Source organism: Aulonocara sp. 'chitande type north' Nkhata Bay, linkage group LG16 (assembly GCF_057382095.1).
Source record: "Aulonocara sp. 'chitande type north' Nkhata Bay isolate Kocher_YH1m ecotype deep benthic linkage group LG16, A_spYH_male_GT1.1, whole genome shotgun sequence".
Taxonomy (NCBI): Eukaryota; Metazoa; Chordata; class Actinopteri; order Cichliformes; family Cichlidae; genus Aulonocara; species Aulonocara sp. 'chitande type north' Nkhata Bay.
The window spans coordinates 618,108-690,196 of record NC_141359.1 but is presented as its reverse complement, the minus strand read 5'-3'; the positions used below and the strand labels follow the sequence as shown (position 1 = coordinate 690,196).

At 38.6% G+C, this 72,089-nt stretch overlaps 2 protein-coding genes and 2 long non-coding RNA genes across 5 annotated transcripts; 3 read left to right on the top strand and 1 right to left on the bottom strand.

Moving 5' to 3' along the window:
- Positions 1–25,511: 25,511 nt before the first annotated feature.
- Positions 25,512–26,842, top strand: LOC147310728 (uncharacterized). Its single transcript, XR_015125482.1, has 2 exons — positions 25,512–26,033; positions 26,349–26,842. It is a non-coding gene; the product is annotated as an uncharacterized LOC147310728 (long non-coding RNA).
- A 22,339-nt stretch (positions 26,843–49,181) lies between these two features.
- LOC147310727 (uncharacterized) lies at positions 49,182–54,748 on the top strand. The gene is made up of 4 exons (XR_015125342.1): positions 49,182–49,330; positions 51,321–51,352; positions 52,510–52,536; positions 53,782–54,748. It is a non-coding gene; the product is annotated as an uncharacterized LOC147310727 (long non-coding RNA).
- A 5,902-nt stretch (positions 54,749–60,650) lies between these two features.
- Positions 60,651–67,026, top strand: LOC147310726 (ATP-dependent DNA helicase PIF1-like). Of its 2 annotated transcripts, XM_086266275.1 has the most exons (6): positions 60,651–63,609; positions 63,794–63,930; positions 64,020–64,242; positions 64,361–64,439; positions 64,526–64,662; positions 64,749–67,026. In XM_086266275.1, the coding sequence occupies exon 1, from the start codon at positions 60,701–60,703 to the stop codon at positions 62,363–62,365; it is 1,665 nt and encodes a 554-aa protein (XP_086122401.1). In that variant the 5' UTR covers positions 60,651–60,700; the 3' UTR covers positions 62,366–63,609; positions 63,794–63,930; positions 64,020–64,242; positions 64,361–64,439; positions 64,526–64,662; positions 64,749–67,026. The 2 variants fall into 2 exon arrangements, with proteins under 2 accessions (XP_086122401.1, XP_086122399.1); XM_086266273.1 differs by having other exon boundaries at positions 64,361–64,662.
- Positions 67,027–68,262: 1,236 nt separating this feature from the next.
- On the bottom strand, positions 68,263–70,252 carry LOC147310725 (uncharacterized). The gene is made up of 5 exons (XM_086267416.1): positions 70,133–70,252; positions 69,577–69,936; positions 69,221–69,289; positions 68,966–69,112; positions 68,263–68,490 (listed from the first exon to the last, which is right to left on the bottom strand). The coding sequence occupies exons 1-5, from the start codon at positions 70,229–70,231 to the stop codon at positions 68,263–68,265; spliced, it is 903 nt and encodes a 300-aa protein (XP_086123542.1). The 5' UTR covers positions 70,232–70,252.
- Between the last annotated feature and the right edge of the window lie 1,837 nt (positions 70,253–72,089).

Below are 72,089 nucleotides of genomic sequence, written 5' to 3'. Positions count from 1 at the left end.
ATTGGTTTGAGGTCTGTTGTTCACTTTTATACACACATAGGCATAGCATAGGATTGGAATAAACAAAGTCAACAACATTAGGTTAGGAGAGCCAGCGAGGGAGATGGGTTGGCTTTCTGTCTCTTGCAGAGAGAGGAACAGACACCAGACGAGGTCACAGATAGGCGAGGATCATTTGCAGCAGAGATAGACACAGTGACGGCCGAGACACCAACTGGGTCCAAGGGTCATGGCGTTTGGGCTCCGGGTAGTCACCTCAAAAGGATGGATCCCATAAACACAGCAATAACCATGAAGGGGTGGCGGAAATCCAGGAACACCAGACCAACGAGGTTCGAGAGGCTCTGGGGCAAAAGGGGGACACGTTCCGGTTTCTTTTTCTGGAGGATACATAGGACCTGAGGATACACAGATCGTTGTTCGAAATCGGGGCAGAATAATCCCCTGATCTGTGCCACGACTGAAGGGTTGTCTAACCCCTGAGGTTGAAGAATGAAGAGGAGCGTCGCGCCAAGCAGCAATTAATTCATTCATTCCAGGCTCCTAATAGGCTAGGGCTCTAGTCTGAAGTAATTGATAGTTTAAAGGAATCGTAATAGTTTTGTATGTTAATTGCATATTTTATACTCATAACTTGATACTCTTATCGCGAAGTTTAAAGTAAAAGAGCCTGGGAACAGGGATCATGAAACTGTGGGGAAAATTAGAAACTAATGAGGATGTTGGGGTTGATAAGTGCTGTAACGTGTTGGTTGAAGTTGTGCTGGCTAAGCCAGCACAAAAGGGGGAGTTATCGAGGAAAACATCTTATTTTACTGTCACTATATATCATTCATAAAGCACTGTTATTATTTCATTATTACTTCATTAGTCTGCATCAGCTTATCATCAATATTATCATGTATCACTTATCATTTAGTAAATCTGCTACAATAGAATTCTAGATACAATACTCTATCAGTTAGTAAAGCACCAGTTTAGCTGGGGGTCCAGTCAGGCCGCAGTAAAGTCATATGAGGACACTCAACTTTGGTTGGCCTGAACTCACAATATCACAAAACTGCACACTTAGATACACACTTGGTTATGTTCCCAGAATACAGAGGAGTAGAAACATCTGGAACATGTTGTTGTTCTTAGCCATAGAAGGACATAGAAGGGAGAACTGACTGATACTTATCATGTGACTTGACGTCATCATTGCAATAAAAACCTTGTGAAGAGACTGTTCTGGGGGAGATCGGCTCGTAAAGGCTTGTGACGCTCATCTTCCCCATATGTACATATGTATAATAAAATCACTATTTTGACATCTACTGAGAGACCATGCAGTCGTTTGTCTCTTCCTCAAATTCGAACCTTGACAGGCCCACTTGGGTTTTTCACATTAAACCCATATGGGCAATCCCAAGTGGGCACCTTTAGTAGGTCTTCACTTGGTCCGAAATGGGAAACACATGTAGGACCTACTTGGGTTTTCGACCTGGATAGACATGGGCAAACACAGTCATTTAAGGATAGGCTGTTGTTGTGTGCCCCAGGTGGGGCAAAGTGAGGTAATCAATATATTTTTTTAGCACTGATTACACAGGTGGGGCCCACCTGGTAAAACTATATGTGTCACACATGGGCAAATGCAAGTCAGACCCTGAAAACATGTCTATGTGGGCCCCATATGGGTTATGTTAAGTTAATATGGGCATATCTTTTATGTGGGCTCAAGATTGTTTAGTATATTTGGGACCCACTTGGGTTTCTCACATTAAAGCCATATGGGTGGGCATCCAATGTAGGTCCTAGTTTGGTCAGTGATGGTAAATGTGTACATTGGTTCAAAATGTTAGCACATGCTTATGTGAGGATTCTTCTTCTGTGAAGAGCCAGAGAAAGTGTTATTTGAATAAAGGAGGATTTATTCCAAACAAGCCCATCACAGATTGCACACAACCCAGGGAGTTCTGAAAGTCAAATTGTAAAAAAATCTCAAGAAAAAGTATGAAATAACTCTATTTTATAACCTGCAGACAGCACCCATGGGGTACCATTCTCTAACAAATTACCCTAACTTTAACATATTTGGCACAACCTCAGTCTATCACTTTTGCTATCCTTACGTACAGTCAGATGTTCTTTACCCTTCATTTCTGACCCTCTCAGTATTTAGCCTTGGCTAGCGAATGTACTCAAAGTCCACGTTGAGACCTCAAGATGATATGTGTTTTCAGACACTACAACCTAGCTGTCAAGTGAGACTATAGGAACTTTGGTGTTTTTGAACATTCAATGTTACTCAAAAAAAACCTAAGATAAAAGTGAATTACACAGACAAAATCCAAATTTGGCATTTGCAAATTAAGGATTACTGGTTGTTCAAACAATTAAGACTATTTACTTGAGCAAACATACAGTTGAGGATTTAGCTACATGGAAGATGGAAGTTTTGGTTAATCAGATCCAGTAAAGCTCCTGAAGTATACTACTGTTAAAATGTTACTCTTCAAACTTGTGCCCTCAAATTACATAACCAGAAATAATTTATATTATCTTTTGAACTAGTGGAAAGGAGAGGGAATGGGGTCTTTCAAGCAGTCACACTTCAACTGTGAATCTCCCTTGTCCTTATGGTGTATTGACCCTATTGAAACTTTTCAAAAGCAGTCTAATGTTAGAAGAGCTTTTAGGTAAAATGTTTCTGTTGTTATGATTCTCCTTATTATTATTATTTTATTAATTATATTTTTAGTATGATGTTGATTTGGGTGACAATTACTTGACAAATATTATGTGTTAATTTTCTAAACATATTAACCATCCCTATGCTTAAAAAACTCTTAAAAATGAAATTGTTCTTTTAAACTTGTGCATTGTTTGACTTTTAAAATGTTTGTATCAGGTGTAAAATGACTTTTTAAATAAAGTTGTTTTTAATGTGAGCAGCTCCTATTGCCTCGTTTAAAAAGAGGGAGGAGCAGATTGCGCTGCCTAGCATCCAGTCTTCACGGTCTTTCGTCAGTTGCGGTCTTTTCTCTCCCTGGTGTTTGAGAATGTGGAGGACAAAAGGATACCACAGAATCAAAAACTATGACAAAGGTAAATACTGAAAGTTTGATAAGTTTTCATCAATGGTTATTTTAGTAACTTTCTATAGTTGTCCTAAACGGTATAAGGGGGGGAAGCATAACATCTTTAGCTAGCAGGTAGAACTGGGTTAATTTACAGTCATTGTCTTTGGCAAACATAATTAAAAATTAATTACAAAACTCTTACTGCCTATATATACTCCACACTGGTGAAAAATGAAAAAAGAGAGTATAGGAAAGCTGAGCGCAGATGGAGAAAAACAAACCTACAGGTTCACTATGACATCTATAAAGAGAAACTTCACAATTATAATTTACAACTGAGGAGTGCAAGAAGGTCCTACTTCTCTGACATCATCACTAAAAACAGTCATAATGATCGGGTCTTATTTTCTACAGTTGACAGGCTAACAAACCCTCCTGTGTCAGTGGCAGCTGAACTTCATTCAACCAAGGCCTGCAATGACTTTGCCAAATTCTTCACAGAAAAAATCCAAAAAATTAGACAAGCATTTGGTACATCAACAGCAGATCCAGGATATGTACTGTGTCCACCGAAAAACTGTTTAAACACCATGAAACAGTTTCACCCGATTAACAGCAAAGACCTGGAGGACATCTTAGGTCAGCTGAACTCCTCTTGCTGTTTAGATGTCCTGCCAACAAGTTTTTTCAAAAAGGTCTCAAAGACTTTAGAGTCAGATCTGTTACAGATCGTCAACTTTTCTTTATTATCAGGTGTGTTTCCAGAATCACTAAAAACTGCTGTAATAAAACCTATACTGAAAAAGGACAATCTTGACAAGACACAAATGAACAACTACAGGCCGATCTCAAATCTCCCATTTTTAAGTAAGATCATTGAAAAAGCAGTTTCTCAAAAGCTCAGTTACTTCTTAAAACAGAATAACTGCTACGATGCCTTCCAGTCAGGTTTTAGACAGAACCAAAGCACTGAAACCGCTCTGACCAAAGTGTTTAATGACATATGTCTGAACACAGACAGTGGAACAATGTCAGTCTTAGTTTTACTGGATCTCAGTGCAGCATTTGATACAGTTGACCACAACATATTACTCAAACGACTGGAGAACTGGGCAGGTCTTTCAGGAACTGTACTAAACTGGTGCAAAACATACTTAGAAAACAGGAAATACTTTGTATCAATAGGTAACTTCACATCAGAGTAGACAAGTATCACATGTGGAGTTCCCCAAGGTTCCATCTTGGGACCCCTTCTGTTTAACATTTACATGCTCCCACTGGCACAGATTATAAAGAACAACAAAATAAACTACCACAGCTATGCAGATGACACACAAATATATATCACAATGTCACCAGGAGACTGAGGCCCTGTACAGGCTCTTGGTAAATGCATTGAGGAAATTAATGACTGGTTGTGCCACAATTTTCTCCAGCTAAACAAAACTGAGGTAATAGTCTTTGGCGCCAAAGAAAAATGATTACAGGTCACCAGAGAACTTCAATCTATACACCTAAAAACCACAAACCAGGCGAGAAATTTGGGTGTAGTGATGGATGCAGACCTAAACTTGGAAAAACACATTAAGACAATAACAAAGTCAGCTTACTATCACCTCAAGAATATTTCAAGGATCAAAGATCTGATGTCTCAACAGGACCTGGAAAAACTAGTGCATGCATTCATCTTTAGTAGGCTTGATTACTGGAACAGCATCTTTACAGGTCTACCTAAAAAAATCAGTCAGACAACTACAGCTCATTCAGAACTCTGCTGCTTGAGTCCTCACTAAGACCAAAAAAAGTGGACCACATCAGTCCAGCTCTGAGGTCTTTACACTGGCTGCCTGTCCGTCAGAGGATAGACTTTAAAGTTCTGATGCTGGTCTATAAAGCTCTGAATGGTTTAGGACCAAAATACATCAGTGACCTCCTGACCCAGTATGAACCTTCCAGATCCCTCAGGTCATCTGGATCCGGTCTTTCATCAGTTCCCAGAGACAGAACCAGACACGGAGAAGCTGCATTCAGCTTTTATGCTCCTTATATCTGGAACAAACTCCCAGAAAGCCTCAGATCAGCTGAAACACTCAGTTTATTTACATCCAGGTTGAAGACTCACCTATTCTCAGCTGCATTTGAATAAAGCACCAAATCCACACTTTTAAGCTTAAATTTCAAAACTTACATTAACTACTGATATGTCGTTCGGACTGGAGAAGTGTAGTCGAATGGTAACAAAGAGAGGGAAGGTAGTCAGAACTGAGGGGATTGAACTACCAGAAGGCAACATTGCAGACATAGAGGACTGTTACAAGTACCTGGGGATCCCGCAGGCGAATGGGAACCATGAAGAGGTGGCTAGAAAAGCTGCAACCACCAAGTACCTGCAGAGGGTCAGGCAAGTCCTGAGGAGTCAGCTGAATGGTAAGAACAAGATCCGGGCCATCAACACCTACGCCCTGCCCGTGATCAGGTACCCTGCTGGGGTAATAGGCTGGCCAAAGGAGGAGATAGAAGCCACTGACATAAAGACAAGAAAGCTCCTTACCATGCATGGAGGGTTTCACCCCAAGTCCAGCACCCTGAGGCTGTACGCTAAGCGGAAGGAAGGGGGCCGGGGACTGGTGAGTGTCAGCACCACAGTCCAGGATCAGACAACGAACATCCAAGAATGCATTGGGAAGATGGCCCCAACTGACCGAGTGCTCAGTGAATACCTCAGGCAGCAGAAACCGAAGAAAGAGAAGGAAGGCGAGGAACCATCATGGAAGGACAGGCTCCTGCACGGTATGTACCACAGGCAGATAGCGGAGGTGGCTGATACCCAGAAATCCTACCAATGGCTGGACAAAGCTGCACTGAAAGACAGCACAGAGGCACTAATCATGGCAGCACAAGAACAAGCTCTGAGCACAAGATCCATAGAGGCTGGGGTCTATCACACCAGGCAAGACCCCAGGTGCAGGCTGTGTAAAGATGCCCCAGAGACAATCCAGCACATAACAGCAGGGTGCAAGATGCTAGCAGGCAAGGCATACATGGAACGCCATAACCAAGTGGCCGGCATAGTGTACAGGAACATCTGTGCCGAGTATAACCTGGAAGTCCCGAGGTCAAAATGGGAGATGCCCCCAAGGGTGGTGAAGAATGACCAAGCTAAGATCCTGTGGGACTTCCAGATAGAGATGGACAACATGGTGGTGGCTAACCAACCGGACATAGTGGTGGTAGACAAACAGAAGAAGACGGCCGTAGTGATCGATGTAGCGGTTCCGAATGACAGCAACATCAGGAAGAAGGAACACGAGAAGCTGGAGAAATACCAAGAGCTCAGAGAAAAGCTCGAGAAGATGTGGAGGGTGAAGGTGACGGTGGTCCCAGTGGTAATCGGAGCACTAGGTGCAGTGACTCCCAAGCTAAGCGGGTGGCTCCAGCAGATGCCGGGAACAACATCGGAGATCTCTGTCCAGAAGAGCGCAGTCCTGGGAACAGCTAAGATACTGCGCAGGACCCTCAAGCTCATTTAGTGAGGAGAGAGAATCATGTACAGACTGGTTCAAACAGGAACATAACTGCATAACAGTGATAAGAAGATGTTAGTCATTTTTGATGCCTACATTAAATATCACATCAAGGCCACACTGACACATGCTTTCCAGCCCGGAAACTGGTGTTTGGATATTTTAACAATATCAGCTTACTTTGAATGTACATGCCTCTGGATTGTAGATGTCCCATCATCATTCTGCAGTTGGCATTTGGGTGATGACGCTGAATGTCCAGCACTTTTGAATCCAAATCCACATCTCCAATAGAAGAATTCCTATCAGATTTTCTGCACATAAAACATTTTTTCATATAACAGCAAATCTCAACAAAGTTTCCCAATTAATACTGAAAGAACCAAGGATGTAAATGTATTCTTGTTTTAGCTTTACCGAAGACACCAGAGAAAGTACGATATCTATAGTCAAAGGAGCTTGCAATGATATCTATAATGCTGCTGAAATAGACAAAACCATTTCAATAAACTCGCTATTTAACATCAACCTTGTTATGCATTATCAGAGAACAATCAACTGCAAACAGCAATGAAACATTCAACTATGTACTATTTAAAGCACTAATGACCCTGTTGTCTAACAAGATGTGATAAGTAAGGAGACTGTGGAAAGCTGGTGGGTCTACTCTCTGTGTAAAAGGTTCCTACAGGCTCCACTGCCCCCAGTCTTCGAGTAGACACACTAACAGCTAACACTGCAAAACGTGTCTCAACGCCGAGATGGCGCCGATAGCTTTAGCCGTAGCTGCCCCATTTAGTTTAGACAGTAACAAAAAAAAGTAAGCGATAATAATTCATTGTCAAACGTCATAATTAAGGTCAACATCTAAACAATGCTGTGTACAGACTCACACAGGTGTTAAATTACAGCATAAACTTACCTTAGACCTTCCTCCGTCATTTTCCTCCTAATTGTGCTCGGAGACACAGAAAACGTATCGGCAATTACCCCGATGGTTATCCCGGACAGCACTAAAGTCCTGAGTGCTGCACTGGGATTTCTAGACGTGGACGGCCAACATTTGAAGACTGTTCTTCCTCTGCGTATTCCAAACGAACACGGTGCTGAATTGATCTTAAACTTTCGACAATGTTGTCATCGATGCTAACATCTTGAAGAGCAATTATCATCCAGGCATTTCAGTACATCATCTAAACGACTCAAAACAGTATCTACAGGTAAATGATCCCTCTCTATCTGATTTGCTTAAATGAGCAGAACTGGCTGAAGTTCACACCAGTCCGCCATCATCCGTGACTTTTGACCTAGCACGCTGTTGCTAGCTGTATTAGCCGTCCGCGGAGCAGATTTCCAGGAAAACTAGTCGATGGTAAACGATAAGCCAATAGGTGCAAAGGTCCAGCCCACTTACATTCATTGACAGACAAAGTCATTCTGTTGAAAAGTCGCATTATGAAATAAATAGGCCATCGGGAAAAACGGGATTTTGAAATAAAGACTGACTTTGAAAAAAGGTCATTTTGGAATAAAAACGGCTGGAAATAAATAAAATGCCTCAGGAATAATCTCTGTTATTGTGAAAAATAATGACCATGAAATAATATTTCACAATAATAAGTAAATTTATATAGCAGAATGCAATATATTTCACAATAATGAGCATTTTTTTCAAAATGTGTTCCATGATTTCACAATATCATTCTCGCATTACATATGTGTCTTATTTATTCACACAGTTATTTATTTCATCTTGACCTATTTATTTATTTATTTTTGAACACTTTGGAGTTCCATAGTTGACTGCAGCAGCTCAATGTTAATCAGCTGATGGTGATGGAAGCAAATGAGCGTTTTTCATCATGGTTGTAGTGATGTGTCGGAACGAAACAGCTCTTAGAGCCGACTCTTTGAAGTGAACGACGCAAGCTGGCTCCTTATTGGGAACCGTGTTTTTTTTTTTTTCTTTCTCTCACCCTCTCTCTCGCACTTTTTTTCCGCTTCACTCCTCAGCCGATCCTTGTGCTTTGCGCTGGGAAGAGGGGGAAGTATGGCGGTATTTTTGTGCCACTATTTTGAGTGCACGTAAAAAAAGTTTGAGTGCACGTAAAAAAAGTTTGCAGGTGCAAGTGTTGCATTTTGGGGAGAAATTTATTTTGAGTGAAGAAAAGCTGAATTTGAGTGAACAAAATTCATTGCTGCGTGCAAAACATGTATTTCAGTGTTTGCTATTATCCATACGCATACCCAATAGCAGCCCCTGTTGCTCAGTTTTTGCATTTGCGCTCGCTCGCAATGTGTTGCTCGTGCTCTCAACATTTCTGCTCAACTCTTTGTGTACACTGTTATATTTGTGCCACAAAACTAGCCAATCACAGACTTGGATGCAAAAATATCTGATTAGCTGTTCTGGTCTCCAATCAGCTCGAAATGACGAAATGCAATATCCCAGAATCCATTTCGTACAAAACTCAAACGAGGCAGTGGCGGAGGGACACAGAAAATTTATTCATGCAGTCACATATGACAGAGAATGTGCATCTTCTTTTTTATTTTATTTTTTATATTTTATTCCATGTATACTTTGATTGCCTTTTTCAGTAAAAACGGCAAAATTTCAATTTCTTTTTTTTTTTCTGTTATTAATCCTTGATTACACTCATATAGTATACAGTAGAGGAAAAAACCTACGAGATGTGTAAAGTAGTAGTAATACTGAAAAAAGGGACAAAAGCACACACACTCACAGCTGATTTTATGAGAAGTTTATAGCTAAAACAATATATAATTCTGGTTATCCTGCGTAACATTATTGGGGATAAAGGGTTAAGGAACGGCGATTAATTTTTTTAGTTTAGCTTGTGTTTCCTACCATATTTTTTTTATCACCACACAGTAAACATTAAGTAACATGTAAAGTGTCCATTTATCCTGTTAGATTTTGTATTGTTGATTGTCATTTATGCTTAGAAATATCTACTTATATATGCTTAGAGTTTTGTAATTAGTTGTAGATTGGTAGAGGTTTTGATCCTTGATAGTCTGCAAACTTTGTGTGTATTAGAGAGCACTCTGGGAGCACGAGAGAACTCGTACCTTGTCTTGTTGTTTTATGGTAGGATTAAGGTAGCTACGTCTGTTCTAGTCTAAGTGCTTTTGTTTATAAATGAACTGTAGGACTTCCTCACCGTGTTATCTAGGGTGAACCATTTAGGGTGAGGGGGTGACTACCCTCTTCCTGACCAAGGATGTTTGCTTGTGTGCTTTTATGTTATATGACCCTTTGATCAGCAACACACACACACACACACACACAAATACATGTTTTTCCAGTCACGTGGAGACTTCCATCTAGGAGGTTACGCGTGGTGACAAAACATTTCTAAACGTAATAGAGGTATTATTAAGGCATAATTTGAACTCTTAATAAAAAAGCGAAGATTTTAAACAGAAAAAACGATCTTATATGACAAAGCGGTATGGAGAAGAAAAACAATTTCAGCAACAACACAAGGACAATATGAGAGAATGAATGAGAGTAAAATATTGGAACAGTTTTTCTTTCACACAGATGCACATATTGATAACACATATTGTGTGGCTCCTGCAGAAAGAAACAATCCTGTTAGCTTCTTCAGAACTCCTCATTTGGAAGCCATGGCATTTCCTGTGCAGTTTCCTACTGGTCAGAATACACTGGATGAAAAGAGACGTCTCAAGCTCACACCGAGTGCTTACTTCAAGTGAAGGCTTTTCAACATTGATGCAAGATTTGCTAAAGATACAAATTACCTGTTTTTCTCAGTTTGTCACTGAAATACATTTGGCTAATTCCATCATGACAATACAGCTAAGGAAACGTAAAAGTATGACCAAAGATGGACGCAAAATCACATCATGAATGTTACAAAGTAAGACAGAAGTAGAGAAGCTGGTAAGAAATAAAGATGCAATCAGATTTATGCAGCCACTCAGATGAACTCCAGCTTACTGGCAGAAAACTACCAAAGATCTATTCAGTATGCTTGGTCAAATAGGAACACCTCAGTTCTTTGTCACTTTCTCTACTGCTGAGATGAGATGGCCTGAAGTGATTCAAGCAATAAAGAGACAGCGAGGTGAAGAGGTTGATTTTGAAGCCCTGGACTGGTCAGAAAAGTGTGAAATTCTAAGATCAAATCCAGTTACCACCATGCAAATGTTTGATAAGCGTGTTGAGGCTTTGTTCAGAGATTTGCTTTTTTCTCCTGCACAGCCCCTTGGTGAGATCATTGATTACTTTTACAGAGTTGAGTTCCAGCACAGAGGTAGTCCGCATATACACATGTTGCTGTGGATTCAAGAAAAGGTAGAAGTAGATGTGGATGATGACCAAACTGTCTGTGACTTTGTGGACAGATACATCTCAGCTCAACTCCCTGATCCAGAAAAACAACCTGAACTGCACAAAAAAGTCACTGAACTACAAAAGCACAGCAAAAACCACACAAAGACATGCTTTAAGAGTGTGAACTCTGGTTGTAGATTTGGGTTTCCCAAACCACCAGCCACAAGAACAATGATTGTGAGACAGGATGAGGATTCAGACACTGAAGCTGCAAAGGCCAAACTCAGACCTTTGTTGAACCTGCTGAAGGAACCTGAAGCTGCTTCCCTCATCATAGAGCAGATTCTGTCACGATGCAACTTGACAATGAATGAGTATGAACAATGCCTCCAAGACATAAACAAGAAAATGGCGCTGATTCTGAAACGTGACCCAAATGAGTGTTGGATCAACAATTACAACCCAGACCTGCTTGAAGCCTGGAACTCTAATATAGATGTCTCAATCATTTTGAATGCCTATTCATGTATAGAATACCTCTGTAAATATATAACGAAGAAAGAATCTGGCCTCTCTGAATACCTGAAGACAGTTATTGATAACTCTGGAAACAACATGGTCAATGAATGTGATGAAATGAGAGCTGTGATGCAGGCTTACTCAAAAAAGAGAGAGATCAGCGCACAGGAGTGTGTGACTCGAGTCTGTGGCCTAAAAATGAAAAAATATTCCCGCAGTGTTGTATTTGTACCAACAGATGATAACCCAGTAAAAATGAGTCGCCCCATGAGCTTCCTGGAAAGCACAACACATGACAGTTGTAATATTTGGATGACAAGTTTGAGTGATAAATACAAATGCAGACCTGAGACCCCAGAATATGAGGAAATGTCGCTGGCTGATTTTGCTGCCCTGTGCCGGTTGGTGAGTGGTCCAAATGAAGGAAAAGATGTGCTTCCTCTTCTAAACCAGCTTGGATTTGTACAAAGGCGAAAGAATGATAAACCAGCTATAATCACGTATTACCACTGTTCACAGGAAAAAGATCTTGAGCAATATTATGGTCGACTGTTGAGACTTTACCTTCCACACAGATCAGAGCAGGAACTGAAACCACAATGTTTCCAAACCTATCAGTCCTTCTACAACTCAGGTTTTGTGCGACTTCCATGTTCAGACCACAGTGAGTCTGTGAAACGGATTGTGAAAAGAAATAAAGACAAGTATGAGAAGAACTCTGAGAATATTGAGAGTGCACTGGAAGAGTTTGAACAAAATAGGGATGTTGTGATCGATGAATGGTGTAATCTGGCTCCTGAATCTGAAGTTGTGAGGCTGCAATGTGATGAGAATCTTCCTGAGAGACATTCTGATGATGAGAACGAACAGGAGAATGTCCCCGACTACAGTCGTCAGTCTGATGCTGTAACAGAGATCAGAACCATCAGAGAACAACCTGCAGTCGATCCAGCCGTGGTACGTGTAATGTATCAGAATCTGAACCAGAAGCAGGCCTGCGTGTTCTATGCTATAAGAGACTGGTGTATTCAGCGAGTTTGTGGTTTGAACCCAGATCCATTTTTCTTCTATATCAACGGTGGTGCAGGAACTGGAAAGTCACATCTGATTAAGTGTATTGACTCTGAAGCATCAAAGATCATGAGCAGACTGCCTGCTAATGCAGAAGAAGCTGACATATCAAATCCAACTGTTTTACTGACTTCATTTACCGGGACAGCAGCTTTTTCGATCAATGGCTCTACATTCCATTCTCTACTGAAACTACCCAGGAGTCTGAAACCACCCATTCAAGGACTTGGTAACCAACTGGATGAAGTCAGATCTGAGCTGATGAATGCAGAAATTATTGTTATTGATGAGATTTCAATGGTTTCAAAACCCATTTTTGCTAATGTGGATGCAAGACTGAAACAAATCAAAGGCACTCAGAGACCTTTTGGTGGAATGTCAGTTTTAGCTGTTGGAGATTTTTACCAGCTGCCACCAGTGCGACAGTCTAAACCTCTCTGCATTTACGATCCAGAACAGATTGACCTATGGCAGGAACATTTTCAGATGATCACTCTAACCGAGATCATGTGTCAGAAAGATGATGTGGCCTTTGCAGAGATGCTGAACAGGATTAGAGTCAAAGAAAAGACAGATGAGCTTTCTCAGTGCGACAGAGATTTGTTGTCACAGGCTGTGACTGCACCAGAAGAATGTCCAACTGAGGTCTTACACATTTATGACACCAACAAGAATGTGGAATCCTATAACACAGATACCCTGAAGAAGCTTCATTCAAACATCATATTCATCACTGCAGACGATTTCCAGAAGGATAAACGTACAGGCAGAATGGCACGAAGAGACAAACCATTTACAGGTGGGCGAAATGATTTACCCGACACCCTGAACGTCGCTGAAGGAGCTCGAGTCATGCTGACCAGAAACTTGGACACACTAAACGGTTTAGTCAACGGTGCTTTTGGTATACTGGTAAAGGTGGTGAGATCTGAAAATGATGGACACATAATTAAACTGGGGCTCAGAATGGACAACCGGCAGCCTATGAGACACAACCGCAGTTATAATGCTGCATCTGATGATCTGGTTTACATTGAGAGAGCAGAGGAGAGTCTGAAGTTTAAAGGAGTGGTACGCAGACAGTTTCCTGTAAAGCTAGCATTTGCCTGCACAATTCACAAAGCTCAGGGTCTTACAACACAGACAGCTGTAGTTTCAATGAAGAACATTTTTGAACCAGGTATGGCTTATGTTGCTCTCAGCAGGGTGAAGTCTCTTAGTGGACTCTATTTGCAGAACTTGGATGAGAAAAAGATTTACGCCAATCCTGAGGTAACTGCAGCGCTCCAAACCATGAGACAAGCCAGCGTTGAGGAAATTATGCCTCTTCTTCAGGTCAGAGAAACAGCCAGCAGACTTGAAACTCTTACAGTGATTGAGAAGACCACTGAATCATCGCTGGATTTCTGTAATGAGAGGCAAATTTCTGCTTATTCCGGCTATGACTTTTGCTATTTTTTGCTATTATACTTTTTTAAAATATTAAGCTTTTTTCCTTTAATTTGTCGCATTGAAATGAATGGGAAACTTCCAAAATTCAGCTAAATTTTGCTTGTCTTTGAAACTTAACTACTTCCTCATACTTTCACCTAGAAAAACCATTCAAAATTTAAAATGTTCACAAATTATTGGGCTATTCATGTATTTTCCAGCTTTTTCAAATCTTTTACCATTTTACTTTTATGCTTCTTAAATTTTTGAGTTGTACAATTGTGATTTTTCACAAAATACATGCGTTGCTATGGTTGCTATGCAATTATCTCAGAGTGGACAGTGAAACTGTGTGAATTTTCTCTTCATGTCCAAACAGCTTCTTGCTACTCACTCAATTTTCACTCAACTTCCACAAATTATACATCAAAACGTAGGTATTTTTGCTGGCTTTAAGACAGTGTTACTATAATTATTGTGAGAGTTACGGTTTTTTCACAATTTGCCTCGAAGTGACACAAGGTCTAAAAACTCCCCATTCAAAGTCTATGGGGAGGTTGTGAAACTCAGAGCTGAAATACTGAAACTGAAGGCATTTTCAAATCGTCATATCTCCTTAACGAAGCAAAGTTAAGACATGAGGCTTGTCCCCGTATATCTTCAGACACCCCTGACGCTCACAATTCAAGAATTATTTTCTCACCTATTACCGTTCTGAGATGAGTTAGACTTGTTTGATGGGTGGAAATCTGTCCTCCTCTCATTTTACAAACTCCGGAAATGAAGCCGTTTCTTCTCTCGTCATATCTCCGCAACGGAGATACAAAGAGCTATGTAAATCGCAGTCAAAGTACACCAAAGTCCGCTGATTCACCCAGTGCAAGAATTATGCTTCTATCCCACCTAATTTTTGAGTTACACGACGTTTTGTAACTCCAAAAAACGGCGTTTTTCGCCTCTCACCGCGATCAAATTCTCACTGCTCATCAACTTTTTTTTCAGACGCCCACACCCTTTTCCAGGTGGCGTGATTGGTAATGAAACGGCTCTTCAGACCAAAGTTCGTGGGTTCAATCCCACCTTGTTCAACACTTTTTTTTTCACTACAAATTTATACACTATCACAGACCTGTAATTTATATTGATAATTTATTACAATTCTGCAAAGTTTTATGATTTTAGCAGCTTTTCTAATATGGACCTCAGATTCTTGTTAACAGTCTATGGCAGAAATACATACAAGTACACAGCCTGATGAAGCAGACAGAAGCAGTACCTCTGATTGGTTCAGCATTTTCACCTCTTATCAGCACAAATCTCAGCCTCTTCTGCTGTTTTCATTAGAATTTTAAGCTTTTCCACCTTTTTTCAGTTACGTGAGAACCAGTTTGGCTCAATGAGTAGCTGAAAAATATCAGCCTCTTCTGCTGTTTTAGCAGGATTTCAGAGTTCAGCTTTTTCACTTGTTTTAAGCACAAATTTCAGTTTCTTTACCTCATTTCACAACAAAGTTCTTCCTCTTCACCTCTTTTCTGCTAATTTGAGCTTCTGCTCCACAGTGCACATTTTCCCTCTCATCATATCTTTGCTTGTGACCAGAACTCATTTGGCTCAGAGGGTAGGGCAGCTGCCGTGAGACCCGGTGGCAGAGGTTCGAATCCTACCTGTGACAGTTGCTACACATGTTCCCTGCTTGCATGCGCTCTGCTTTCTTGACACTCTCCAGTGTGTCATTACACGTACAGCCATCTTCAGCAAGCACTTCTTCTTCTACACCTCTTTTCAGCTCATCTTTTTGCTTCTTTGCCTCTTTTCAGCAGAAATTCTTCTGATTCACCTCTTTTCTCCCAAATGTTTAGCCTTTTCACCTCTTATCAGCACAATTCTCAGCCTCTTCTGCTCATTTCAGCACAATTGTCAGTCTCTCCACCTCTTCTTTGTGAGAAAGAGCTTGGTGCAGTGACATGAGAACCTTCCTTGAGTACCAGAAGGGCCAGGTTCAAATCCTGCTCACGGCAGCATTTTTTGGGGGGTTTTTTTTTTCAACTTTTTCAGCTTTTTTCAGCAGATATCTTCAGCCCTTAAGGCATCCACACAGCATTTTCGCAGGAAATGCAAATTTTTCTAGTTGTGTGGATGCTTAAGCATCCACACTATTGAGTTCCTGTTTCTCTTTATTCTTTATTCCACTATTTTATTCTAGTTGCTTCCGTACACTTTTTGGCGCTTAACTACTCCCACAGTTTTTGTGCTATTTGCACCGTTCAAATCTTAAAAAATCCTGCTCTTTCTGCTAATGCGTGCTATGAGTTTTGGTGCTCATAACTTCTATACTTTTTGAGATATTGAATTTTTTTTGCAATATTTTTTGCCCATTTCTGCCATATTATCAGTGGCCTCACTGATTTTCCTTGCCAGGTTGACCTGTGTTTTAGCTCAGTGAGATAAGCATCCGTTCTCAGACTGGGAGGCCCGGGTTCAAATTCCGCTTATGGCAACATTTCTTTCAGTCAACAGTTAAACTTTTTTAACTCTTTTCAACACAATTTTATGCTTTTTAACCCCTTTTCAGCACATTTTTCAGTTTTTTCACCACTTTTCAGCACAAATACCAGCTTTTTCAGCTGTTTTCAGCAAAAACATCTTTTCAGCAGGATTCTGCTCATTCAACTCTTTTTAGCAATAATTCTGCTGATTAAACTCTTTTCAGCAGAAATTCTGCTGATTAAACTCTTTTCAGCAGAAATTTTGCTCATTCAACTCTTTTCAGCAGAATTCTGCTCATTCAACTCTTTTCAGCAGAATTCTGCTCATTCAACTCTTTTCAGCAAAATTTTCAGTTTTTTCTGCTGTTTTCAGAAAAAAACATTTTTCAGCAAAATTCTGCTGATTGAACTCTTTTCAGAAGACATTTTGGTGATTGAACTCTTTTCAGCAAAATATTCAGAGTTTTCACCTCTTTTCTGCCCAAATTCTGCTTATTCACCTCTTCTGAAACATTTTCAGCCTTTCCACCTCTTATCAACACAATTCTAAGCCTCTTCTGCTCATTTCAGCACAATTGTCAGTCTCTCCACCTCTTCTTTGTGAGATTTTCTGTGGCGCAGTGAGATGACAACCTCCCTTGAGTACCAGAAGGGCCAGGTTCGAATCCCGCTCAGGGCAATATTTTTTCAACTTTTTCAGCTTTTTTCAGCAGACATCCTCAGCGTAAAGGCATCCACACAGCATTTTCGCAGGAAATGCAAATTTTTCTAGTTCTAGTTGCCACTTTTTTCACGTTATTTGGTACTTAACTAGTCCCACAATTTTCAGCCGATTTTCACCGTTCAAATTTTAAACTATTCTGCTATTTCTGCTAATGTGTGCTATGACTTTTGCTATTTTTTGCTTTTATACTTTTTAAAATATTCCACTTTTTTCCTTTAATTTGTCCCATTGAAATGAATGGGAAACTTCCAAAATTCTGCTAAATTTTGCTTGTTTTTGAAACTTAACTACTTCCTCATACTTTCACCTAGAACAACCATTTAAACTTTAAAATGTTCACAAATTATTGGGCTATTCATGTCTGATTCAGCTTTTTCAAATCTTTTACCGTTTTACTTTTATGCCTCTTAAAGTTTTGAGTTTCAATTTTTAGATTTTTCACAAAATACATGCGTTGTTATGGTTGCTATGCTCTTGGCTTCCAGTGTGACACTGAAGCTTTTGCAGTCTTCTCTTCATGTCCGAACAACTGTTTGCTACTTGCTCAATTTTCACTCAACTTCCACAAATTATACATCAAAATGTAGGTATTTTTGCTGGCTTTCAGAAAATGTCACTATCATTGTTGTGGGATTTATAGAATTTTGGCAAATCTCCTCAGACCAACACAATGTCAGAAAACTCTCCATATAAAGTGAATGGAGTGCTTGTTCAAAATCATCGCTGGATTTCTGTAATGAGAGGCATATTCGAATCGCCATATCTCCTTAACGAAGCGACTTTAAGACATGAGGCTTGTCCCGGTATATCTTCAGACACTCCTGACGCTCACAATTCAAGAATTTCTTTCTCACCTATTACCATTTGGCCATAAATTACGTTTGTTTGAGGGTAGGAAATTTGTCCCTCGCTCAGATTTCTTCAGCTTTCAAACTCTGGAAATGAACCACTTTTTTCTCTCGTCATAACTTTTTGTTGGATTTCCACAGAGACCTGAAAATTTCCATGACTGTTCACCAAAGCCTGCTGTCTCTTACGGTGAAAGAATGATATCGATACTCCAAATAGATTTAGAGTTACAGAGCGTTGTTTGAGGGCAAGTCAAGGCAGTTTTTGCTTCGCTCTACTCAGTTATGGTGCATTAGAAGTCAAATATCTTTAATAATTCATATTTTAATGATAAATTGTCAACACTGGAAGATTCCCCCATCTCTTCTGAACAAAACGGTGTAAGAATGACCGTTCTAGCCCCTATGGTTAGGAAATAATAGTCATTTGTTTGAGGGCAGTCCTTACTATGAGAAATAGACTGCACAAATCCTATGTCTCTGTGTGTGCTGCAGGCACCAGTTTTGGCGGGAAAAAGTACACAGCCTCTCTGATTGGTGGATTCAAACTCAGCAGCTCCCAGGCTGAACTAGAAACTTGCTTCTCTCTCCCTGTGTGTGTGTGTGTGTGTGTGTCTGTGTTTGTTTTTCGTTTTAGGAGGACAATTTTCAAGACAAATCAAAGAGCTATGAGGACCCTCTGTTACATGAGGACATTTTGCTGTCCTCATAAAATTGACCTTTTAAAATGGTTTCTGGGCATGTTTTAATACCCAAAAAGTGTTTTTCTCAAAAGTCTTTGTAAACCAAAAACTTGACATATGTTGTATATTTGTGTGTCCGCCACTGCCCCCTGTCGGTTCGAGTTGTCCCTGCATGCCGCACACACAAGCGCGGGAAATTATACACGAGCGCGGGACATTATACACATGGCGCGAAATTGGAAGCTGCGCATGCGCATTTTAACATTACCCATTTAGACCATTGATATTTACATCAATGATTTAGACCGACTGATTGGGCGCTTCTTATTCATCCATCAATTTTGGCAGAGTTTTGACACGCTTTGGAGAAAAGGTAAGACGGTAATTATAAAACTTTTAAAAGACGGACGTTCTGACAGACACAGTGCTTCAGAGTAGGCACAGCCGTGGTGAGGCAGCAGGTGAGGGAACGACGAGGTACGGTGGAAAGCATACGGCGGAGAGCGCACCGCGGGGACCGGACCACGACGAGCGGAGAGCGCACCGCGGGGACCGGACCACGACGAGCGGACGGCGGAGAGCACACCGCGGGGACCGGACCACGACGAGGTGAGGACGGCAGAGCGGGCCGGAGCACGCGGAACGGTTCACGGAGGTCACAGCAACACGCGGGGCGGGGATTCCCGGACTGTCCCAAGCACCGGGATGGGTTTTTTTTTTTTACCCTGGCCTAATCTCATCACTTGTTTCAAGGTAAGAAATTACACAAGTGTGTGATGTTTCACTGAGTTTGAAAGAAGGCCTTTTTCACTACAAGATCACTACACTTGTTTAATGTAAAATGGCTGCTACTACTACAACTACTATAAGTACTACTTCTGTAACTAGTAACTACTACCTATTGTACTAATGGTAGGAGTAGTTGTAGTAGATGCAGTTGTACTAGCAGTAGTACTCACACCTGTCTTTTTTGTGGTAGTTGGAGCTGTTTTCCTCCTGTTCTGAGATGATTATTTAAGATATTAAAAGATGATCTTTGCCCAAATACCAAGGAAACATTGGAAGGCAAATACAAATAAACTTTTTTAGATTCATGAAATTTAATTGAGACAGTATTGATGTCACTCTGCACACGTTTATAAAATATTGTAAAAAAACAAACAAAAAACATTATTTTTGTTTTGCTCTCTTATAGTTGTGTTGATGAAGCACGTTATTCCTGAGAGATCTAAAGCTTAGTTTGACAGACAGGTTTAGGCTAAGTCAGAGTTAGGCTTTAGTTAAATTAGGACATTTAAGTATCTTTAATAACTGCAAGTGCATGCTTTCTGTTAAAACAACTCAGACATCAGCCTTGTCTGTTATGTTAATGTAATGAAAGCATAGAACTCAATTGAAACAGTTTCAGTATCCATGCTATTAGTGAAATAAGAAAAATTGGGTAGAGCATGTCAGATACTTGACTTAATCAACACAGGTGGAACACAGTCAAGTTAATCTGCACAAATACAGCCTTGCCCCCATCCATTTAACTTTTAATCAGAATCCCTCCAGTACTCATCAAACTAAAATAACCTTAAACTAATAGTACACTAACATGGGGGGGGGGGGGGGGGTGCTTCTCATTCAGGCTTTACTAATGCCCTTGTAAGCATAAAGGCTTGAAGTTTTGATGTTGTTTACAGTTTTATCTTATTTCCTTAGCAAATCATGTCATGGAGAACTACTCCCCTTCAGGATGCCATTAATCACATCCTTGCAAGAAGAGACAAGAATTCAATGTTAGAAATCAAATTTATTAATTCAGTTAAAGATGAGTGACTTTGACACACTGCAGGCTAGACTGAGGGGTTACGCATCACCAGTGGTGACCTGTACAAACATCAATATAAATTAAAATTAAAGGTATTTTAATAATTTAGTTATTAGCGAGCCTGGCTATTTATGTTTTCTGCACTTTGACATGTTTTCTTTATTATATATGTAGAATTGAAAAAAGCACAACATTGCATACTTCTTATTTACAGATATACATATTTAATGAATTGATTATTTGCAGTGCTGCCACACCTGTGTCTCTAATATGGTTGTTTCTTCAGGTCGTGGCATCTTCACTTTAGCCAATTTCAAACAAGGAGACTTTGTGGTCGAGTATAGAGGGGAGCTTATTGATGCAACTGAAGCTGAACACAGACGTAACCTGTACCCCAGCGCATGTTCAGGCTTCATGTTTGAATTCATATGGAAGCAGAAGACATTGTGGTAAATTCAAAATGACTGAATGTTTACATTTCTATTGCAAGGTCAGGATTTCTGAAGCAAACATCTCATATTGCTCTTTAACGAGTCCTTACCTCTAGTACCCGGCCCCGTCAGTCCCCAGAATCTATAGAAGGGGGAGTGACGGACTCGTGGAATAGCGGGATCTCATTCTTACTAAGGCTCCGTCATTTCCCGGTGACCCTGTGGTCCCCGGGAACTCTCGGTACTGGGGACTGACGGGACTCCCGCATATGCTGAGGGCCCGTTAGTCCCCGTATTAAGCCTGTGTGTGCCTTCTCTAATACACACTCACGGGCGTAATGTACGGGGTTAGAGGGGTAATAATATAAGCCTACATTTTACAGCTAAGACAGTGTTCTCACGCTGCTGTGAAGATTTAAAATATAATATAGAGATAGAGAAAATAATAAGAGAAAATTCAAATGGCCAGGGCTGAATGAGCGCCCCTGTGTCTGTGCGCATTTGGCACATGTGGACACGGAGACCCGTGCACTGTTCTACTGTGTCCAAAACTACTGTATAATATGTACAATGCCAAAATAGTACATGTCAAGTGTTCTGCCTGTGAGGTAGGTAGATGGATGGCTTGATGGATAGGTGAAAAACCTTTCAAAACAAAGAACATTTCATTAATCATTCAGATAAATTAAATGCATTATACAGAAGACAAATGAAATAACAAAAATATACACTTCAGTAAAGCCACTTTTGTCTAAACTATCATTTATCCTAGTTTTAGTTTTACATTCATTAGTTTTTGAATCAGAGGTGAGTAATTTCAAACAACGAAGATGAAATAAACTGTGGTCTACCTTGCATTTTTTACACTTTCTGTAACAATTACATTTTTAAAGTATACATTTTAGAGTTTACAAATATTTTAATAAAGACTTTAACCAAAGATTTTCTTTTACAAAGAATTATTTTCCTTAAATTAAACCAAACATATTTACACTAGTTTTAAGATTTAACCAAGGATTTGGGGTAATTACTTTTAGTATTAATTAACATAAATGTGTGGGAAACACTATCTACATAAACAATCTATTCAAACTTAAACATTTATTTTAATATCAATATAATTTTTTAAACTTAAATGCAGTAACTATTTCCCAAAGCATAAATACATTTCCACAATTGAGCTTCCATATTTCCCAAACATATAAGCAGCAAATATGAGTCCGAGCTTACCGATAGCCCGTCTAACTCAAAGTCTTCCTCACAGTGGAAAGTGGATTGTGCTTGGTTTGCTGTCCTCTCAGTATGTCGCACTCGGGTCAAATGACTGCTGCATGCATTTTAAGGTCTACTAGGCACGCCCGCCCTTGATTGCTCTAATTCAACTCACCTGGCAGAGCAGTGCACACCAGGCTGCGCTTAGCTGTAGATTGCACAAGGTCTAATCAGTGGCCACGCGCAAGCAGCAGCACAGAGCAGGTAGTGGGCAAGAGGAGGAAGAGAAGAGAAGAGTAACAGCCACACCTACTAGGTCAGCGCAACAGTACAACAAAACCACGTTTAAGCTCTAAGCACAAGTAGAAGCGCAAACACTTATCTCAGTCAGAAAGCAATGCGTCCTTGACTGATGGACCCTCTTTAACTTATCAACTATGCATTTAACAACTAAACTTGTATTGGATGTTGTGTTTGTGTTGGTGCTTAAAAATTATAGTATAGTTCATAGGCATGTCACTATAAATGTTTGTTTAATGTATGTTTCCAAATTTGCAGTATTGATGGAGCACTTGAAGATGGGTCATTTGGGCGACTAGTAAACGATGAACACAGGACACCAAATTGCAGAATGAAGTTGATTGAAGCAGAAGGGAAGCCACATCTCTGCCTATTTGCACTGAAGGAAATTGCGGCAGGAAGTGAAATTACTTATGACTATGGTGGGAAAGAATGGCCCTGGCGGAAAAAGGTGGGTCATTTAAAAAAATTTTTCCCCCTATGAATTGTTGTTTAAAACATACATATCTAGATGTCACAATTAGGGCTGCAACTAACGATTATTTCAATAATCGATTAGTTGTCGATTAATCGATTAGTTGTTTCAGCCCTAGTCACAATATTTAAATGTCCTCTTGGTGGTATTCAATCTGGTTTAACTAAATCTTGAATTTGTATGACTTTCCCAAGTGATGATTGCAAGCTTATCTGTTTTGTGTCCCCTCCACAAGTGTGTTTTACTGAGTGGCCACACACTGGAGGTGAAACAGTGAAAGCATCAGTTTGAGCTCAGATGTCATTATGAGGCTGATGGACAGTGTCCTTGAAAACCTTGGGTTTTTCTGTGTCAGGCATATACATGCACCTTTTACTCACAGTCACTTTAGCTTCTTAGTATTGTCTTACTTTGGCTTCACTTAACTAGGTAAGGGTTAATCACTCTGTTTCCTTGCAGTTAGGGTGAGAGTTAGAACTGTATTTAACTGAAGGTGAAACAGAAAATGCTTAACTATGTGTGTGTGTCTGACACAGACAAACTCAAGGTATGTGAGAACACTGTCCTGACATCTGAGCTCAAACTGAGTCTTTCACTGTTTCATCTCCAGTGTTTGGCATACTCAGAAAAACACATGGGTTGAGGGGACACTGGTTAGAAAAGACCACTCGTAGTGGATTAAATACATTTCCACTGTAGCTGCCAGATGTTTGCAATATTTGTTCTATTTGTCATACCCAGCTAAAGATCGCAAGCATCCCTTCTGGTTGTTATTGCAGTTCTGTTTGTACTTTGCTGTGTAGTTAATACCATTTACAGTGAGGAAAGTAAGTATTTGCTATTTTGCAAGTTCTCCCACTTAGAAATCATGGAGGGATCTGAAATTTTCAGCGTTGGTACATGTCCACTGTGAGAGACAGAATCTAAAAGAAAATTCCGGAAATGATAATGTATGATTTTATTAAAATATTTTTGTATATTACTGCTTAAAATAAGTATTTGAACACTTGCTTATCATGCAGATTTCTGACCCTCAAATACCTGTTATTCTGCTTTTAAACAGTCCAACTACACTCTGCTCATGATTCTAATTTAGCAGCACCTGTTTGATGCCGTTAGCTTTTATAAAGACACATGTGCACTCCACAATCTGTCAAAAGTGTTGCAGCAACATGAGTAAAACCAAAGAGCTTTCCAACGACACAAGAGACAAAACTTTAGACCTTCACAAAGCTGGAAAGGGCTCCAGAGCCACTGCCAAGCAGCTCGGTGCGCGACAGTGCGCGTGCACGCATGTGCGTGTGCGCGATGGAGCGCGTGCAGGTGACTGTGCGTACCCTCTGCAAGACTCCTGCAGGCGCCCCTGAATGGAAGAGGCTAATGTCTTCCTCGGACTGGAGCCCTACGTAAGATCTCAGCTCGTGGGGTGTCAGTGATGCTAAGAAAGGTGAAGAATCAGCCCAGAACTACACGGGACGAGCTGGTCAATGACCTGAAGAGAGCTGGGACCACCGTTGGCAAGGCTACTATCAGTAATACACTGAGACGTCATGGTTTAAAATCATTCATCACACTGAAGGTTCCCCTTCTTAAGCCAACCCATGTCCAGGCCCGTCTGAAGTTTGCCAGGGACCATCTGGATGATCCAGAGTCATGGGAGAAAGTCCTGTGGTCAGATGAGACCAAAATAAAACTTTTTGGTCTAAACTCCATTGTTGGGGTTTGGAGGAAGAAGAAGGATGAGTCTCATCCCAATAATACCATCCTACAGTGAAGCATGAGGGTGGAAACATCATGCTCTGGGCTGTTTTTCTGCACAGGGGACAGGACGACTGCACTGTATTAAGGAGAAGATAAACGGGGACATGGATTGTGAGATTTTGGGCCAAAACGTCCTTCCCTCAGTCAGAGCATTGAAGATGGGTTCTGGCTGGGTCTTTCAACAAGACAAAGACCTGAAGCACTCAGCCAGGAAAACCAAAGAGTGGCTCCGTAAGAGGCATTTCAAGGTTCTGGAGTGGCCTCACTAGTCTCCAGACCTCAGTCCAATAGAAAATCTGTGGATGGAGTTAAAAGTCTGTGTTGGCCCAAAACATGACAGATCTACAGAAGATCTGTGTGGAGGAGTGGGTCAAAAGACCTTCTGCAATGTGTGCAAAACTGGTGAAGAACTACAGGAACTGTTTGGCCGATGCAATTGTTAACAAAGGCAATATTAATATAGTTTGACTCAAGTGTTCAAATACTTATTTTACAAAGAAATATACAAAAAACTTGTTATAAAATCATACATTGTGATTGCCGGAATTTTCTTTTAGATTCTGTCTCTCACAGTGGACATGTACCTATGATGAAAATTTCAGAGCCCTCCATGATTTCTAAGTGTGAGAACTCGCTATATATATATATATATATATATATATATAATATTACTTCTGATTTGCCTCACTTCTCCGAGACTGCAGCTCAAGGTACATTTTCAATGCTGGTCTCAAAGTTTGCCCAACATATCTTATGTAATGAGCTGGGATCTGTGAGTTAGTCTTGTTCAGAGACAAATCCAGTGAAATATGCAGTAACGTATTTTAACAGCGCACATCACGTATGATAACGATGCTCTCTTGTTTCATTAATGCCACTTGCATCTCTGTTTTTCATTGCATTAAAAATGAAATCAGACTTTACTATTAACACTACTATGCTGATTACGATAACCTGGGATTGTGTATAGAACAATATTACTAACCATCAGTACATTTTTACATGGTCGATTGTTAGTTGTTCCATTCCTAATTGTGACACTAATGCTTTATGACTAGTATTTTGATGCTTCATCAGTTTTGGCCAAGCAAGATTTGGCCTGTGCAAAATCTACATCATTTCCCAGTAAACTTATTACCCAAGGTATTGTTGACTTCATCCAGTTCAGCAGCATTGCCATGTGTATAGTTAGTATAATAGAACTGGCTGTCATTGTCCCCTCTGTGCTCATGGTGTTTGATTGGTAGGCAGAAAGCCTCTTTAAGCCCATACATTTATACTGTGCAATATTTTTTAGATGACCAGGGGAATGATGCCTGTGTGACTTCTGGTTCACCTCCTGTCCCTGACTCAGTTACTAAAGGTATGATATAAATCAGATGCCATGTCCATCACTAGGCACTATGTGCAGTTAACACCAACATCATGTGGTTAGACATTATATAACATATAAAGAAGCTGAATGTATTTTGTGTTTACCAAGCAGTGTGATGAACTATCATGTTAATGAAAACAATCAAACTTTAAATTTTATCAGGTCTACAGTCTATTTATTATCACACACAATTTGTTTAGACAAGTACCAGCTTGTTTTCACAGTTTTGAACACCATCTCTACCTACAAGTGCATCTCACATGATCTTTTTAAACTTCAAATTTGTTTTGTTTTATTGAACAGGTTTACGTGTTTCATCAAGGCGGTGTGTGAAGAGACCATGGTCTGAGGAGGAGATAGGAGCGGTGATGAAACATATGAAGCCTTTTATTGAAAACGGTATCACTGTCACCAACCAGCAGTGTCTGAAGTGCAAAGAAAAGGAACAACCTATCTTGGAGACGAGATCTATTCAAAACATTTGAGATTTTGTGCGCAACAGAGGACTGGCCTTTAAAAAAAAAAAAAAATAAATGTTAAACACTAAATGCACTTTTTGACAGTCTGAGCCTTTACCTTTCTGGGCCTGATTTCAAGGTTAGTGTTCTCCATTCAAAAAGTATGTAGTTGACTTCACTGTGCTCACAGGCAGTGTTTTGTTTTGATGTGTGGTTAGCCTGAGTCTTTTAATGCCAGGATTCACTTTTATTTTCCTTCAATAATTGTTACAATGCTGTCCTTTTAAGGAATTGATTATTGAGTTGGTTATATTAAATATAGTTCAGTAATTCAACAAATGTGTTGTGTGTTGATATAAGTCTTATGTATAAGTCATGGTGTCAGCCCGACTCACCCCTGGTGTGCAAAGGTGCTGTTTTATTGGTCAGCCACTCAGTGCCAGTTTCTTCAGGACAATGAAAAACTCTATAATACATAGTTTGTTCTAGTTGATGCAAGCACTGTTGTGTTATGCTTCTAGTTGTTTTAATGACACTTTGACCACCTGTTAGTAGATCACAACAGATATGATCTGTGGTGTTTTATGTAAGCTTCTATGTCAGATTGTAATGCTCATCAGAGAAAACCAAAATATAGTCTTTTTATTATTTTTTAATTTATTCATCCATCCATCCATCTTCAACTGCTTATCCGAGGCCGGGTCGCAGGGGCAGCAGCCTAAGCAAATTTATTCAATTTTACTATAATGATGTATCAGTCACAGTCTTATAATACACCTTCTTTTCTAAGAAGGTTATACTTAGTGCATGTGTGAGTATATGTACAGTGAACTGGCTTTACACACCATGTGTCCTTTTAAACCAGATTTAATCAGTGTGTGTGTGTACAGTAGACTGGCTTTACACACCATGTGTCCTTTTAAACCAGATTTAATCAGTGTGTGTGTGTACAGTAGACTGGCTTTACACACCATGTGTACCTTCAGAACAGACTATACTTTGTGTATATGTATGATGACATCACTGACCTTGTACACCAGACTGTCCTTATAGACCGAGCTACAGAAAAGTCTCTACAAACCACCAGAATGTCTGAAAAAATAGCCTTTTTTATATCTCAGTCGAGCAAAGAAAATGTTTAAATTTTAAGTTGTGTATAGGTTTGCTGATTTTTTTCATGATTTTTGATATGCATATTGTAGCTCTAGCACCTCTGGAACCCGGTGTCCCCATAGCCCTATGTCCAGTCTGATTTGCCAAAAATTTCAGAAATTGTCCCTCTAACCCAAGAAACGGGTATGTGTGTGTGTGTGTGTGTGTGTGTGAGACAGAGAGAGAGAGAGAGAGAGAGTGAGAGAGAGAGAAAGCCTTTTAATGGGATGATCTCATTATAAGATTCAAATTCAATATATTTAGACTGGTTGACTGAATTGGATCTTGTGTGTGTGTGTCTCTCTGTGCATGTGTGTTTCCTTATGTGTACATATTTGTGATTGTGTGGCTGTTATATATTTTTTTGCTGATTTTTTTTTTTCATTTAACAAGTATATTTGAGGGACCCTCAGCATGTTCAGCATTTTTTCAGCTGTCCATTTTGCTTTTCCAATTTTTCTGTTTAACTTATTACTATTGTGCTAAGTCATACTATTTCTGCTTTTTATAGGATTTGTGCTTAATATAGTATTTCTGCTTTTTATAGGATTTGTGCTTAATATAGTATTTCTGCTTTTTATAGGATTTGTGCTTAATATAGTATTTCTGCTAAATGTAGTATTTATGCTTAATCATACTATTTCTATATATTTCTGCCAGGCAGCCAATCCTCTGTGCGGACTCAGACACATATCACATATCAGGGCCTGCACGGCTTCCCAGTCAGCCAATCATATCTGAGGTCTTCCGTTTCCTCTCTCGTCATATCTCAGTGACGGTTGTACAAAGAGCAATGAAAATCGCAGTCAAAGTACACCAAAGTCCACTGATTCAGCCAGTAGAAGAATTATGCTTCTAGTCCACCTAGTGTTTGAGTTACACAACGTTTTGTAACTGCAAAAAATGGGGTTTTCCGCCTCTCACCGCGATCTAATTCTGACTCCTCATCACCCTGTTTTTCAAAGTGGCTCCTCTCTTTCCAAGTGGCGCAGTTGGTAATGACACGGGTCTGCAAACCAAAGGTCGTGGGTTCGATTCCACCTTGGTCAACATGTTTTTTTTCCCTACAAATTAATACACTGTCACAGACCAGTAATTCATATTCATCATTTATACTATAATTCTGCCAAATTATAATATTTGTGCTAAAACATAGTCTTAATTTAAAATTACAATATTCATAGTTCATCACAGTGTCTCTGGTAAATCACAATATTTCTGCTCTGTTGTATTATTTTTCTAAATCATAGTGTTTCTGTAATGTTTAAGTATTTTTGGCGAAATATATTCTTTCTGTTATCTTATACTATTTCTCCTAAATTCTTGTATTTTTGAGAAGTTATCATGTTTCTGGTAAGTTACAATATTTCTGCTAAGTTCTGCTATTGTATTTCTGCCAAGTATTATGTTTCCTCTAAGATATTGCAGTTCTGCGAAGTTATTACATTTTAGCAAAGTTCCTTTGCTTCTGCAAAGTTTTTACAATTTCTGCAACTTTTCAGCTTTTTCAGCTACTTTTTGCATACAGCTTCAGCTTTAAGCATCCACACTGCATTTTCGCAGGAAATGCAAATTTTTCTAGTTGTGTGGATGCTTTAAGCATCCACACTATTGAGTTCCTGTTTCTCTTTATTCTTTATTATTCCGGGTGTTTCCGTACACTTTTCGCCGTGGATCTACTTCCACAATTTTTGTGCTATTTTCACCGTTCAAACTCTAAACTGTTCTGCTCTTTCTGCTAATGCCGGTTATGACTTTTGGTGTTTCTTACTATTATACTTTTTAAAATATTACACTTTTTTCCTTTAATTTGTCCCATTGAAATGAATGGGAAACTTCCACAATTCTGCTAAAACTTTCTTGTCTTTGAAACTTAACTACTTCCTCATACTTTCACCTAGAAACTCCATTCAAACTTTAAAATGTTCTCAAATGATTTGGCTATTGCTGTATGATTCAGCTTTTTCAGATCTTCTACCGTTTTAATCCTATCCCTCTTTGAGTTTTCAGTTGCAAAATTGTGATTTTTCAGAAAATACATGCGTTGCTATGGTTGCTATGCAATTAACTCAGAGGGGACAGTTAAACTGTTTGAATTTTCTCTTCATGTCCAAACAACTTCTTGCTACTCGCTCAATTTCCACTCAAGCCCCACAAATTATACATCAAAACGTAGGTATTTTTGCTGGCTTTCAGAAAATGTCACTATCATTGTTGTGGGACTCATAGATATTTTGCAAATCTCCTCAGAGTAACACAAAGTCAGCAAACTCTCCATATAAACTCAATGGAGAGTTTGTTCAAAATCACCGCTGGATTTCTCTAATGAGAGGCATTTTCAAATTGTCATATCTCCTTAACGAAGCGAAGTTAAGACATGAGGCTTGTCCCCATATATGTTCAGACACTCCTGACGCTCACAATTCAAGAATTTCTTTCTCACCTATTACCGTTCTGAAATGAGTTGGACTTGTTTGAGGGTAGGAAATTTGTCCCTCGCTCAGATTTCATCAGATTTCAATCTCTGGAAATGAACCACTTTTTTCTCTCGTCATATCTTTTTGATGGATTTCCACAGAGCCCTGAAAATTTCCATGACTGTTCACCAAAGCCTGCTGTTTCTTACGATGAAAGAATGATTTTGATGCTCCATATAGATTTAGAGTTACCAAAGGTTTTTTGAGCGCAAGTCAATGCAGTTTTTGCTTCGCCTCTACTCAGTTACAGTGTATTACAAGTCATATATCTTTAATAATTTATGTTTTATCTCTGAATTATGAAGACCTGAAGATTCCCCCATCTCTTCTGAACAAAACGATGTCTGAATGACCGTTCTAGCCTCTACGGTTAGGAAATTATGGCCATTTGTTCGAGGGGAATCCTGAATGTCAGAAATACACTGAAGAAAACTCACACCTCTCTCTGTGTCTGTGTGTGTAAGGGCTGACTACAGCAGGTGCAGCTAATTTAACTGACCTACATATACCAAGCCCAGACTCTCAACAGCTCCTGTTCCCTTTACTGTCAGTGTATGTGTGTCTGTGTATCAATATTTCTCCTATGTTTAGGTATTACTCCTCAATCATAGTATTTCTGCTAAAGCAAAGTACTTCTACTACATCTTAGTACTTCTGCCAATTCATAGTATTTTTGCAAAATCATGGTATTTGTGCAAAATCATGGTTTTGGGGCCAAATATTTCTGTTATTTTATAATATATGTGCCAAATCATAGTATTTATCCCAAATTATAGTATTTATGCCAAATTACAGTATTTCTGCTAAAACGCAGAAATAGTACCTTTTAGCAGGAATTTCTACCAAAAGATAGTACTTCTGCTAAATCAGAGTATTTCTGCTAAACCAGAGTATTCCTGCCAAATCATAGTATTTGTACTGAAACATGGTACTTCTGCCCAATCATAGTATTTGTACTAAATCATAGTACTTGTGCCAAATCATAGTATTTATACCCAATCATAGTATTTCTGCTAAATCATAGCATTTGTGCCAAATCATGGTATTTGTGCAAAAACATAGTATGTCTGCAAAACCATAGTATATCTCTTATGTTATAGTATTACTACTAAGGCATAGTATTTCTGCCAAATCATAGTATGTGTGCTAAATCGCAGTATTTGTGGTAAAACATAGTATTTCTGCCATATTGTGGTATTTGTGCAAGAACATTGAACTGTTATGTTATAGTATTACTACTAAGTCATAGTATTTCTGCCAAATCATAGTATTTGTGCCAAAGCATCGTATTTGTATGGAGTCATAGTATTTCTTCTAAATCATAGTATTTCAATCAAATCTCAGTAGTTGTTGTTAAAACGCAGTATTATTGCCAAATCATAGTATTTGTACCCAATCATAGTATTTCTGCTAAATCATAGCATTTGTGCCAAATCATGGTATTTGTGCAAAAACATAGTATGTCTGCAAAACCATAGTATATCTCTTATGTTATAGTATTACTACTAAGGCATAGTATTTCTGCCAAATCATAGTATTTGTACTAAATCATAGTACTTGTGCCAAATCATAGTATTTGTTGAACATCATAGTATTGGAACCAAAACATAGTATTTGTCCCAAAGCATCGTATTTGTATTGAGTAATAGTATTTCTTCTAAATCATAGTATTTCAATCAAATCTCAGTAGTTGTGTTAAAATGCAGTATTATTGCCAAATCATAGTATTTGTACCCAATTATAGTATTTTTGCCAAATCGTGGTATTTGTGCCCAATTAATAATTCTGTTATGTTATAGTATTACTACTAAGTCGTAGAATATCTGTTATGTTATAGTGTATCTGCGGAATATAGTATGTATGCCAAATCGTAGTATTTACACCAAATCACAGTATTTTTGCTAAAACATATTGTGGTATTTGTGCAAGAACATTGAACTGTTATGTTATAGTATTACTACTAAGTCATAGTATTTCTGCGTTGTTATAGTATTTGTGCTAAAACGTAGTATCTCTGCCAAGTCATAGAATTAATGCAATTTCATAGTTTTTTTTTAGGAAATCTGTTATGTTATAGTATTACTACTCAGTCATAGTATTTCTGCCAAATCATAGTATTTGTGTGAATTTGTATACTGTAATATCACTGTATTATGTAGTGGCTAAGTAGGGGCTGTTTACTAAGTGCATCAGTGTAAATAGGTCATCTCTTGTGTTGGAGTGCCCTCTTGTGGCGCCTTTTGGGTAGTGCCTTAGTAAACGGGAACCCTGTAAAAAGTGGCATCAGACTGATTTGTAGTGGAGGAATTTGTTACCAGTTTTCTTAATCTTTAATCTGTATGCATGTTGTAATGCATACCCTGTTCTTAATCATAGAAACCACACCATATCACCTCTCCACATCCTCCTACTGTATGCCATACCTCCCTGTACCATCCATCTGACCGCAATAAACTCCACCTGTGGTAATCTAATCCCTGGATGTCAGCCTCTCCTTCTGACCGAGGATAGTTATAGTATTTGAGCCAAATCATAGTATTTGTGCTAAAACATAGTATTTCTTCCAAATCATAGTATTTGTGCCAAAGTATAGTATTTCTTCCAAATCATAGTATAACTGCACAATAAAGGTTCTTGAGCCACATCAGTGTTTGTGCCAAATCTTAGTATTTCTTCTAAATCCTAGTAATTCTGCTCAATGATAGAATTTCTGCTATGCTTTAGTACTTTTTTCCTAGATTGTAGTACTTCTGCTAAGTCAAAGTATTTCATGTAAATCATAGTATTTCTACCAAGTCCCAATGTTTCTGCTAAATCATAAATAATGTTTTAGTACAAATTGTATGATTTGGTGGAACTTTCTGTGTTCCAGCACAAATGCTATGATTTGGCAGGAAAAAAATATTATTTAGTATAAATACTAAGTTTTAGTAGAAATACTATGTTTAAACTTTAAAAAATTCTGCTATTTCTGCTGATGTGTGTTATGACTTTTGACCATTGAAATGAATGGAACACATTATCAATGTGGTCACTGATTTTGCATGATGGGCTGAGCTCTGTTTTAGCTCAGTGAGATAAGCATCCGTTCTCAGACTGGGAGGCCTCGGTTCAAATCCAGCTTATGGCAACATTTCTTTCACTTAACAGTTAAACTTTTTTTTAAACTCTTTTCAACACAAATTTCATTTTTTTCACCCCTTTTCAGCAAAATTTTCAGTTTTTTAACCCCTTTTCAGCACAAATCCAAACTTTTTCAGCTCTTTTTCAGCAAAAACCTCTTTTCAGCAGAATTCTGCTCATTCAACTCTTTTCAGCAAAATTTTCAGTTTTTTCTGCTGTTTTCAGAAAAAAACTCTTTTCAGCAGAATTCTGCTCATTCACCTCTTTTCAGCAGAAATTCTGCTGATTGAACTCTTTTCAGCAGAATTTTCACCCCATTTTTTTGCCCAAATTCTGCTAGCACAATTGTCAATCTCTCCACCTTTTCTTTGTGAGAAAGTGTTTGGCTCAGTGAGCTAAATAGCTGCCCTTTGACCAGGAGGGCCAGGTTCGAATCCTGCTCAGGGCATATTTTTTTTTTTTTTTTTTTTTTTCAACTTTTTCAGCTTTTTTCAGCAGATATCTTCAGCCGTTAAGGCATCCACACTGCATTTTCGCAGGAAATGCAAATTTTTCTAGTTGTGTGGATGCTTTAAGCATCCACACTATTGAGTTCCTGTTTCTCTTTATTCTTTATTATTATTATTCTAGTTGCCACTTTTTTTGCATTTTTTGGCACTTAACTACTTCCACAATTTTTATGCTATTTTCACCGTTCAAATTTTATACTATTCTGCTATTTCTGCTAATGGTGGCTATGATTTTTGCTATTTTTTGCTATTATACTTTTTAAAATATTCCACTTTTTTCCTTTAATTTGTCCCATTGAAATGAATGGAAAACTTCCAAAATTCTGCTAAATTTTGCTTGTTTTTGAAACTTAACTACTTCCTCATACTTTTGCCTAGAACAACCATTCAAACTTTAAAATGTTCACAAATTATTGGGCTATTCAGGCATGATTCAGCTTTTTCAAATCTTTTACTGTTTTACTTTTATGCCTCTTAAAGTTTTGAGTTGCAAAATTGTGATTTTTCACAAAATACATGCGTTGTTATGGTTGCTATGCTCTTGGCTTCCAGTGTGTCACTGAAGGTTTTGCAGTCTTCTCTTCATGTCCGAACAACTGTTTGCTACTTGCTCAATTTTCACTCAACTTCCACAAATTATACATCAAAATGTAGGTATTTTTGCTGGCTTTCAGAAAATGTCACTATCATTGTTGTGGGATTTATAGAACTTTGGCAAATCTCCTCAGACCAACACAATGTCAGAAAACTCTCCATGTAAAGTGAATGGAGAGCTTGTTCAAAATCATCGCTGGATTTCTGTAATGAGAGGCATATTCGAATCGTCATATCTCCTTAACGAAGCAAAGTTAAGACATGAGGCTTGTCCCGGTATATCTTCAGACACTCCTGACGCTCACAATTCAAGAATTTCTTTCTCACCTATTACCGTTCTGAAATGAGTTGGACTTGTTTGAGGGTAGGAAATTTGTCCTTCGCTCAGATTTCTTCAGATTTCAAACCCTGGAAATGAACCACTTTTTTCTCTCGTCATAACTTTTTGTTGGATTTCCACAGAGACCTGAAAATTTCCATGATTGTTCACCAAAGCCTGCTGTCTCTTACGGTGAAAGAATGATATCGATACGCCAAATAGATTTCAAGTTACAAAGCGTTGTTTGAGGGCAAGTCAAGGCAGTTTTTGCTTCGCTCTACTCAGTTATGGTGCATTAGAAGTCAAATATCTTTAATAATTCACATTTTAATGATAAATTGTAAACACTGGAAGATTCCCCCACCTCTTCTGAACAAAACGGTGTAAGAATGACCGCTCTAGCCCCTACGGTTAGGAAATTATGGTCATTTGTTTGAGGGGAGTCGTCACTATGAGAAATAGACTGCAATAATCCTGTGCCTCTCTGTGCTGCGTGTGTAAAAAGGATGCACCTGTTTTGGCGGGAAAACGTAAACAGCCACTCTGATTGGTGGATTTAAATTCGGCAGCTCTCTCCCTCTGTGTGTGTGTGTGTGTGTGTGTGTGTGTGTTTAGTAGGAGAGAGAGAACCCTACCCATATTTGGCAGCATGTCATTGTAGGATTTAAATTGAATATAGTTAGACTGGTTGACTGGATTAGAGCCTGTGTTTGTGTGTCCCTCTGTGCATTTGTGTTTCAATAAGTTATTACTATTCTGCTAAATCATAGTATTTCTGGTACTTTTCGGTACTCGTGCTAAATACAGTATTTCTGCTAAATCATACTATTTCTGCTTTTCATATGATTTATGCCTAATATAGTATTTCTGCTTTTTATAGGATTTGTGCCTAACATAGTATTTCTGCTAAATTATAGTATTTCTGCTTTTTATAGGATTTGTGCTTACTATAGTATTTCTGCTAAATTATAGTATTTCTGCTTTTTATAGTATTTGTGCTAAAACATAGTATTTCTACTAAATGTAGTGTTTATGCTTAATCATAGTATTTCTGTATATTTCTGCCAGGTCCCCAGGCAGCCAATCCTCTGTGAGGACTTAGACATTCAAATTTTCAAATCAGGGCCTGCACGGTTTCCCAGCCAATCATATATGTGTCCTGAGGCATTCAAATTTGCATATTGGGGCCTTCATGGCTTCTAAGCCAGCCAATCATATCTGAGGGCTGAGGAATTCAAATCCACAAATCAGGGCCTGCACGGCTTCCCAGGCAGCCAATCATATATGTGGCCTCAGGCATTCAAATTTGCATATTGGGGGAATTCGTGGCTTCTAAGTCAACAAGTCATCCATGTCGTATATCTCTAAAAATTCACATTTTAATGATAAATTGTTAACACTGGAAGATTCCCCCATCTCTTCTGAACAAAACGGTGCAAGAATGACCGTTCTAGCCCCTACGGTTAGGAAATTATGGTCATTTGTTTGTGGGGAGTCCTCACTATGAGAAATAGGCTGCAATAATCCTGTGCCTCTCTGTGCTGCGTGTGTAAACAGAAGCACCTGTTTTGGCGGGAAAACGTAAACAGCCACTCTGATTGGTGGATTCAAATTCAGCTGCTCCCAGGCTGACCTAGAAACTCACTTCTCTCTCCCTGTGTGTGTGTGTGTGTGTGTGTGTGTGTGTGTGTGTGTGTGTGTGTGTGTGACAGAGAGAGAGAGAGAGAGAGAAAGGCTTTTAATGGGATGATTTCATTCTAAGATTCAAATTCAATATATTTAGACTGGTTGACTGAATTGGATCTTGTGTGTGTGTCTCTCTGTGCATGTGTGTTTCCTTATGTGTACATATTTCTGATTGTGTGGCTGTTATGTATTTTTTTTGCTGATTTTTTTCATTTAACAAGTATATTTGAGGGACCCTCAGCATGTTCAGCATTTTTTTCAGCTGTCCATTTTGCTTTTCCAATTTTTTTGTTTAACGTATTACTATTGTGCTAAATCATACTATTTCTGCTATTTTATAAGATTTGTGCTTAATATACTTTTTCTGCTTTTAATAGGATTTGTGCTTAATATACTATTTCTGCTTTTTATAGGATTTGTGCTTAATATAGTATTTCTGCTTTTAATAGGATTTGTGCTTAATATACTATTTCTGCTTTTTATAGGATTTGTGCTTAATATAGTATTTCTGCTTTTTATAGGATTTGTGCTTAATCATACTATTTCTGCTAAATGTAGTATTTATGCTTAATCATACTATTTCTATATATTTCTGCCAGGCAGCCAATCCTCTGTGAGGACTCAGACTCATATCACATATCAGGGCCTGCACGGCTTCCCAGCCAGCCAATCATGTCTGAGGTCTTCCGTTTCCTTTCTCGTCATATCTCAGCGACAGATGTACAGAGAGCAATGAAAATCGCAGTCAAAGTACACCAAAGTCCGCTGATTCACCCAGTACAAGGATTATGCTTCTAGTCCACCTAGTGTTTGAGTTACACAACGTTTTGTAACTCCAAAAAACGGCGTTTTTCGCCTCTCACCGCGATCTAATTCTGACTGCTCATCACCCTGTTTTTCCAAACGGCTGCTCTCTTTCCCAGTGGTGCAGTTGGTAATGATACGGGTCTGCAAACCAAAGGTCGCCGGTTCGATTCCACCTTGGTCAACATTTTTTTTCCCTACAAATTAATACACTGTCACAGACCAGTAATTCATATTCATCATTTATTACAATTCTGCAAACTTTTATGATTTTACCAGCTTTTCTAATATGGACCTCACATTCTTGTTAACACTCCATGGCACAAATACTCTTCCCTTTAGGCTATGTGTATGTGTGTGTGTGTGTGTGTGTATCAATATTTCTCCCATTTTAAAGTATTACTCCTCCATAATTGTATTTCTGTTAAATCAAAGTACTTTTACTACATCTCAGTACTTCTGCTCAATCATAGTATTTCTGCTAAATGATAGTATTTCTGCTACTTTTTGGTACTTGTGCTAAATACAGTATTTCTGCTAAATCATACTATTTCTACTATATTATATTTTTCTTTCTAAATATAGCATTTCTGCTATATAATTGTATTTCTGCTATATTATAATATTTGTGCTAAACCAGAGTATTTGTGCTGTATCATAATATTTCTGCCAAATGATATTATTTCTGTCAAATTATAGTATTTGTGCTAAAACATAGTATTAATTTAAAATTACAATATTCATAGTTCATCACAGTGTCGCTGGTAAATCACAGTATTTCTGCTATGTTGTACTATTTTTCTAAATCATAGTGTTTCTGTAATGTTTAAGTATTTTTGGCTAAATATATTCTTTCTGTTATCTTATACTATTTCTCCTAAGTTCTTGTATTTTTGAGAAGTTATCATGTTTCTGGTAAGTTACAATATTTCTGCAAAGTTGTGCTATGCTATTGTATTTCTGCCAAGTATTATGTTTCCTCTAAGATATTGCAGTTCTGCTAAGTTATTCCATTTTAGCAAACTTCTTTTGCTTCTGCAAAGTTTTTACAATTTCTGCAACTTTTCAGCTTTTTCAGCTACTTTTTGCATACAGCTTCAGCTTTAAGCATCCACACTGCATTTTCGCAGGAAATGCAAATTTTTCTAGTTAAGTGTGCCTATGCGAAGGCACACTTATTACTATTGCTCGGATTTATTATTATTATTATTATTATTATTATTATTCTTTTTCCGCCTGAAATTTTGGACCTTAACTCGCCCCACAGTTTTGAGACAAGGTTCACATATGATATATCATTGTGTGCGGCTGGAGCTGGAATGAGTTGCTATGACTTTTGGTGTTTATTACTTCTATAGTTTTTTAAATATGAATATTTTAATGCAAGTTTTTTCCCATTGAAATGAATGGAGAACAAGAAAACTTCATTTGTGGTGTGCTGGCTCACTCTAGTGGTATGTCGGGAGTAATGCGAGGCGGCCGCTGTGTCCCTGTGGTTGGCCTACTTGTCAGATATCGACAAATCCTACACTACAGACCAGTTGACAGCGTGCAATAACCCAGCCGATTCATTCGTCTTTACACTACCTCACAATCGACTCAACGGTGAGTTATTTGTTTGTTTTGTTTTCTCACAATTAATGTAAAGCCAAGGTATATATCAACGGCGCGCACAGCGGAAGTATGGCGTCCCGCTTGCCCTTCACAATAAGAGCATTATAGCGGATTATAATGGGGGACGCTTTTATTTTGTATAACTACCGGAAGTAGTTCCTGTGTACTGACGCTAGCTGGGTAGCTAGCGCCGCGTCGCTTAAAAAGCTTAAACTTAAGAGGCTGACACTCGCTAAACCACCCGATCGCTCGCCAAGCGACTGTTTCACACTGGACTTATTTTTCGTTTATATGGGCCGATGATGCTGGTCGATGAGGAAAAACTGAGTTGTTTGGTGGTGGCTAACGCGGAGCTAGCTAGCCACCGGTATGTGTCTCTTTCCCCTCATATGTGGGGAAAGAAACATGTGAGGCGGCCGCCGATCGACCGGTTTTCAGGTGAGAATGTAGGTGTGTAAACGTCAAATATCTGCTCGTTTTGTCAAAACATCCCATATTAGCAACAGATTTCTCACGATGTTGCTGCTAGCCGGCTAGCTAGTTTGGCCGGCCGGCTAGCCGGCTAGCTAGCTCGGCTAGCTAGCGCCGCTTCGCTCAAAAGCACCCAGGTTTGGCTTTCAGTGAGGCGTCTCTAACTCCTTTCACCCCCGATCGCTCCGCAAACAGTCTTTGTCTTAGCTGGACTTATTTTTCGTTTATATGGGCCGATGATGCTGGTCGATGTGGAAAAAATAACTGAGTTGTTCATATACCGGTGGCTAGCTAGCTCCGCGTTAGCCACCGGTATATGTCTCTTCCCCTCATATGCGGGGAAAGAAACACCGATCGACCGGTGGTGGCTAACGCGGAGCTCAATCGTGGATAAGGGAAACCCAATGCAGGAGAAGCAGGCGGCTGGTGAACTGAATTTCAGGTAAGACGTTATTAACTGCACTCTATTTGGGTCAGATATAAACCGAGTTTAGGTGTAGTTTATTTTCGTTGTGCTGACAGTTACAATAACTGTACTGCGTGCTAGCTAGCACGACGGAGTTTCTATACAGCTGTGCGCGCTAAGTTACTGATTTTGAACTTTATGACAGCCTCCCCTATTTTCAGGCGAGAATGTAGGGGTGTAAACTTCAAATATCTGCTCGTTTTATCAAGAAGTCCCATATTTTATCAATAAGTCCCATATCTCTCACGATGTTACTGCTAGCGCCGCATGGCAGCTAGCTGGCTAGGGCGGCTTGGCTGACACCTAGGCCGGGCTGACTGATACCCAGGCCGGCTCACGCTCTCGTTTCACCGCCGCATGGCGGCTAGCTGGCTAGCGCGGCTTGGCTGCCACCCAGGTCGGGCTGGCTGACACCCAGGCTGGGCTGGCTGACACCCAGGCCCGCTCACGCTGTCGTGTCACCCCTAGTCTTTCGTGATGACTCTTGGTAGGCTGCTGGACTTATTTTTCATTTATATGGGCTGGTGATTCAGTATGAGTGTCCGGTGAACTGAATGTCAGGTAAGACGTTATGTATATGTAAGGTAGTGACTGGAATAAGTCACAAGGTGTCGCTGTTGAGCTGCATATATGTTGTAAATTTTAGCAATTTTGACCATTTGTCCTCTGCAGGACACCGTAGTTCAGATTTCTCGTTCGCGTGGGCGCCATCTTGGTTCAGTGTTTACTGTGATGTGCAAAGGTAAGCACTGTCAGTGGCGAACTGCATTGGTTTTGTTTAAAAATAAGTGTTCCACTGTGTAAAATAGCGGTTTGTCATTTAAGCCGAGCAAATATTTTGTTTATTGAGAGGTTCATGTATTGTCTGATGAGAGTATGAGACAAAGATATACTTTTCTTTCTTACTCTCATATAAAATATTTAGCTTTTATTAAATAGTTATCTGAATCTTACAACCAAAGTTTGTATAATAATACACAAGATTGGCTGTAGACCATTGTTAATCATTCAGAACACTGTGTAAAAATAACAAAAAACAAAAAGTGAATGAAAAGTGCATAAATATTTATTTTACGTGTTTGATGTGTGTGGCAGGGCGTGGTCTGCAGTGCCGCTGCAGGGGAGGTGGACCCACCTCAGCGGCATCTGCAATCACGCCTCTCAGGTGTAAAGTCTGTGCTCTCTCTGCTTTTTTTTTTTTTTTTTGTGTATGTGTCGGGCTATGAGATGAAAAGCTACAGCCGGGTGTGTGGGTACAGCAACTATGTGTGAAAAGTGGTCCATAACGTAATGCTTCAAAGTGTGTTCATGCAAACATTGTCGGGTCTGCTTATGAACCTCTGCGCACAGCGTCTACAAATTGGGGCTGTATGAAGTCACCTCATCTTTACACAAAACTGTAAGCTGTCATCTGTGAGGCGCGAGCGGTGTTTGGTTTTACCATAGTTCATGGTGGAGAATGGCTGCTCCGGTGAGTTTTGCTCTCTGTAGCCGTTTGAATGGCAAACTATACTGATTAGCGGCGGCATAGGCACACTTAAAATTTCTTCAGAAATTTTCGCTTTCTAGTTCTTTATTATTGTGTGGATGCTTTAAGCATCCACACTATTGAGTTCCTCTTGATACTTCCGTACACTTTTTGGCACTTAACTACTTCCACAATTTTCAGCCGATTTTCACCGTTCAAATTCTAAACTATTCTGCTATTTCTGCTAATGTGTGCTATGTCTTTTGGTATTTTTCACTATTATACTTTTTAAAATATTAAGCTTAATTTGTCACATTGAAATGAATGGGAAACTTCTGCAATTCTGCTAAAATTTTCTTGTTTTTGAAACTTAACTACTTCCTCATATTTTCACGTAGAACAACCATTCAAACTTTAAAATGTTCTCAAATTATTGGGCTATTCAGGTATAAATCAGCTTTTTCAAATCATTTACTGTTTTACTTTTATGCCTCTTAAAGTTTTGAGTTGCAAAATTGTGATTTTTCACAAAATACATGCGTTGTTATGGTTGCTATGCACTTGGCTTCCAGTGTGCCACTGAAGGTTTTGCAGTCTTCTCTTCATGTCTGAACAACTTCTTGCTACTTGCTCAATTTTCACTCAACTTCCACAAATTATACATCAAAACGTAGGTATTTTTGCTGGCCTTCCGAAAATGTCACTATCATTGTTGTGGGATTTATAGAATTTTGGCAAATCTCCTCAGACCAACACAAAGTCGCAAAACTCTCCATAGAAAGTCAATGGAGAGTTTGTTCAAAATCACCACTTGATTTCTGTAATGAGAGGCATATTCGAATCGTCATATCTCCTTAATGAAGCAAAGTTAAGACATAAGGCTTGTCCCAGTATATCTTCAGACACTCCTGACGCTCACAATTCAAGAATTATTTTCTCACCTATTACCGTTCTGAAATGAGTTGGACTTGTTTGAGGGTAGGAAATTCGTCCTTCGCTCAGATTTCTTCAGATTTCAAACTCTGGAAATGAGGCACTTTTTTCTCTCATCATATCTTTTTAATGGATTTCCACAGAGACCTGAAAATTTCCATGATTGTTCACCAAAGCCTGCTGTCTCTTACGGTGAAAGAATGATATTGATACTCCAAATAGATTTAGAATTACCAAAGGTTGTTTGAGAGCAAGTCAAGGCAGTTTTTGCTTCGCCTCTACTCAGTTACAGTGTATTACAAGTCATATATCTTTAATAATTTATATTTTATCTTTGAATTATGAAGACCTGAAGATTCCCCCATCTCTTCTGAACAAAACGATGTCTGAATGACCGTTCTAGCCCCTACGGTTAGGAAATTATGGCCATTTGTTCGAGGGGAATCCTGAATGTCAGAAATACACTGAAGAAAACTCACACCTCTCTCTGTGTCTGTGTGTGTAAGGGCTGACTACAGCAGGTGCAGCTAATTTAACTGACCTACATATACCAAGCCCAGACTCTCAACAGCTCCTGTTCCCTTTACTGTCTGTGTATGTGTGTCTGTGTATCAATATTTCTCCTATGTTTAAGTATTACTCCTCAATCATAGTATTTCTGCTAAAGCAAAGTACTTCATGGTATTTGTGCAAAATCATGGTTTTGGGGCTAAATCATAATATTTCTGTTATTTTATAATATATGTGCTGAATATATTATATGTGCCAAATCATAGTATTTATCCCAAATTATAGTATTTATGCCAAATTATAGTATTTGTACTGAAACATAGTACTTCTGCCCAATCATAGTATTTGTACCCAATCATAGTATTTCTGCTAAATCATAGCATGTGTGCCAAATCATGGTATTTATGTAAAAACATAGTATGTCTGCAAAACCATAGTATATCTCTTATGTTATAGTATTACTACTAAGGCATAGTATTTCTGCCAAATCATAGTATTTGTACTAAATCATAGTACTTGTGCCAAATCATAGTATTTGTTGCACATCAGTATTGGAACCAAAACAGTATTTGTCCGAAAGCATCGTATTTGTATGGAGTCATAGTTTTTCTTCTAAATCATAGTATCTCAATCAAATCTCAGTAGTTGTGTTAAAACGCAGTATTATTGCCAAATCACAGTATTTCTGCCAAGTCATAGTATTTGTACCCAATCATAGTATTTGTGCCATGTCATCATATTTGTGCCGAATCATGGTATTTTTGCCAAATCGTGGTATTTGTGCCCAATTAATAATTCTGTTATATTATAGTATTACTACTAAGTCGTAGAATATCTGTTATGTTATAGTGTATCTGCGGAATATAGTATGTGTGCCAAATCATAGTATTTATACCAAATCACAGTATTTGTGCTAAAACATAGTATTTCTGCCATATTGTGGTATTTGTGCAAGAACATTGAACTGTTATGTTATAGTATTACTACTAAGTCATAGTATTTCTGCGTTGTTATAGTATTTGTGCTAAAACGTAGTATCTCTGCCAAGTCATAGAATTACTGCAATTTCATAGTTTTTTTAGGAAATCTGTTATGTTATAGTATTACTACTAAGTCATAGTATTTCTGCCAAATCATAGTATTTGTGTGAATTTGTATACTGTAATATCACTGTATTATGTAGTAGCTAAGTAGGGGGCTGACTGTTTACTAAGTGCATCAGTGTAAATAGGTCATCTCTTGTGTTGGAGTGCCCTCTTGTGGCGCCTTTTGGGTAGTGCCTTAGTAAACTTGAACCCTGTAAGAAGTGGTATCATATGAGAACCGGTTTGGCGCAGTGAGATGAGTATGAGATGAAATTCTGCTGATTTACCTCTTTTCTGCCCAAATTCTGCTGATTCACCTCTTTTCTGCAACATTTTCAGCCTTTCCACCTCTTATCAGCACAATTCTCAGCAGCTTCCGCTCATTTCAGCACAATTGTCAGTCTCTCCACCTCTTCTTTGTGAGAAAATGTTTGGCTCAGTGAGCTAAATAACTGCCCTTAGACCAGAAGGGCCAGGTTCGAATCTTGCTCAGGGCAATGTTTTTTTTTTTTGTTTTTTTGTTTCAACTTTTTCAGCTTTTTTCTGCAGACATCTTCAGCGTTAAGGCATCCACACAGCATTTTCGCAGGAAATGCAAATTCTTCTAGTTATTATTATTCTTCAAGTTGCTCGTTTTTCGTCCTTTAACTACTTCCACAATTTTTGTGCTATTTTCACCGTTCAAATTTTAAACTATTCTGCTATTTCTGCTAATTTGCGCTATGATTTTTGCTATTTTTTGCTATTATACTTTTTAAAATATTCCACTTTTTTCCTTTAATTTGTCCCATTGAAATGAATGGAAAACTTCCAAAATTCTGCTAAATTTTGCTTGTTTTTGAAACTTAACTACTTCCTCATACTTTCGCCTAGAAAAACCATTCAAACTTTAAAATGTTCACAAATTATTGGGCTATTCATGTATGATTCAGCTTTTTCAAATCTTTTACCGTTTTACTTTTATGCCTCTTAAAGTTTTCAGTTGCAAAATTGTGATTTTTCACAAAATACATGCGTTGTTATGGTTGCTATGCTCTTGGCTTCCAGTGTGACACTGAAGCTTTTGCAGTCTTCTCTTCATGTCCGAACAACTTCTTGCTACTTGCTCAATTTTCACTCAACTTCCACAAATTATACATCAAAACGTAGGTATTTTTGCTGGCTTTCAGAACATGTCACTATCATTGTTGTGGGATTTATAGAATTTTGGCAAATCTCCTCAGACCAACACAAGGTCTCAAAACTCTCCATATAAAGTCAATGGAGAGCTTGTTCAAAATCACCGCTGCATTTCTGTAATGAGAGGCATATTCGAATCGTCATATCTCCTTAACGAAGCGACTTTAAGACATGAGGCTTGTCCCGGTATATCTTCAGACACTCCTGACGCTCACAATTCAAGAATTTCTTTCTCACCTATTACCGTTCTGAAATGAGTTGGACTTGTTTGAGGGTAGGAAATTTGTCCTTCGCTCAGATTTCTTCAGATTTCAAACTGTGGAAATGAACCACTTTTTTCTCTCGTCATAACTTTTTGTTGGATTTCCACAGAGACCTGAAAATTTCCATGACTGTTCACCAACGCCTGCTGTCTCTTACGGTGAAAGAATGATATCGATACTCCAAATAGATTTCGAGTTACAAAGCGTTGTTTGAGGGCAAGTCAAGGCAGTTTTTGCTTCGCTCTACTCAGTTATGGTGCATTAGAAGTCAAATATCTGTAATAATTCATATTTTAATGATAAATTGTCAACACTGGAAGATTCCCCCATCTCTTCTGAACAAAACGGTGTAAGAATGACCGCTCTAGCCCCTACGGTTAGGAAATTATAGTCATTTGTTTGAGGGGAGTCCTCACTATGAGAAATAGACTGTAAAAATCCTGTGTCTCTCTGTGTGCTGCAGGCACCAGTTTTGGCGGGAAAAAGTACACAGCCTCTCTGATTGGTGGATTCAAATTCAGCAGCTCCCAGGCTGACCTAGAAACTTACACAAACAGGGAGAGAGAAGTGTGTGTGTGTGTGTGTGTGTGTGTGTGTGTGTGTGTGTGTGTGTGTGTGTGACAGAGAGAGAGAGAGAGAGAGAGTGAGAGAGAGAGAAAGCCTTTTAATGGGATGATCTCATTATAAGATTCAAATTCAATATATTTAGACTGGTTGACTGAATTGGATCTTGTGTGTGTGTCTCTCTGTGCATCTGTGTTTCCTTATGTGTACATATTTGTGATTGTGTGGCTGTTATATATTTTTTTGCTGATTTTTTTTTTCATTTAACAAGTATATTTGAGGGACCCTCAGCATGTTCAGCATTTTTTCAGCTGTCCATTTTGCTTTTCCAATTTTTCTGTTTAACTTATTACTATTGTGCTAAATCATACTATTTCTGCTATTTTATAAGATTTGTGCTTAATATAGTATTTCTGCTTTTTATAGGATTTGTGCTTAATATAGTATTTGTGCTTTTTATAGGATTTGTGCTTAATATAGTATTTCTGCTAAATGTAGTATTTATGCTTAATCATAGTATTTCTATATATTTCTGCCAGGTCCCCAGGCAGCCAATCCTCTGTGAGGACTGAGACATTCAAATTTTTACAAATTACAAATTAATCCAAAATCTATACAAACAATTGAAGCATCCGTTGGAATTGTGAATACATCCTTGTTTGTCATGTTTACATTTATGGCCCTAAGATGCGCAGACACATGATAGGCTATTAACTGCAAAAATATATGCATATATAAACAGGAAATGAGAGACAAAATATATTCTTTGATTTGCTGGAGTTTTGTGCACATCCCGTATGGCAAGGATAAACAACATTACAACTACATTAAAACTCCCAAGAGCTTATTTTTTTCATTTAGTTTAGTTTTAGTATAGCTTTCCTGATTTGATGATAAACTACAGAATATTGTTGAAATGAAGTTCACATTGTGATATATTTCAGGTGTGGAGAGTCACACAGCTGAACAATTGATGCACATATTTAAAGAAACAGGGATCAAATAAAGAACATTGCTGTGGAATAAATTACATTGAAAAATAATCACTGCCCTGTGTTAGAGAGTGATTTATGATCAGGTATTAATTGGGTTAACTTTACCTCTTACAGCTTTTAACATAGTGCTGTGACCGGGATAAAATTTATCATAAAGTAGCTGGAAACAGTAGACTCATTAACATGAATGTTATGGTTCCAGTGTGATCAAAACTCATATCAGCTGTGTGACCTCATAAAATGATAAACAGAAACACATCTGACTGCATGTTATCTTCATGAACTTCATAAACTTTTCAAATAGACTTAATGGGTCAAACTATATGTCTGACCCATTATCTATATATATTAGAGCAGTCTAAGCACAGATGTGGAAAACCACTGTTACACCTATTCTATACTCATGTACTTACTGACACCCCATACTAAGGCAGTATTCATACAAACACACTTTCAGCTGTCTTTATTTATGCTCTTAAACACTTGTTTTTTTTTCCCGCATTTTGAGGTTGCGTAATCTCTATAAAGAATATGTGTAATGGTTCAATAGATTCTGATTTAAATGTCCATAATAATTAAATGATCATTATTGTGCATCCTACAATTCAAGATTTAGAGCTGTGTGTTTGTATGAATTCAGCTTGCTGTACTTATAGAGTAAAATTATACAAATCCACTATTTAACCAAACAAATTATGTTGTTTGGCTAAACAGATTGAGTTTGTTCTATAACATAATTATTCAACAATTGAAAATACAAAACAATATAATTGCACATTTATCCAAAAATGGTGCAATTACTTATTTCATAGGTCTGATATTGTTTGTTAAATCTGGTGACACAAACAGTCAAAAATTCATTGTTGGTGTAACATGTGGCTCTTTTTAACTTTGACTAATGATGTGCTGGTAAAACAAATAAAAAAATATGTTAATTAAAAAATGTTTTTGTTTAGAAAAAGGACTGAAATTACATGGAAACTGTCACCTTAAAGTGTAATTTTAAATACCATCACAAACAGATGTTTTCCAAACAGTTAACAAAGCTGCAGCACATCCGGTCACTGCATCTAAATCTAAAAGAAGACAAAAACATATCAAATATAATTTACACAATGGAAGACTTTTGATTTAATAAATAAGCTCAAAATAAGGGTTACCTTTAAATATTTGTGGGAAAAATCTGATGCTACCCCAAGAATACAAAGCCACACTGGAAACGATGACAGGCTTGCAGCCCTCTGTCTTCCTGGAGTGAGGTGCCTGATCAGTAGTACAAGAATTATGCTTCTAGTCCACCTAGGTTTTGAGTTACACAACGTTTTGTAACTCCAAAAAACGGCGTTTTTCGCCTCTCGCCGCGATCTAATTCTGACTCCTCATTACCCTGTTTTTCAAAACGGCTCCTCTCTTTCCCAGTGGTGCAGTTGGTAATGACATGGGTCTGCAAGCCAAAGATCGTGGGTTCGATTCCACCTTGGTCAACATGTTTTTTCCCTACAAATTAATACACTGTCACAGACCAGTAATTCATATTCATCATTTATTACAATTCTGCAAACTTTTATGATTTTACCAGCTTTTCTAAAATGGACCTCACATTCTTGTTAAGACTCCATGGCACAAATACTCTTCCCTTTAGGCTCTGTGTATGTGTGTGTGTATCAATATGTCTCCCATTTTAAAGTATTAGTCCTCCATAATTGTATTTCTGGTAAATCACAGTATTCCTGCTATGTTGTACTATTTTTCTAAATCATAATGTTTCTGTAATGTTTAAGTATTTTTGGCTAAATATATTCTTTCTGTTATCTTATACTATTTCTCCTAAATTCTTGTATTTTTGAGAAGTTATCATGTTTCTGGTAAGTTACAATATTTCTGTTAAGTTCTGCTATGCTATTGTATTTCTGCCAAGTATTATGTTTCCTCTAAGATATTGCAGTTCTGCTAAGTTATTCCATTTTAGCAAAGTTCCTTTGCTTCTGCAAAGTTTTTACAATTTCTGCAACTTTTCAGCTTTTTCAGCTAGTTTTAGCAGACAGCTTCAGCTTTAAAGCAATTCAGAATTCATGATTACAACCAATATGTAGTAGAATAAAAGAAACAAATGTGCAATGAACATATCAGGAGTCGCTGTTAAAAAGTCTCATAGCAGTGGGGTTAAGGGACCTCCTGAACCTCTTGAGTCCTGCAGTGGAGTGAGATGAACCTCTGCAGCTCCTACTGTGAGGATGCTTAGGCGATCACCAACACCAGCTCCTTGGTGTTGGTGTTCAGCAGAAGACTGTTCTGCTGTCAGTTAAATAAATCTATCATAATAAAGTACATTTTAACATAATGACCTTATGTTTATTTATGTCTTTTAACCATTATTTCAAATTCAAAGAATCCTGTTTGAAACATTTATTAAACTTATAGAATTAAATTTCTGCTAGTTGCTTTTTGTTGCAAAAAAATCTAGTATAATAATATTTAAATTTACATATATTTTTCACGTTTTCCATGCCAATTTTGTGTAATTGCGGAGTTTCCCACTACCCGTGAATGCCTCTTTTTTTAACGTCTCTGCCTGACTCCTGAATCTCCGTCCACTCTCAGCTCGATCCCCACCGGTAAGCGCTGCTTCTCTGTCTCTCGTTTCTGAAATGAAATGTCTATAAGCTGTATGAGGGATTTACCCAGTTGTTGTTAGTGACTTATGAAGCCAGTCGAAGTATAAGTCATGTTAAAGTAACACAATGGCTGCTTTTTTAGTGAAACGTTGTAATTTTACTATTTAAAAGGAGTGTTTGGTATGCTAGCACTAAGTGCTAACGCCTAGCCTAGCTGCTATAGGCCCAGTGTGAAATTAATATGGTTCATTTGATTGTTTATTACAGTTATTGTGTTGTATTTGGTTCGTTCGGTGTGTTAGTGTTTCTGAGTCTGTTAGGGAAGCTGAAGTTAATTCTCTTCACAAATCAGTCAGTTAAAAACGGCCTCATTCTTTCGGTTGTGAGGTAATGAGCCGTCATTTTAGAACCACTGATTAGCTGCTGAAGCAGCAGGGTCGGCAACTTCAAAGGAGCCATTTTACCGCCATTAGCTGTGTCCCAAAACGTCGGCTGCATCTTTCGGAGGACCCAGCTTTCGCGGTCTACGTGGACCGAGAAGGCTGTGAAACTGGACGGTCTAGCCTTCAGATTTGCGTCACCGCTGTCTCGCTGGAGTTTAATAAACTCGGCCGTCTGCTCCTTGCTATTTAAAATATAACAGGACACTGGCGTAAATTCTCGACCGTTTAACGTTTATTGAGCTGTGTGAAAATCCCGGAGGACCCACCGGATGGATTAATAAAGCTTTATTTAATCTAATAATCTAATAACTTTGATCTCAGCCAAACCGATTTACTCCAGAACAAATAAAACACAGAAAAAGGCAAACAATTACATTTTTAAGTTATCAGAGTGACTTGTATATCATGTTTAACCTGAGTAGCGAAAGAGCGGGGGTCTGAACCCCCCTCCCGGCTTGCCATCGAGCCGGTGGGTGACAGACGTCTCTGAAAACGTCGGCACACTTTTGCAAATATGCGATGTCTTAATAAACCAAGCAGATATTTACACCGCTACTTTCTCGCCTAAAAATATGTTAAAAGTTTATTCGGGGAAATGAAGGACTCATTTGTCGGCCGCATTTGAGACAGCCTTCGTCGACTGGCTGTGACATAATCGGCCTTCAAATGCGGCCTCCGGAGGATGCAGCCGACATTTTGGGACACAGCTTCTGACTGAAAGCCGGGAGAAAAAGAGTCACGTGCCTGTACCGGTGTGTTTTTGTGCTGTGGGTTAATTAACAGAAGGGAGAGAGAGAGTGAGGATGAAACACATAATATAAGAAAAATAACATCTCTTAACAAGAAGTTTTTTTTAATTAGGTAATTTTAGTTTTTTAGTTAAATTTTAAGAACTGTTTAACAAACACTTGTTTGTGCAGGTTGTTTTTTTTTTTTTTAAATGAAACCTACACCTGCAGCTCTGTTTAACTTCTCACTTTGTGAAAAACTAACGAAATATAAAAAAGTCCACCTTCAAATAAATAAAATGCAGCAGTGCACCATTAATATTATAAATATGATATGTAGATATTTAAAACAACAGCATATTAAATGATACTGTGTGCAGGTGATAATATTTTTAGGAAGCAGAATTTGAATGCAGACGAACTCAAATGTTGAAGCCTACAAAAATATCATCCAAGCTTTCATTTATGATTGTTCATGCTTTGAAATTGTGATGTCAGAATTTGATAAAGTGTGCAGAGCTAGGTGTAGCAAATCATTGCTTATTAAATCTACTGTGTTATCTAATAGCACCAAACTAATAGAGCTATCACATAACTGAGAAACGTGTGTGGCTTATTACAAATGGATGAAACCACATTTTACCTTAATGAAGACAGTAATCTTTAATAAGGTGTAGAAAAAGGTGAGTTGTTTGTTGCTGTGATAAACAAAGAAGTGTACTGAATCTTTTGGACTACACAGAGTGATGCAGTATTGACTGTGATGCTGATTTGAGTTGTCTCGTTCTGTATTTTTGTGCTTTGTCTTTTGTTACACAGAGTGAAAGAGATCTTTGGTTTTGCCTTTGCTGGTAAGTAAACAGTGATTGTAACTGAGGCAGTATGAACCTGGCATTGCGTAGCACATTTGGCAACTTACATACAGTAGTTTGACTTTTTGTGATATGTTTCCATTTACTGATGGGCAAAAACACAAAGTCAGGATTTATTACCTGTAGCAGCAAAGCCCTCACACAGGACCTCTGACTGTCCCTGAAAATGTCCCTGAAGTTTAATAGCCCATTTATGTATGATTTAAATTTCTTATGGCTTATTGAATCCAAACATAGCTAAATGTCAGTTGTTCATTTTCTCCTTAAGTTTGTGGATTTAAGTAGCAGACAAAACAATGAAAGTGTTTTAGGGGAGTCAGTATAAGTGGTTGCTCAAACACTTAAGAGCTGCACAGGTATTGATTCATATTGTCTCTCAAATTCTGCTGATGTGTTACATTAAAGTCAGAACACTGTAGAAGTATTTTGTACAGTTAAGCAATAATGAAAAACTAAGAGAACCAGAGGTGTGAGTGGACATTGTTAGGTACATTACAGCCAGTGTGTCTAATTAGTTTATCACTTATTTGGTGAATATAATGTGTTTTAAAATTTAATAGAAAAGTTGCCAAAAAGGTACACTGCAAAATACATAAATATTCCTAGCAACAGGTATAATGAAAGGACTTTTTAGTGTAAAAATTTAAGACATTTAATTTTAATTACAAAACATGGTGCACCTCTGCTATTGTAACATGTCAATATTTAAAACTATTTTAAGATTTACATATTCATATCAGACATGACGAGGTTTTCTGTTGCTTCTGATTTATATAATTATTTTGTATCTAACATTTTTAAAAGTTTTGGCTTTCACACTTTACTAGTACTGACCTGTTGTAGAAAATGTTGGAGCCACAAAGCTTCTGTGTAGGAAATATTTGGTATATCCTGCACTTGTGGTGGCTATTCTTTATATTTCTGTAGTAATGAATGCTTTTATTACACTTGCTACAGCCATGTGAGACGCTGCAGTTCATTTATCTCCTCTTTAGACTACAGTAAGCTCATAAAGCCTTAAATAAATTAAGAATTTTACTAGTTAATTTATGTCACAGTAAATTGGATTGTGTGTGAAGAGGCTCAACAGTCTGAATCATCAAACAGTGATCTGATGAATTGTTTCCTTTCTCTAGACTGCTGATCTGATCGTCTCCAGTCTGGTAAGTAAAGGTTTGTCTGAGGTACAGTGCTGGGAAATGTTTCTCATTATAGGACATTCAGTTTAGTGGAGTGAGTCAGCACAGCTCTTGGGAATAATCAGATCGTAGAAAAGTCTGTGTAAACATTTCCAGACTTACAGATCTCTCTTATCATCATAATAAATTTTTAATTAGGCCCTAATATCGGCCATGCTAAGTTTATTGTAGATTTAGTGGAGTGTGTATTAAACATGCCCCATATTTGACTGAAAAATGTAGAAACTGCTGTTTAGGAGTCATCTGTCTCCAAATTTTTCATTTTGCCAAAAGTCATACTGAGTAAATTATTTTTTACTTTTATGTTAACGGCTCCCCAGACATTATGATATACTGTTGAACCAGGTAAGTACACACAGAAACGGGAATTTGAGACCTTTGGGCATTTAGGATCATGTGAGTTGAGTGCTGTGAAGTGTTTAAAGCAGGTGGTCTGAAACTGTCTGCTCTGACTTCATTGTGTGGGTTTAGCTTGACCATATAATGTTTATAGTAAGTTACTGTAGCACCACATCTTGGTTTACAGACTGTGTTTGTTTTTATTGTGTTAATAGAATGCAAAAATGTCCTTAGAAATGTTCCACCACCATATGATAAACATTTTCATTCAGTTGAATCTAATAATGTACTGTACGACTCTTCAGTGTGTAATGATATATGTGTTCTGTATTTTTCGGACTGTAAGGCGCACTAAATTCTAAGGCACATTAAGCCAAACAAAACAGATAAGTGAAACTTTATTCAACTCATTTACAATAACTCTCAAAATTGTTCAGTTGTAAGACATAAAATACAGAACAATACACTCACTTTTCAGGATTTATGGACTGATGAATGTGGATTGATCAGTTTGAAATCTGCTTCATAAGCATGGCTCTCAACAGGTGCCAGGCCCTTATACACACACACCATATTATGTTGAAGCACAGTACGAATTACTCTACGAGGGTGCTGACTATGGTATCCATGCTCCGACAATACATCAAGTGGTGCTGCTTTGTAGCTTACCAAAGTCATACTAAAACATTTGACAGAGTGCCGTGTACCACATAGAATTGGTTTAAAATCAGTAAGCACAACCATACATAAGGTGCACTGTCTATTTTTGAGAAAATTAAAGGCTTTTAAATGTGCTTTATAGTCTGAAAAATACGGTAAAGCCAGGTTTATTGGAAGTGTGTCTAATTCCACTTTCTTTCTGTCTTACAGGTGACCTGCTGCAGAAAACCCTCTCCCTCTATCATTAACAAGCAATTCAGTCTGTCCTATCACTCTCCCTCTCCCTGCTCAATCTTTTTTGACAAGCCATTCTATCTTCTATCCATTCTCCGCCATGTGCTCTATCTAATTTGACAAACTTGAACCTGAGTTGAAACGCAATCCTGTGACTTGAAATCCAGTTTTACCAGAATCTAAGTTTTTGGAATTGAAGTTACCTGAACTTTGTCAGTCTGTATTCAGAATTCTGAGAGATCTCTGCTCTCACTGCTCCATCTTTCCTGTCGTTAAACTCTCTCACATCCAGTCATTTTTCTGGAAATCACAAGTAGAAAGTTAAAATTACAGTAGTAGAATTACAGTACAGTAGAACTCACAGTAGAAACTACTTACACAGCCCTACATTTGTCATTTTAATTTTGCATTACACTTTGGAATAAACATTGATTGGCTTACAGGTGCAATTGCTTTGATAAATTATATAAAATATACACCTCTTAAAGGTTTATTTGTAATAAGACAATCTGGTTATTTTGTAATATATACATTCAGACTGCTCTATTTACATAAATATTAAATTAGATTCAAATACATTTTTCAAGTCTGTTTCATTGACTATAACATTTGACTACAGTAAGTTTATACTAATATTATTTAAGGACAAACCCATTTCTATTACTCAGTGTAAGTATTGAGTTACAATTGTCATTGAGAAGCTGCCCTGAGGACCCAGACTTCCTGTTTCCTGACTGCTGCAGAACATCCAGCTGAAGAATCCTCATCGCCTGTCATCTGATCACCACACCACCACAGCTCCTTATATTTGCTTTAGATTTTAGATATCTCAAAGATTTACACAAAGTCTACTTCAAAGCTAAGAGTTTTATTATAGCCTGTTGATTGTTGAGATTTATTCTGCATATTACTTCACAGAAGTATAGACCTATTCATTAACCAGTCTGGTTAAAAAAAAGCAGTAATAATATACAGTTGTTGAAAAAGCTACAATAAAACGTTTTTAAGGATCTTTCAATAACTTTTATATTGAGTTTGTATTTAAGCCAGCCTTTTACATCAATTAAACGGTCATAAGAACACTTTACCATTTGTATAGTTGATCCATTTAATAGAAACTTGAGGAGTTTTTCAGTGTTTACAGGTTGAGTTTTGTATACATTTGTGTATAAATACATATAAGGTCCAGTTTGTACTTGCACAAAATGCCAAGGAAAGGTCAAAGGTCACAGTCCCAGAAGCTTAGATGGCAAAAGCAGAAGGAACAGGTAAATCTTTCTCAGACTGGTGAGCAGGTAAAGGTGTCTGTTACAAGTATTCCCAGTCCAGAAGTGCAGCTCAGCGTTCAGACGGCCGCAGTGTCTTATGCAGATGTGGTAAAGAGAGGTGTTTGCTCATCATCTGTGCCAAATGCTAAAGTACAACAGGTAATCCAGACTGAACCCCAGCTAACTGTGCAAACGCAGCATGATGGAGAAGCTCCAGGACCGTCTCATGTACAGGTTACAAACAGTGAAAGTCGTCCACGAGTGAGTAGCATCTGTGCGTCTCGAAGCCAGGCCAATGCTAAGTATGGAAAGTACCGGAATCAGCAATGCATGGCGAACAGTTTGGTTTTCCTGTCATTCTTACACGAGGATGAATTCATTACCAGAGCAGATCTTAACCGTGTGTTGGACAAAGGCCATGCCGTGTATTCAGATGCCAGAAAGAGGTTTGTGAACAGCGTGTTTCTAGCCTGTGATGAACTTCCCACTGTGATCATCAGCCGCAGACACGAGTATCAAGTCGACATGTCTCAGTTTGCTCATTATGGCACATTTGACGGTACAGATCATCTTCCGAGCCTTGAACAGGGACTACAGGATTTGGCTTCAGAGTTTCGCTACGCTTTGCTAGTCATGGGAGGAACAGCCATCGCAGTTTCCAGGCTGACTTCAGGTGAATACGCATACTTTGACCCTCACCCACGTAGGTCTACAGGAATGCCATTGTCGCTAAGTGTAAGTGGTGGAACTGCAGTTATGTTAAAATTCACACGTCTTAACGACATGATTGACAGGATCAAACGTTTGTACCGAATGTTTTGCATCGCACCAACCTGTGCTTATGAGCTACAGCCTGTTGAGTTCCACAGTGAAAACGCTGCTGAACAAAGAAATGCTGATGAAAACAGACAAACAGCTACAACTGTTTCAGCACCAGCTTTAAATGAACCTGAATTTGAAACCCCAAAGTCCACTGAGCAGACACAGAAAACTGTGGCCGACACTTTAGCTACTGAAGTGATGTCATCCAGAGTGGATTATTCAAATGAGCCAGCTGCTGAGCTGAACAATTCTGATTATTTAGAAATAGAAACCTCTGCATCTTCTGTGAGAGAACCTCAGGTAACATCAGATTCTGTTCCTCAGAAGGATCCAACCGCTGCCAACCGCTGTTCAACAAAGACAACACAGGAACTTTCACATAAACTGCTGAAATATAGTAAACAGGGAAGGAAAAAAATGAGGAGAAGATCATTGGCCCAACAAAAACTACCAAAAAGAAAGGATCCTGATCACAGACAAAAGAAGACTGTGTACAAAAGTAATCTATATAAGCTAAATCCTATATATAGAGAGAAACAGAGGGAACATTTGAGAAAGATCTATAAGGAAAGAGATGATTTTAAGGAAAAACAGAAGGCGCAAATGAGAAGGATCTATAGAGAAAGTGCTAAAATTAGAGAGAGAAAAAGAGAACGTGTCATAAGGATGTATAAAGAAGATTCTTTATTCAGAGAAAAGCAGAAGGAACGAATAACAAGAACATACAGAGAATCTCCCGTGTTCCGAGAAAAGCAGAAGGAACGAATAACAAGAACATACAGAGAATCTCCCGTGTTCCGAGAAAAGCAGAAGGAACGAATAACAAGAACATACAGAGAATCTCCCGTGTTCCGAGAAAAGCAGAAGGAACGAATAACAAGAACATACAGAACTTGTGCCGAATTCAGAGAGAAACATAAAGCTTACATGAGGTCATATGTTTCTAACCTATATAAAGAAAGTGTAGAATTTAGACAGAAAAAAAAATGTTACATCACTAAACGTTATGGAGAAGAGAGACAATTTCAGCAACAACACAAAGAGAATATGAGAGAACGAATGAGAGTAAAATATTGGAACGGTTTTTCTTTTAGACAGATGCATAATATCAGATGTGCAATGAACATAAAAAGAAAATATCGTCAGATGCATCGACCAGCTGAAAGTTTACAGTGTCATCCAGATAACAGTTTAATGAATGAGGCCATATCTCGTTTCAGATCCAACATTAAATCAGCACCATCTTATGTTTGTACTGTTTGTCTAAAAGCTTCTTTTCCTAATCAGGTGAAAATCTGCAAAAGAGAAAATTACTCAAAACACCAAACTGTAGCTCAGCAGTGTCTAACTGGTAAATTTGTTCATGTGTGTGATGAAGCATGTAATGATCACTGCAGCTTTCCCGTTGAGAGAAAAAAGGAGTATATCTGTCACACGTGTCACAGTTCCCTCAAAAGTGGATGCATGCCCAGGCTTGCTGCTGTCAACGGTTTAGAACTGCAGGATATTCCAGCTGAACTGTGTGATCTCAACATTCTGGAGAGACATCTGATTGCCAAATGCATACCATTTGCAAAGATTATTCCTCTTCCAAAGGGCAGACAAAGACTCATACGTGGTAATGTGGTGTGTGTACCATCTGAAGTCCAACAAACAGTTGACTATCTACCTCGGCTCAGAAGCCAATCACAAATCATGAGGGTGAAATTGAAAAGACGACTGTGCTACAAAGGCCATCAGCTGTTCCAGACTGTCACCTGGTCTAAACTGATCGAAGCCCTGCGTAAACTGAAACAGATTCACCCACAGTACACAGATATTGTTATCAGAGATGATGCATTGCTTTGTGATCCAACATTACCTGATGATGACAGCAGTGATGAAGCCAGCATGGGAAGTGATGATTATGATGAAGCAGATTTAATGGAAATTGACAACTATGAAAAAGATGCCTTTTTGTGCGAAAGTGAGTCTGAAAGTGAACAAGCTATTAATATGCAATCCTGTGATGAACAACCAGAGGAACAAAATCCAGATGAACCAGAAAGTGATTTGAACAATGGAGGTTTTGCTCTAGAAAGTTGTCTGCAGCCTGTTGACATTTCAGAAGAGATTCTCTGTTTCAGTGATAACACATATTGTGTGGCTCCTGCAGAAAGAAACAATCCTGTCAGCTTCTTCAGAACTCCTCATTTGGAAGCCATGGCATTTCCTGTGCAGTTTCCTACTGGTCAGAATACACTGGATGAAAAGAGACTTCTTAAACTCACACCAAGTGCTTACTTCAAGTCAAGGCTTTTCAACATTGATGCAAGATTTGCTAAAGACACAAATTACCTGTTTTTCTCACAGTTTGTCACTGAAATACATTTGGCTAATTCCAGCATGACAATACAGCTAAGGAAAGGTAAAACTATGACCAAAGATGGACGCAAAATCACATCAGGAATGTTACAAAGTAAGACAGAAGTAGAGAAGCTGGTAAGAAATAAAGATGCAATCAGATTTATGCAGCCACTCAGAGGAACTCCAGCTTACTGGCAGAAAACTACCAGAGATCTATTCAGCATGGTTCGCCAAATAGGAACACCTCAGTTCTTTGTCACTTTCTCTGCTGCTGAGATGAGATGGCCTGAAGTGATTCAAGCAATAAAGAGACAGCAAGGTGAAGAGGTTGATTTTGAAGCCCTGGACTGGTCAGAAAAGTGTGAAATTCTAAGATCAAATCCAGTAACCACCATGCGAATGTTTGATAAACGTGTTGAGGCTTTGTTCAGAGATTTGCTTTTTTCTCCTGCACAGCCCCTTGGTGAGATCATTGATTACTTTTACAGAGTTGAGTTCCAGCACAGAGGTAGTCCACATATACACATGTTGCTGTGGATTCGAGAAAAGGTAGAAGCAGATGTGGATGACGACCAAACTGTCTGTGACTTTGTGGACAGATACATCTCAGCTCAACTCCCTGATCCAGAAAAACAACCTGAACTGCACAAAAAAGTCACTGAGCTACAAAAGCACAGCAAAAACCACACAAAGACATGCTTTAAGAGTGTGAACTCTGGTTGTAGATTTGGGTTTCCCAAACCACCAGCCACAAGAACAATGATTGTGAGACAGGATGAGGATTCAGACACTGAAGCTGCAAAAGCCAAACTCAGACCTTTGTTGAACCTGCTGAAGGAACCTGAAGCTGCTTCCCTCACCATAGAGCAGATTCTGTCACGATGCAACTTAACAATGAATGAGTATGAACAATGCCTCCAAGACATAAACAAGAAAACAGCTCTGATTCTGAAACGTGACCCAAATGAGTGTTGGATCAACAATTACAACCCAGACCTGCTTGAAGCCTGGAACTCTAATTTAGATGTCTCATTCATTTTGAATGCCTATTCATGTATAGAATACCTCTGTAAATATATAACAAAGAAAGAATCTGGCCTCTCTGAATACCTGAAGACAGTTATTGACAACTCTGATAAGAACACCGTCAATGAGTGTGATGAAATGAGAGCTGTGATGCAGGCTTACTCAAAAAAGAGAGAAATCAGCGCACAGGAGTGTGTGACTCGAGTCTGTGGCCTAAAAATGAAAAAATGTTCCCGCAGTGTTGTATTTGTACCAACAGATGATAACCCAGTAAAAATGAGTCGGCCCATGAGCTTCCTGGAAAGCACAACACACGACAGTTGTAATATTTGGATGACAAGTTTGAGTGATAAATACAAATGCAGACCTGAGACCCCAGAATATGAGGAAATGTCACTGGCTGATTTTGCTGCCTTGTGCAGGTTGGTGAGTGGTCCAAATGAAGGAAAAGATGTGCTTCCTCTTCTAAACCAGCTTGGATTTGTACAAAGGCGAAAGAATGATAAACCAGCTATAATCAGATATTACCACTGTTCACAGGAAAAAGATCCTGAGCAATATTATGGTCGACTGTTGAGACTTTACCTTCCACACAGATCAGAGCAGGAACTGAAACCACAAGGGTTCCAAACCTATCAGTCCTTCTACAACTCAGGTTTTGTACGACTTCCATGTTCAGACCACAGTGAGTCTGTGAAAAGGGTTGTGAAAAGAAATAAAGACAAGTATGAGAAGAACTCTGAGGATATTGAGAGTGCACTGGAAGAGTTTGAACAAAATAGGGATGTTGTGATTGATGAATGGTGTAATCTTGCTCCTGAATCTGAAGTTGTGAGGCTGCAATGTGATGAGAATCTTCCTGAGAGACATTCTGATGATGAGAACGAACAGGAGAATGTCCCCGACTACAGTCGTCAGTCTGATGCTGTAACAGAGATCAGAGCCATCAGAGAACAACCTGCAGTAGATCCAGCCGTGGTACGTGTAATGTATCAGAATCTGAACCAGAAGCAGGCCTGCGTGTTCTATGCCATAAGAGACTGGTGTATTCAGCGAGTTTGTGGTTTGAACCCAGATCCATTTTTCTTCTATATCAACGGTGGTGCAGGAACTGGAAAGTCACATCTGATTAAGTGTATTGACTCTGAAGCATCAAAGATCCTGAGCAGACTGCCTGCTAATGCAGAAGAAGCTGACATATCAAATCCAACTGTTTTACTGACTTCATTTACCGGTACAGCAGCTTTTTCTATCAATGGCTCTACATTACATTCTCTACTGAAACTACCCAGGAGTCTGAAACCACCCATTCAAGGACTTGGTAACCAACTGGATGAAGTCAGATCTGAGCTGATGAATGCTGAAATTATTGTTTTGCTTATGTGGATGCAAGACTGAAACAAATCAAAGGCACTCAGAGACCTTTTGGTGGAATGTCAGTTTTAGCTGTTGGAGATTTTTACCAGCTGCCACCAGTGCGACAGTCTAAACCTCTCTGTGTTTACGATCCAGAACAGATTGACCTATGGCAGGAACATTTTCAGATGATCACTCTAACCGAGATCATGCGTCAGAAAGATGATGTGGCCTTTGCAGAGATGCTGAACAGGATTAGAGTCAAAGAAAAGACAGATGAGCTTTCTCAGTGCGACAGAGATTTGTTGTCACAGGCTGTGACTGCACCAGAAGAATGTCCAACTGAGGTCTTACACATTTATGCCACCAACAAGAATGTGGAATCCCACAACACAGATACCCTGAAGAAGCTTCATTCAAACATCATAATCATCAATGCAGACGATTTCCAGAAGGATAAATGTACAGGCAGAATGGAACGAAGAGACAAACCATTTACAGGTGGGAGAAATGATTTACCTGACACTCTGAATGTTGCTGAAGGAGCTCGAGTCATGCTGACCAGAAACTTGGACACACTAAACGGTTTGGTCAACGGTGCTTTTGGTATACTGGTAAAGGTGGTGAGATCTGAAAATGATGGACACATAATTAAACTGGGGCTCAGGATGGACAACCGGCAGCCTATGAGACACAACCGCAGTGCTAATGCAGCATCTGATGATCTGGTTTACATTGAGAGAGCAGAGGAGAGTCTGAAGTTTAAAGGAGCAGTACGCAGACAGTTTCCTGTAAAGCTAGCATTCGCTTGCACAATTCACAAAACTCAGGGTCTTACAACACAGACAGCTGTAGTTTCAATGAAGAACATTTTTGAACCAGGTATGGCTTACGTTGCTCTCAGCAGGGTGACGTCTCTCAGTGGACTCTATTTGCAGGACTTGGATGAGAAAAAGATTTACGCCAATCCCGAGGTAACTGCAGCGCTCCAAACCATGAGACAAGCCAGTGTTGAGGAAATGATGCCTCTTCTTCAGGTCAGAGAAACAGCCAGCAGACTTGACACTCTTACACTGATCCATCACAATACGGAGGGTTTGCCATCTCACATCAGTGACATCAAGAGTCATCATGAAATGTGTTTAGCAGATGTTTTGTGTCTCACTGAGTCTCACCTTCAAGGCTCCTTTGTTGCAGACAGTCTTCATTTGGATGGCTACACCATGTTCAAACGCAACAGACATGTGTCCTACACAAACTTTCCTCACATGGCCAGCAGAAGTGGTGGGGGAGTTGTTGTGTATTTGAGGAATCATTTTCAGGTTCAGGTAAAACAGTATCTACATAATGTCACTGATCTTGAGTTTTTAGTGTTGAAGGTTCAGGCTCCATTCCCTGCACTCATTGCTGTTGTGTACAGACCCCCTGACTACAGTTTGACACCATTCATGCAAAACCTGGTAAGTCTTTTAGATTCACTTGAAATAATGGACTGTCACCCAATAATTGTGTGTGGAGATTTTAATGAGAACCAGTTGCAGAGTGGAAGAAAACAGATTCTGGAGCAGTTTCAGTCGAGAGGGTATTCACAGCTGATCACTTCTGGCACTACAGACAAGAACACCCTGCTTGACCTCATTTTTATTTCTCAGCCACAGAAATGTCTGTATTCAGGTGTTCTGAGATCATATTACAGTTACCACAACCCTGTCTTTTGTGTCCTGTCCTCGAGCCAATCATGAAATCGTCTGGTGAGTTTTGAAACAATTACAGATCATGTTTGTTACAGAGTTTACTGATTGTAGAGCATGAAAAATATTTTTCATTGAAAAAATTGTCTTCCCTACTCTGTCTGTAAGAAGACCCTTTCTTATTGCAATGTTATTAATCATTTCACCAAATCATTGCTGAACTTCATGCAGAGCAGAGAACATCTGCTATCATGCACCTCTGATCTGAAATGTGCTGCAACATTTATTAAACCAACATCATTTCTTTTATTCTCATGTTTTAAATGACTAAATCTTTTTACTGTGACGTATGTAGCTCAACAAACGAGATCTTCCCCTCCAAGGGCTTGAAAATATGAAATAGTAAATAAATAAATCCCACATAAATGCAGGTATTTATTATGGGTCACATGAATAAATACAGACAATTATATTTTCTTGATTATAGTAGCTTTTGTAGAATCAAAAGTTTTTGTGATGAATGAGTTTTTGCTTATCATGTTTTACAGGTAAAAAATGTCAAAAGTTATAAACTATCTTTAGGCTACCAGAGATGTCTATAATGATACATTATGTAGAGAAAAACATTAGTACAGCTTACAGAATATGTATAAAAACTGATTTAGAAGTAAATGGATAGTTTTCTGAAAGTTCCCGACTACAGTTTAACACCACCCACCCAGATCACCCCCCCAAGTGTCTATGTAATGCTGGTATGGTGTGTGAGTTTGACTTGGCCTTTATCCGGGTGGGTTTGGGTTTGGGTGGATAAAGGCCAAGTCAGAATTCTCTGAGCAGCTGGAAAAAGCTGCTAATAAACAAAGACATCAAAAAGTGTGGGCTTTAGGTGTAGCCCCCGCTTTCTGATGCACTAATTAGACTTAGTAACCGACACCCCATACCAGCATTACATAGACACTTGGGGGCTGAGCTGGGTGGGTGGTGTTATAAGCACGTGTTTTGTTAGATATATTTTTTCAGACACCATCTTCATGAACTGCTGAGCCAAACCTGATCCATCAGTGCTGGACTGCACAGATAACTACATGCCACAAGGAGACTGCTGTGTTATGAATTGCCATACCAGTGTGTCTTCAATGGAGAAGATGACACACCCATCACCTGACCTCCTGCCTGATCTGGAGACCATCATCATGCTACCACACTACACACCTCTGAGACCATCAATGATGACTCATACTGAGGAAACTGTATTTCCTGTCAGAGATGCTCAGTGATCCTCAGAGCAGAGAGAGGTATCATTCTTTATCTTTGATAAAAAAAAATGTCAGTGTTTTTAATTCAATTAATTAATTAAAATCCTGTTTATTGCATAAATAATTCCACACTCAAATGATTATACTTGTTGACACTTTTTGAGTTTTAATTCACATTATGGATTACAAATCTATGCTTTTTCTACTCTGTCTCTCTGTGCAGGTATTGCTGTCTTCTGAGTTCTTCCGTGTCCCAACTGAGGCCTTCAAACCTCATTGCAGAGCTCATGTCTTTCCTCACCATCATGTGAGTGTGAGATTGCTCTGGATTCTGGTTATGTGGCCCGCAGCACCTATAAGGTATTTCAACATTGTTCATTGTATAACTTATTTGTAGTTTTTAGGGTTTCTACAGACAAAAAAAATGTTCCTTTTTCTGTATTTTTTAGAACAAGCTCGTCCAGTGTGCCTGCATTCCAGCTTCTTAGACTCTACGCAAGTGGACAGAGTATCAGTGTTTGGCCACTCTTACAGACACTGACTTCTGTCAATTCACTTCTACTGATCGGGTACCTCACTCCAGGAAGACAGAGGGCTGCAAGCCTGTCATCATTTCCAGTGTGGCTTTGTATTCTTCGGGTAGCATCAGATTTTTCCCACAAATATTCAAAGGTAACACTTGTTTTAAGCTTAGTTATTAAATCAAAAGTCTTCCCTTGTGTCATGTCTGTGAAGGTTCTCATGATGTCCTTTGATGTAGTCTCTCTCTTCACTTGCATACCCACTACAGAGGCAGTGGAGACTGTCAGAAAACGACTGCAAGAAGACAGCTCCTTGGAAGACAGGACCAACTTCACACCCGATCAGATGTGCACACTGTTAGACCACTTTTTGAGTTTTAATTCACATTATGGATTACAAATCTATGCTTTTTCTACTCTGTCTCTCTGTGCAGGTATTGCTGTCTTCTGAGTTCTTCCGTGTCCCAACTGAGGCCTTCAAACCTCATTGCAGAGCTCATGTCTTTCCTCACCATCATGTGAGTGTGAGATTGCTCTGGATTCTGGTTATATGGCCTGCAGCACCTATAAGGTATTTCAATATTGTTCATTGTATAACTTATTTGTAGTTTTTAGGCCTTAACACAAATAAAATGTTCCTTTTTCTGTATTTTTTAGAATAAGCTCGTCCAGTGTGCCTGCATTCCAGCTTCACAGAAAAGAACATCAGACACCAGCGAGGGAGGATAAGAAAGACAGACACAACAACATTGTCATCCCCTATGTAGCCGGTGTATCAGAAAAACTCAGGAGAGTTTTCTCCAAATACGACATCCCAGTGTACTTCAGACCCAGTAACACACTCAGACAGAAACTGGTTCACCCGAAAGACAAAACTCCTAAACACAAACTTAACAATGTGGTGTACGCTGTACAGTGCAGCGAGGAATGCCCAGACTTCTACATCGGAGAGACCAAACAGCCACTTCACAAGCACATGGCACAACATAGAAGAGCCACCTCCACGGGACAAGACTCAGCAGTTCATCTGCATCTAAAGGACAAAGGTCAGTCTTTGAGGATGCCAATGTTCACATTTTGGACAGATGGAGGAGTGAAAGAAGCCATTTACGTCCACTGTGAGCAACCATCTTTAAACAGAGGCGGTGGTTTATGACACCAACTGTCTGCCATCTATAATCCAGTTTTGAGTTCCCTCCCCAGACACCGTAACGTCCACTCACACCCTGGGAGTGGGCGTGGGTGATTTCCTGACCTCGGGAAATCACATGATAGGGTGGGGCCAGGTTTCACAATGAGCTCACCCGAAACCCTGGCTGATTGGGACCCACACCCACTTTCACACCTTGGCTCATGTGATTAGGTAGAGGATCATCAGGGGGTTCTTTGTCCCTCTTTGGGGGGAAACTCCCACTGGGTTTAAATCTGGGACTCTCCACCATTGACCCTTAGAACTGAAGAAGCTTCTCGGATGAGAGGTGAAACGTCTTCAAGGAACTCAAAGAAGTCCAGACGCTTTTCTTTCCAAGCTCCTTAGACTTCACTTGTGTTAATTACATTTTATTTGTTGTTGTTTTCTTTTAGATTTATATGCAGTGATTGGATGTGGTGGAGCTTTGTTAACCGTGTGGAAAACATCTGTTTGTGATGATATTTACAATGAGGCTTTAAGGTGACAGTTTCCATGTAATTTCAATCCTTTTACTAAGCAAAAACATGTTTGCAATTAACATATTTTTTCAGTTTTGTCTTTTGGATTTATGGTTAACATTCCTCTGTGACAGCAAATACTAAACTGGTCCAAGTAACCAGCATATCATTGGTCAAAGGCAAAAAGGACCACATGTCACACTAGCAATGAATTTTTGACTGTGTTTGTGTTAGTATAGAGTAGGTCTAACAGTGGTTTTCCACATCTGCTCTAATATATATAGATAATGGGTCAGACATATAAAGTCATTTTGAAAAGTTCATAAAGGTCATTTATATGTGTTCCTCTTTATCATTTTATATAAGGTCACACAGCTGACTTGAGTTTTGATCAGGGTAGAACCATAACATTCATGCTAATGGTTCTACTGTTTACAGTTACTTTATGATGGATTTCACCCTGGTCACAGCACTATCTGAAAAGCTGTTAGAGGTAAAGTTAAGCCAATTAATACCTCATCATAAGTCACTCTCTAACGCAGGGCAGTGATTATTATTCACTGTAATTTATTCCACAACAATGTTCTTTATTTGATTCTTTAAATATGCACATCGATTGTTTAGCTCTGTGACTCTCCACACCTGAAATATATCACAATGTGGACTTCATTTCGACAGTATTTTGTAGATTGGTACCATATTTATCATCGAATCATCTTGTGCATTTATTAACTAAATGTTGTTTGGGTTTTTTTTGTTTGTTTGTTTGGGGTTTTTATGTTGCCATTTTTACATTTCACCAACTGTGTAAATTCTGCAATTTTACCTTGGTTTTGTTTCACATCAGTTTATCTGCTGGCTGGTATTCCTGTCTTCCTTCTCTCACCCCAACCGGTCGCAGCAGATGGCCGCCCCTCCCTGAGCCTGGTTCTGCTGGAGGTTTCTTCCTGTTAAAAGGGAGTTTTTCCTTCCCACTGTCGCCAAAGTGCTTGCTCATAGGGGGTCATATGTCATATGATTGTTGGGTTTTTCTCTGTATCTATGAAGCGCCTTAAGGTGACTTTTGTTGTGATTTGGCGCTATATAAATTGAATTGAATTGGTTTTCTTTCTTTTCTAATGTTTCTGGTCATTTTTCACAGTTAAACAAGTAACTTTGAGGTTACTTCATCGTTTTCAGCTGTTATCTGTATAAATTTTTTTCCTAATAATTACATTTCTGCAAAATTATAGCAGTTCTGGTAAGTTGTAATATTTCTGCCAAGTTATTAATTTTTGACTAAATTATTACATTTCTGCTAAGTTGTAGCTTCTGGTAAACTACAACATTTCTGCTGAATTGTTATGTTTCTTCTAAGTTATTGCATTTCTGATAAGTTATTACATTTTTGCTAACTTGATGTTGTTCTGCAAAGTTATTAAAATTTCAACAACTTTTTAAACACTGACTTTGATTTCTTCAGCTTCTTCAGCTATTTTCAACTATTTTCAGCAGACAGCTTCAGCTTTACAGCATGCACACTGCATTTTCGCAGGAAATGCAAATTTTTCTAGTATAGATTTGTTTAACTGACTGAAGCAATGACAACAGTCTTCTCCTGAACACCAACACCAAGGAGGTGGTAAAGAGTTCACCAGACCTAAAAACAAAACAAAACAATGCAGGACAGTCTGCAAAGATGTTGAGTCAGTCAGACATCGTGCAGAGCAGATGAGGAAGAAGTTGTAATCTAAAATGGAGAACAATAAATACAGCCACCTAAGCATCCTCACAGGACAAGATGAACTGCAGTGAGAGGGTCATCTTACTGCACTGCAGGACTCAGAGGTTCAGGAGGGTCTTTATCCCCATTGCCATGAGGCTTTTTAAAAGAAACTACTCACATGTTCTTCTCACATTTATTTCTTTTACTCTAATAAACACTGGTAGTAATCATATGAATTCTGAGCTAAATGGACTTGCCCTGATAGGCTTCAGCCAGCCCAGAAGCTAATACACCACAACACTTAGGGAAACTGAAACTGACTGTTATTAATGTTTTCAAACTGTTTAAGAAAAACATATATAATCTTTCAGCCTTCTAGAAAACACACATAAAAACAGTATTATATGATGTTGAACATACAGATAGGCAGTTGTTGGCCTACAGGAGTGTTCTTTATCGAAGGTTTTAAGTGCTTAAAAAGTCTGTTAAGCTCTGTACAGAGCATGCAATGTAACTGTACATTAGAGAGTGTTTTATAAACCATGTCTTCTGTTTCATTTAATAAACATGAGACTGCTTTATGCATTTTCAGCTATTTATTAGATTTTATCAGATTAAAAAACACTTAGCATAAGAATGCAGTTGAAACTATAACTTTTAAATATTGTTTAAATGAATGAACATAGCAACTTGAACATTTTAAAAAATACAAACAAAACAAATGAACTATATTTATATATATAGATCTATATATATATATACATATCTATATCTATATCTATATATATATCTATATATATCTATATCTATATATATTTATTCTGGTTTTTTTATGTGTACTATTTGTTTTCCTTTGATTTTTACAGTAAAAGTGATCCTGTGCTTCTCAAACTCCTCCTCGTAGGGCTTCCACATTTCCTCTTCAATGAAGAGGGTTTCTCCAGTTAGAAGGAGAACTTGCAGCTGGGTGGACTGCAGTGCACTGCACTGCTCTGCAGTGTCCACACCAACTACAGTTACTTGAGTACTTTCATCTTCCTTTGTCTGTCAATACACAAAAAGCATATATTTAATATGGTAATCACGTCTTGATGCATGCTCAATGATCCATGTAAGTAAATCCCAAAAGGATGATTCTGTTCATCTGGACGTAGCATTTTCAAGTGGGAGAAATGTTTTGTCACTCATCCAGGTGACTTCTTCAGTCTGTTTTACCCAATCTTTTAAACAGTACATTGCATAATGACTGAAACTAGCCCACTGAAGAAGCAATAGGCTGGGAGGTCAGTTAATTGGTCAGTAATATACAAATTGTCACGGGCACTGATTAAAGACCACAGAAACCTGCAGTCCGCTGAGACTGAAGAAGTCACTTGGATGAGTGATGAAACATTTCTCCCACTTGAAAATGCTACGTCCAGATGAACAGAGTCAATCTTTTGGACCACCTATAATTCTAAACATTTTGGCAAATGACATTGCTATTACATGTTGGTACAAACATATGGCTTCTTCATACCTCAGTCTTTGTATGGGAAGTTGACTGGAGCTGTACTCCATAGGCGGAGCGGTGCACTTTCACATGGGAGATCTTTACCTGATCTCCGACACGAACGTCAACAATTGACGCCTCCCTCCACAAGGAGACAGTCATGGTATGTCCATCCTGAAATCACAAAAATGACAGAATGAAACATTTATTCATTAACTAATGGAAATCTCAAATATGCCTATTTTCACCATTTTCAATATTACACTTTAGTTGCACCATTACCTGTTTTAGCTGGAGAGTGCGTATTGGCACCAGTTGTTTGCCTGAGCAAACTGTCCTCACTGCCGAACACTGAAAATTCAATTAAAATATAATGTCAGTTATAGTGATTGCATAAATCTGTGTGTGTACATCTAGGTGCTACTTTCTTGACTTACTACATCTATTATTTTATTATTGTTGTTAATGATAAATCTACAACCATTTACAAAATAATAGTGGTTGATCTTGTTCTCACCATTTTGTGTTTGTTTGACAAGAACAATAAAATTATTATTTTTACTTTTAAAGACAAAAAAGTAATGGTTTCTTTGAAAACCTGAAGCAATATCAATTCTGATGGAACCACAAATATTTACCTCCACAACCTCCCCTTCCACTGTCATGAGCCCTCCAGATGTTGGGCTCATCTTTAGTGGTGTTACTGGGGAAGGTGGATTAAGCAGCTCCTCCGCCTTAATGATGAGGGCCTCCGAGACTGCCAGGGCAGGAGCTTTAAAGAACTGTGTCCTCGCAGTGATATTGATGAGATAAGGGGGAGCTTGGCCCCTCAGCTCATGTCCCCTCATCATGTAGGACATGTCCTGTTTTACTTTGGAGGAGAACTCTTCAAACAAGGTGATCTTCAGCACTGTTTCACCGTCTGTGATTGCTGCCACTTTATTTTTTTTTGTTGACAGTGCTTTGACCTCTCCATCCTCAGTAACCCAGCTGATCACCTGATAAATACATAAATAAAGAAATGTATTTCTATGATCTTACTCCATAGTCACGTTCATACATGTGAAAGTCTACATCATATGATTGTTGGGTTTTTCTCTGTATTTATTATTGTACGATCTACTGTACAATATAAAGCGCCTTAAAGCGACTGTTGTGATTTGATGCTATATAAATAAAATTGAATTGAATCACCTTTAGCTGGTCACAACATTTCAACACCCGGATATGAATGGGTGGGGGCCGGAAATACGGCGTCTCAGGCCGGTTGTCAGTCAGTTTCCTTAAGGCCATTCTGACAAAAAAAAAAAAGCAAAATAAACACATTAACAGGTTCATACATTTCTGCTGGATCCAGTTCTGACAGAATACAGTAACACCTGTTGCTTTCATGTCATCTCTTCACATTTTGATATAAAACAAACACATCATGAACTTCCTCAACCCTACGTGTGTTTCTGAGGTTCCTGCTTGATATTTACATACCTGAAAACATTTCAATATTTTTGTAAAAACACAAATTATCTTTACAAAATGTTGGTCTGAAAATTAATTAAACGCTTATGAGCCTTCATAAAATACATACAAATATTACAGCACATGTAAGTCTATCCAATTCACTCTGGATGGAACGCAGAAAAAAAATCACAATTTTCTTTTCCCCACTTAAAACCCTTGGTAGGCCCTTAAAAAATGCACCCTCTAAAGGCCCTAATGGACCTAAACGTCCACCCCCCAAAAAGTGCAATAAAAAGATTATATATTCATATTTTTTTCCACTTTAAATTGGTCAATCTTTTAAAACTACTTCTCCCTGAAATATTCATATAAAGTTTTAATTACATTTTCGTTGTTTTAACCCTTTAAATCCCAGGTTTATTACATGAGCGCCCTGTTTTTTTAGGCCCAAAAAACAAAAAAACTTAATATTTTCAAAAAAAAACATTTGAAGTAATATTCGTTTGTTATTATAATTAGGCCTTTGGATGGACTAAAGATTGGCACCAAGAGTCATTTCGATCGCCTTTTATTTTTTTTCCAGGAGCGCATTTCATAAAATGCACACTATCGACCACGCCCAAAAAGTGCAATAAAAATATTAAATATTAATTTTTTTTTTCACTTTAAATTGGTCAGTCTTTTAAAACTACTTCTCCCTGAAATATTCATATAAAGTTTTAATTATATTTTCGTTGTTTTAACCCTTTAAATTACAAAAAAACAAAAAAAAAAACTAAAAAACTAAATATTTTCCCAAAAAAACATTTGAAGTAATATTTGATTGTTATTATAATTAGGCCTTTAGATGGACTAAAGATTGGCACAAACAGTCATTTCGATCGCCTTTTATTTTTTTTTTCAGGACCAGAAAATGGTCTCCAGGCGGCAAATGCTCCTCCTCTAGGCCGAAATAAGTGCATGTTGCCGGGGTAAGTCGCGACGATCACCGGGGCACGATCACCGGGGACTGCTTTTTCCAGCCCACACGTCCGATACCACGTGACAACAAATACGTCATTTCCTGTTGACTAAAAAAAAAAAAGCACCCTCTCATGGTCCTAGGGACCAAAAAATGATCAGCGGGCGAAGCCGGTGCTGCACGCCGGAAATGAGGCTTCATTTCCGGCAGGTCTGTCCAAGCAGCCCGCTGTTTTCCAGCCCGGGGTCAAATGTGGAGCAAGGGCGCCACCCGGTGGACAAATAAAAAAATTACAACTCTAAGGCCAATAGACCAAAACGAGACGGAGACATGAGTAATCACCAGGACATTAACGGTAATAATTCTGCAGTGAAAAATAGCGTTTATAATGGAAGTCAATGGGACGAAAACGTCCACTAGGGCTCTAAGAGGATGTGTATTGTTAGCTTAGCCACTGAAGCTAATTTAAGGAAGTCAGACTTGAATTTTGAAATAAAATTATACCAAACTTTTTTTTGGAGAATTTGGCTATATTCAATTAAACACAGTGCAAATGGCTTGGAATCGAAAAATGCAAAAGCCACAAAAGGTCCCCAGGGCCTTGTTTTCAGATAATAATTAAAATAATTATTAATTAAAATAATACTTGAAAATAGGTTACAGTGGACAATAGAAAACAATGAATCATCATAGGAAGATTATCTGAAAAAGGATTCATGCTCCTGAAGTGAA

Bases quoted from the DNA above. Each gene is read 5' to 3' on its own strand.
- LOC147310726 (XM_086266275.1), top strand. From the start codon at position 60,701: ATGTCAGTTTTAGCTGTTGGAGATTTTTACCAGCTGCCACCAGTGCGA.
- LOC147310725 (XM_086267416.1), bottom strand. From the start codon at position 70,231: ATGGCCTTAAGGAAACTGACTGACAACCGGCCTGAGACGCCGTATTTC. The intron at 69,290-69,576 runs GTAAATATTTGT...TTGAATTTTCAG, and splicing joins TGGAAGGGGAGGTTGTGGAG to TGTTCGGCAGTGAGGACAGT. The intron at 68,491-68,965 runs GTATGAAGAAGC...GTGTATTGACAG, and splicing joins CTTCCCATACAAAGACTGAG to ACAAAGGAAGATGAAAGTAC.